General features: G+C 42.4%; 1 protein-coding gene across 1 annotated transcript; it reads right to left on the bottom strand.

The window, feature by feature from the left end:
* Positions 1-34874: 34874 nt before the first annotated feature.
* On the bottom strand, positions 34875-62478 carry MOSPD1 (motile sperm domain containing 1). The gene is made up of 6 exons (XM_004621255.2): positions 62372-62478; positions 49313-49566; positions 49116-49191; positions 46957-47174; positions 38488-38649; positions 34875-36708 (listed from the first exon to the last, which is right to left on the bottom strand). Exons 2-6 carry the CDS (start codon positions 49464-49466, stop codon positions 36677-36679), a joined length of 642 nt encoding a protein of 213 aa, XP_004621312.1. The 5' UTR covers positions 49467-49566; positions 62372-62478; the 3' UTR covers positions 34875-36676.
* Between the last annotated feature and the right edge of the window lie 9611 nt (positions 62479-72089).

Raw genomic sequence — 72089 nt, 5'->3', positions numbered from 1 at the left:
GGCTAGAGGCTAATGGTTTGCAAACAGGAGGCTCAGGGTCAATCCCTGGTACCACATGGTTCCCTGAGATCCCACACACACTTAGCACTAAGCCGAGAGTAGTCCCTGAGCATTCGTGGGTATGGTTCTAAGAATAAACCAAGACAGAAACAAAATTGATTATATTTGTACAATGGTATTGTGTTCAACTATGAAAAGAAATAAAGTTCTTTATTTTATTTTGATTTGGGGGCCCTTTCCAGCGTTGCTCAGGGCATTTTCCTGGCTCTGTGCTCAGAAATTACTCTTGGCAGGGCTCAGGGGGCTACGTGGAATGCCTGGGATGGAACCTGGGTAGGCTGCTTGCAAGATAAGCACCCTACCCTACCCACTGTCCTATCGCTCCAGTCCCAGAACTTTGTTCTGATACATGCATGAATGAAACTTGAAAGCATTATGCAAGGTGAAATAAACCAGACACAAAAGGATGTGTATAACTTCACTTCTGTGAAGCATTTGAAAGAGAAAATCACAGATACTGAAAGTAGATGATAGGGTTCTGGGTCTGGTGCAAGGGGAACTAGGCGATTATTATTTTATTTTAATAAGGGCCACACTCAGTAGTGCTGGGGTGGCTCCTTGAGATGCTCTGCCCTGCAGTATGGGCCAGCTGTAGCCCAGTGATATACTCCTTAAACCCAGTGTTTCTTAGGAATAGGGGGGGCATGTGGTGCTGGGGATCCAACTTAGAGCCTCACATGTGCTAGACCTATGCTCTGCCACTCAAGTGTGCTCCTCTATCCCTAGGGAATTATTCGTTCTCGAAGTCTCTGGCCCTTCTTTCTACTGGTGGTGTTGCTATGTCCAGGGATCACCCACGTGCAGGGTGGTCTGGCCACAGGTCAGGTTTCAGTGCTCACACCCAGTCATGGGTGTGCACCCAGGGGTCACACTTCTATAGTTGATGTGCATGTTCTTTAAATTATGGTCCTTAGGCACATCCTTGTTGGACTGTTCCCTGAGGTGTTGCCACACTCTTGGCCATGATGATGCACATTGTTTTTTTTTGTTTTTTTTTTTATTTTTTATTTTTTTTTTTATTAATAGTTTATTTTTAATTAGTGAGTCAATGATGCACATTGTTTGCCGAAGGGTGGGCCTTGTTCATGAGCCTGTGCTCAGGCATCACTTCTGGAAGTGCTCCAAGGTCCCTCTGTGGTGCTGGGAATTGAACTTGTGTTGATTGTAAGCAAGGCAGACAAGGTGCCTTACCTGCTGCACTATCTCTGGAGGTACATCATTTTTAAGTTGTGTTCCTACCTGGGAATCCCACCCTTTAATTGCGGTGCTTGCACACCCCTGGCTACTGTACATACTGCTGGGTATCAGTTATAGCATTGGAGATCAGACAACAAAGCTCCCAGGATTGCATTTACTCAGCCTTCTGCAGGCAGCTCTGAGGATCAAACTCATGCCTCACACATGCATGATGGAGGCTCTACCACTGAGCCACATGCCTGGCTTAGAAGTTATTTATTTACTCATTTATTTTGGATAGAGGGTCACACCTGGCTCAGAGACTACTCCTAGCTTTGTGCATGGAGGTCTGTGTCTGGCAGTGCTTGGAAGACCTTGCAGTGCTGGGTATCAACCCCAGGCCTTCTGCATGCAAAACATGCCCTCCAACTCTCCAAAACTCTCTCTTTCTCTGCCCCAGTGGGAATGTTTCATTTTTTTTTTTGCTTTTTGGGTCACACCCAGCGATGCTCAGGGGTTACTCCTGGCTTTGCACTCAGGAATTACTCCTGGCGGTGCTTGGGGGACCATATGGGATGCCGGGGATCGAACCCGGGTCGGCCGCGTGCAAGGCAAACGCCCTACCCGCTGTGCTATCGCTCCGGCCCCCGGGAATGTTTCATTTTTTAATGTAGGAATACTGCTATTTATTCAGCCATTGATTAAGCTTATTGAATTGGGCATGAACTCCACTTTTAAAAAATTTTTTTAATTGGATATTCGTGAGATAGACCATTACAAAGCTGTTCATAATTGGGTTTCAGTCACACAATGATCCAGAACTCATCCCTCCACCAGTGTACATTTCCCACCACCAATATCTCCCGTTTCCCCTCCACCATCCCTCAATCCCTCACCTCACCCCAACCTCCCTCTATGGGAGGCACTTTCCTTCTTGCTCTCTCTTTCCCCTTTTCCTTTTGTGCATTATGGTTTGCAATAAAGGTGCTAAGAGGTCATGGTGTTTGTTCAGGGCATTCAGTATTTTTATCCCAACGGTAAGGCTGGAGCAGCTTTTCACTTGGGTGGCAGCTTTGGGGTGTGGATGTGACTACCTAGGCTTCCAGAAGTACAGGGAGGTGGGGAAAGGTAACCCATCCTGACCCTGAGAAAGCCTGGATATTTGAGTCACAAAACCTGCATACCAGAACTTTCAGCAGATTATATCTTGGCGAGGTCTGTCCTGAGATGGTGGTGTCAGGCCGGGGGTATGGCGGCAATTTTGGATTGTGGGGGTAATGTGGGGGCTCTGCCTGGGCAGGCACAGGCCAAGATGCCCCACTCTGATCTACCTGATCTGTTCAGCTCTGCATGGGTCCGAGATTAACTGTGGCTTTTGAACTCTTTCAAGATTTATGGGTCTCTGAAGCAAGTCTGGTTGTAGAGTTTACATGGTGGTACTGGAGTTGGTTCATGGGGGTGTCTTCCAGTGCTTGCATGAGTATTGGGAAGTCGGGGGAGGTGGCTCATCCCAACTCCAAGAAAGCCTGGAGATTTCAGTCACAAAACTCGCATACCAGAATTTTCAACAGATTGGGAATGATTCTTAATAGATAAAGAGTTCCTATTTGGTATGAGGAAATGTTTTTTCAATAGTTGTACAACATTATGAATGAATTAATGCTACTGAGTTGAATAATATAATCAGGCCAGAGAGATAGTACAGGGGATAAGAACCTTGCCTTGCATGCAGCCAGCCCTGATGTGATCCTTGAATATGTGATTGGGGACCTCCCCTTACGGTACACCTAGCCTTTCCAGGAGTGATCCCTGAGCACAGAGCTAGGAGTAAGTCTTGAGTATTTTCAGCTGTGGCCCCAAAACAAATTAGAAAGGGCAAGTTTTAAATTGTTTAAAAAACCTCACACCTAAGGCTGCAAGATCACTAAGCAAGTGATTCTCATGGTGTTTTAGAAAATGTGAGAAGTTTTCTGGAATAACATTTGAGAAGGGAAAAAGCCGCTTATTCTGGTCAAATAAGTTTGGGAAAGTATTGAACTTGTTTAACATTGAGAAAGCCAATGGAAAGGAGTTCTGTGGTATGAAGCATTCCTTTTGTTTGTTTTTGGGCCACACCCGGCTGTGTTCAGGGATTACATTATGGGGTGCTGGGGATCAAACCTGGTTGGCCACATACAAGGCAAGTGCCCAACCCACTGTACTATTGCTCTGTCCCCGGTATGAAGCCTTCTTAAACGTTCAAACTGTAAAAAATATTATGATTTTGAGGCACATCTCGTGTGAATGATGTCATGTAAAATACCCTTTGGAAAGCCTGGGGTTAAACAAATTATGGTACATTCCTTCCATGAAAATTTCTGCACCCAATAAGAATGATGACACGGTCATATATCACTTGACATGGAATGATGTTTACACTGTATTGTAAAGTGAAAAACCAGAGTGATTAATGGGATCACATTTTTTGTTTTAAAGAAGTATATGTGTATATTTTGTATGGATATATAACCAAAAAGAAGTCTGTAAGTCTGTAAGACTAAATGGCTAAATGTTTAAATCTCTGGGAGGTAAGAAGATGGATGACTTTGTTTTTATTTGCTTCCTTCTCTGCTTGTCTGTTTTCAGATTTTTCCTCATGCAGTGTATGTTACTTATATAAACAATAAATTATAGACTTTTTTGTTTCAGGGACCACATCTGGCAGTGCTTTGGGGGTACTCTGGCATGGTGCACAGGGTACCATGTGGTGCCTGGAATCAAACCTGAGGCCTCTGGCATGCAAAGCATTCACTTTTGCCCTTTGATATGTCTCTCAGACCCTAAAATAAATCTGGGGGGATTTGAGGCTACTCCTTTAGTGCTCAGGGGTTATTCTTGGCTCTATGCTCAGATATCCACTCTTGGCAATGCTTGGTGGACCCTCTTCTGGTCCAGGGATTGAACCTGGGTTGCCATTGCAAGGAAAGTACCACAAGCCCTGTAATATTTTATCTCTCTAGTCCTAAAGTAGATGCATATTTAAAGTTTGTATGCATTTTTTAATTTTGCAGAGAAGAACACAAAAGAATCAAACTCTCTTAAATCTATCTTAATTTTCACTGAATGAAAGGCAAAGGATATCGTTGTTCTTTGATTGGTTTGGGCTTTCAGAGAGGAGGTCCCAAGTCAGGCTCAGGGACTCCTACTGGTAGTGCACAGGGGGCAGCAGGGCAAAATCCAGTAGTACTCGGGGGAATATGTGGTGCCAGGGATCAAACCTGGGGCCTCCACATTCCAGCCAAGTGCTCCATCCCTCCATGTTCTCTCTCTGGCATTCAAAGGGTGCTTGAGATGGGAAAGATTGGAAAGTTCTGCTCATTCTAAAATCCTTCCTTATATTGAACTCAAATCTACTTTCCATCTTTTGGTTCTTATTTGTCCTAGGGCATGGCAAAAATTAAAACCTGTCTTGAGCCAGACAAGCACTCATTTGGGCTGAGCACATGCTATGCATATGGTACAATCCCTGGCATCTCATTGTCCCCGGAGCACTGTCAGGAGTAGCTCCTGAACACTGCTGGGTATGATTCCCAAGCAAAATAAGCAAGCAAACAAAATCATTTTCATTCATAGATTGATTTTTAGACATTTGGCAATAACAGTACTAGCCCTGATAATCCTTTCTCTTTTTGGTCTCTATCTCAGTCTTTTTTCTTTTCTTTTGGTTTTGGTGCCACACCTGGCAGTGGTCAGGGCTTACTCCTGGCCCCTGTGCCCAGGGATCAATCCTGGCAGAGCTCAGGGGACCCTAGGCTCAGGGATGGAACTAGGCTTGGTTGTGTGCAAAGCAAGAACCTAAACCTCAGTACTAACTCTCCAGCCCCTATGACATGGTTTCTAGGCTTAACTGCCACCTGATCATTGAACTCTGAACGTTTTTCAGTTTGTCCGTATCCTTCAAGTGTGGCATGCCAAACTGATCACAACACTCTGTTCTGCTTCAGACCTCATTATTCAGTCCCTGTAGGGGTATGGTATTATTACATTCCCCTGATTCAGAAAGTAATTTCAGGGCTGGAGCATGCCAGAACACAGCCCTTACGTGCAGGTTTCTGGGTTCAATCCCACCAGTGTCTGGTCTTCTGAAGACGACCAGGTATAGTCCTGGTGCCCCCTGAGCACTATCCAGAATGGCACCCACAAGAATTTTTTAAGTAATTTTTTTAGGTACCAGACAGATAGTTCAGGGGTTAAGGTACCTGCCTTGCATGTGACCAACCCCAGTTTGATCCCTGGCACCAAATAGGGTTCCTAAGTACTTCTAGGAGTGACCTCTGAACAGAGCCAGGAGTAATCCCTGAGCACTGCCAGTTGTGGCTCCAAACAAGATAAAAACAATCTAAAACCAAAAGTAATTTCTAAGTCTAACCCCACTCTCTTTGCCTTCCCTGTTGTCACTCTCTGCCCTCTGTCACTGGTCCTAGCAGTCTCCTGTGTGCACTATTATCGCTTCCCTATCTCCTCTCTTTCACTCACATTCTTTCTGCTTTTGCTGTGCACTGAGAAGCATGGATCTAGGCAAAGCATTGGTTAAAAGAATCATATTTGCTGCCCGGCTTTTATTTCAATGAAAAATCAAAAATAAACTCCAAATATGCATCAATCAGGGGTAGGTAAGTTAGATATATCAGGGTCACTCTTCCTCGGGGAAGGGGGTGGAGCCTGGAAGTAACACTCAAAATGACAAATGCACATAGCCTTTCAACCTGCAATTCCGCTTTTAGGAGTCTCTTCTACAGATATACTTGCTCTTGTGCCAAATGAGTATGTGTTGGTGAGTCACGGCAGAGCTTTTAGTCACTATTAGACACAGCCATGACAGATCTCAGTAAATTATTATGCAGAGTTCTATTTATTGATGTGGAAAGATCATAATAGCTAACATTAATTCAACTTGCTATGTGTCAGGCACTGTGATAAGAGTTTTTATATATTTTTATCTCATGTAATCCTCAGAGCAGCCCTGTGAGGTAGTAACGAGAATAGTCCCCATTTTAACACAGGCGGAAATGGACTCAGGGAAGTGAATTTACTTAAGCAGAGACAGACAACTAATTAGTAGCCAAGCGGAGATGACGGAAATATATTATGAAGGAAGAGATGTATATATACCGTGATCCACTTTCAAAAGAATCCACATCCATCTATAAATGGATCTGTGTGCCTATATAATCTTGGGGGGAGGAATTCATCAAAGTATTAACCCTGAGGTGTTGGGTGTTTTTTATTTGCTTTCCTGCCCATCCCCCACCCCACTTCTCATTATTTTATGCTGCAGCTAGAAACTGGCTCAGAAAAAAGAAATGAAGGCAGGATACAGGAATTACTTGCATTATTTTACCTTATTCCCCTTCCCTGTAAAATTGTTGCAATGACTAGAGTTGGAGAAGGTACTGTAGACACACCTGGTTGCAGTGTTCACTGTGCGTTACACACTTCATGATGGCATTCATTTAGATGTGGTGTTGGCATATAAGTGGCTGTGTGCCGGGCACAACATCCTCTGTTCCCATCACCAGAGTGTCTGTGACCATGCACAGTGCATGGCGGTGGCACCAGAGACTAAACTCATGGCTTCATGCTTGCAAGGCAGGCACGTTTAGTCCAGGAGCCACCCCAGGTTCTGCCTGTGTAACTTTATTTTCTTAGCCCCCCAAATGATTTTTGTTTTGTTTTGGGGCCACCCTGGCAGTTCCCAAGACTTTTTCCTGGCTCAGGAATTATTCCTAGCAGTGCTCAGGGGATCCCAGGGGTGGTACTATCTCTCCAGCTCCCCAATATTGTTATTATAATATAGGCACTAGGCTTACCATTGTGTTCAATTTATGGTATCCATGTACAAAATCACTATATCCTAGTGCCACCAAAGGGTCTGTGAGCCTCCTCCAACCATGTTCCTATGTCACTTCTCATTTGACCGTCTCCTTGCAACTCCCAATTTTTATTTGTTGAGTGACTGTTATGGGTTTTTTGTGCAGCCTGTTGCTGCCCTTGGCACCATCCTTGTGTTCCAGTTCCCCACCTCTGTTTCCACATTACTTCCAGTCTACCTAATCCTTCCTCAAGCCCCTCTGCCCCAATATGGCACTCTCGGGTTTATAATGCAGTTGACACATTTTTAAAAGTGGTTGGGCCTTAGCTGAGATAGAGAAGGGAACACCTAGTAGAGGATGTTGGGAGGACCCACTCGGGTTGAAAGGTGTGTGCCAAAAGTAGTCTATAGACCGAACATGATGGCCACTCAGTACCTCTATTGCAAACTACAACATCCAACAGGAGAGAGAACAAAAGGGAATGCCTGGTTACAGAGGCAGGGTAGGGTGGTGGGTATTGGGGTGAGGGTGGTGGGAGGGATACTGGGATCATTGGTGGAGGAGAATGGGCACTGGTGGAGGGATGTAAACCAAATGCAAACATGAAAGTTCATAAGTTTGTAACTGTACCTCACAGTGATTCACTAATAAAATTTAAAAAAGAAAAAGTGGTTGGGCCTTCTAGATCAATGCCACAGATGGGGAGGAAGTGTTTGTAGGCTGGGAGGGAAAAAATTGCTAGGACGAGAGAGCCAGAGGGAAAGAAGACAGCGTCTGAGGCCAAGTGCGGGAGGAGGCCAGAACCCAGTGTCAAGGGCACAGGTGGGAGAAGCAGCCGTTGCTTTCATGAGGCTGGGATCAGGGAAGAATGGGCAGGCCTGGGCACAAGCAGAGAAGTAGGGGAAGGGGCGAGTTCAGGAGGGGGAGCAGTTGAGGGAGTTCTTGGCTGCTGACCTGCCTACTATGTATCAGATGCTAAATGAGGGCCTCACTGAAGGGGCAGGGCAGGATTTGGGGAACCATCCTGGAGAGAAATCTGAGACCGTTCTATCAAAGGACTGCTCTCCAGCCCCTGGGGCCCCACTAAGGCTGGCTGGCCTGGCTTTGTAGTGGAGCCAATTTCATGACCTTCTCCAGCTCCAGTTAGCAGGCGGGTGGAGAGGATGGATGAAGGGGTTTTCACCACGCCAAGGATTGGCAGGGCAGGTGCTGCAGAAGGTCACAGGGAGAGGAGGCCCGGGGGCAACACTAGCGGGAATGCAGATCACAGGGGCAGCTGGACTGGCAGCAAGAAGGAAGCCGACTGACTCCGGGGAAGAGGAAAGCCAGGCTGGTGGCTGTGGAATAGTATGGGGAGACGGGTCACAGGTTGTGGTCAGAAAGGGATTTCTGAATTGGGGATGTGGAAGCCATTCCTTCAAGAACCTGGGGTGTAATGGAAAGGAACAGCAAGGAAACTGGCTAAAATGGCCAAATCTTTAAAAGATATAGAGCAAGGTAGCAACAATTGTCCAAAGGCAAAATAATGGGAGAAGTTACCAACACAGTTGAGTTTGGGGAGCGGTGGGAAAGGAGGTGCGTGTACAGTGGTGATGGGTGTGGTATTGGAATTATGTGCACAAGAAATCATTTTTAATAGTAATTTTTTGGTGGATTCCATGGGACGTCAAAAGAATATGTGGCCGCCCACCTACGAGATGGTCAGACTTCTTTGTCAAAACCCTGAATGAACGGTTTAAGGCTCTTAGTATTCCTGGAGCGAGCAGACGCCATTAGGCTACACTGGCACGCGATAGGGATGAATGGAGACGTTACTGGCGCCCGCTCAAGCAAATCAATGAACAAGGGCATGACAAGTGATACAAGTGATTTTTTTGTGTGTGAGAGAAGCCACACCTGCAATCACTCCTGGTGGGGCCCAGGGGACCAGATGGGGTGCCAGCGATTGAACATATAGATCGGCCACATGTAAGACAAGTGCCCGTCTGCTGTCCTCTTAACCCAACCCAGCCATTATTAATACTATCGTAAACCACAGAATCTCAATTAAATATTTTTAATGGCTAAAACTGTGATATTAGTTGATTCGTGCTGGGCCTGGTGTGGGAATCCTGAAGACATAAACATTTACACTCTTGGGGCCGGAGTGATAGTACGGTGCAGAGGGCGTTTGCCTTGCACGGAGTCAACCTGGGTTAGATCATCAGCATCCAATATGGTCCCTGAGCACTGCCAGGAGTGATTCCTGATTGCAGATCCAGGAGTAACCCTTGAACATCGCCAAGTGTGACCCAAAAAGAAAAAAAAAACATTTACATTCTTGTAAAGCTCTGGTCCCTCACTGTCATTGTCACTGTCATCCCGTTGCTCATCAATTTGATTGAGCAGGTATCAGTAACGTCTCCATTGTGAGACTTTTTGTTACTGGTTTTGGCATATTGAGTACACCACGGGTAGCTTGCCAGGCTCTGCCGTGCGGGGTAGATATTGTCGGTAGCTTGCTGGGCTCTCTGAGAGGGGCGGATGAATCGAACCCAGGTCGTCTGCATACCAGGCAAGTGCCCTACCCGCTGTGCTATCGCTCTCTTGTTCATAAATAAACAAAATTCATTATGGGCCTGGGAGAGAGCTCACCGAAGACTCCAGTACATGCTTTGCGTGGGCGAAGCTACAAGTTTAATCCCCAGTGCTTCCTGCCCCGCAACTATCAGCGGTCCCCCCTGGTGGTACTTGAACAGCTCCTGGGTCACCCTGTGGTTCTCAACAGCACTGGGCCTGTGCAGCATCATATCCCCACCCTGAACATTGACCCCTCTGGCCCAGTTAACTTAGAGTATTACTTGGAGTAGCTCCCAGATCCGCTGAGCATTGTTTTGGAGCCTCCCCTCCCAATAATAAATACTAGAATAAAATGAAATGCATTTAAAAACAAGACAGTAACATTTAAAAGAGAAAAAGAAACGGAACTCCCAATGCAGGTGATTTGGCGATCTCTGTCAAAATTACAAGTACCCAATTCCTTTCACTGAGCGAGTGGGTTTTGAGGAATCCTCCCACAGATAATATTATTGGCTTTTGTGCAGAAGAATGTATCAGGTGAATCATTGCTGCATTTAATGGACGCAGATTGGAAAGAGCTGAAAGGTACATCAATCGGGATTTGATTAGTTAAGTAAATTATGCCTCCCTTGAATGGAATGCCAGGTAGCTGGGGTTGGGAGGAGGGAGAGAAGGACACTCTTTATATGCTGCTTTGGAATTATCTCTAAACTATTTTATTTTTATAAAGTGGTTCACAGTATTTGATTACCTTTAATATTTGAACACAAATCCCACCACCAATACACCTTCTCACTACCGTATTTCGGATGTTTCCATCCTGAACCTCAACCCCTGCCCCCAAAGCAGAACCGAAATAATTTATTTTGTATTGTTTGTTATGAATAATCCTCTAAAAATGATCCAAAAACGGTTTCTTAGAGGAAAGTGCGTGAAGATTGTTGTATTTCACCCAGGAGTCATGAAGGCCTTCTATAAGAGACTACTAACATGTTTCTAAACTATTTTAGACGAGAGAAGCAAGGTGCAGATCAGCACAGAGTAGTTTGCAATCTATTTGCTAGACACATGTGAAAAACATCCCTGGAAGGGAACACCAAATATTATTAATACTGGCTTGCTTCTAAGAGAGGGCTGTTGGCTAGGATTGGAAAGGTGACTTTTTGCTTGTCCTTTTTTTTTAAGAAGAGGGAGGGGGCCTTTATTATTTATTTATTTATTTATTTATTTATTTATTTATTTATTTATTTATTTATTTATTTTTGCTTTTTGGGGGGTCACACCCAGCATTGCACAGGGGTTACTCCTGGCTTTGCACTCAGGAATTACTCCTGGCAGTGCTCAGATATGGGATGCTGGGAGTCGAACCCGGGTCGGCCGCGTGCAAGGCAAACGCCCTACGCTTTGTGCTATCTCTCCAGCCCCTTGCTTGTCATTTTAAGGGTACCCATTTTTAAAACTTCATTGAAGTATATATACTTGGCAAATAAAATGTTTATATCTGAAAAGTGTCACTGTCACTGTCATTCTGTTGCTCATTGATTTGCTTGAGAGGGCACCGGTAACATCTCATTGTGAGACTGGTTGTTACTGTTTTTGGCATATCGAATACACCACGGGTAGCTTGCCGGGCTTTGCCGTGCAGGCGAGATACTCTCAGTAGCTTGCCAGGCTCTCCGAGAGGGGTGGAGGAACCAAACACGGGTCAGCTGCGTGCAAGGTGAACACACTACCCACTGTGCTATTGCTCCAGACCATCTGAAAAGTGCACAGCATGAAATTTGAGCCATGTAAACATCATGTGTAGGAAATAAGATAATCAACAAACAACATATGTTTACACATATATATAATCTGACAACATATGTTTACAAATATAATCTGAATCTCATTTAGAGATATTAACTCATTACCTTAAAAGCACACCAAAGTATCCCACCAGAGATTTGCTTTGATCCATTTTGCTCTGGGGTAAGTGTGTAGCTATTTGGTGAGAGTGAGCTTGACTGTGTGCTGAAGAATTGCTGAAGCCGGGTGATGGGTAGATGGGTTTCACATTCAAAAATGAAGTTGCCATTTTCTGTTGGACAAAAAGGTTCACGTTTCAGTAATTTCATGTGGCTCCGGCTAATGCTGCTCTCATTATTTTTGTAAATTTCCCATAATGTAGAAGTCTTCAAAGCAAGAAAATAAATTAGTTCCCTTTGCTCAGAACATTCATGTACTCTCTCATCATTGCTCTTGTATCTTGTAATTGAATGGAAATTCCCATTTCCACCACCCTTCCCCCACCGCTGACTTCAGGAACATCAGTACTGCCTTGCTGATTTCCATTTATTAGGAGACTCGGTATGTTCTCAGAATTTTTCCTATTAACAACAATCTTTCTCCATCCTGTGTGTGTTAATTGGGCACTACCTTATCCTTTCACTAGAAAAGCTCATCCTGTTCTCAAAAGCTCCCTTCTCTACTTTCCTAGGATCATTTGACAGTCTCTTCCTGACTGCAGTCTATTATCAGAAGTCCTGACTAACGTGGGGTCAGACCCCTATTCAGATTACTTAGATTTATCAGCCTCAGGGGCCAGTGTCTCCTAGACATGCAACATCCAGCAGCACAGAGCTCATCCGAAGCCAACAGTATGCACACTTGTGTTCGCTTTTCAGCTTCCACTTGTTTTGCTTCTTATGTTACTTTGGGAGCCATGGTGACTCTGCCCTGGCCCCAAACTCCTGCTTGATCCTTGCGTTGTTGCCAGTCCTCGGGAGGCAGGTGACTGACTGCCTTTTTCTGCCTGGAGGCTCAGACATTTTCCCTATGGCCCACACTCTGTTGTTCAACTCTTCTTCCATGTCCCACCAGCAACCCAAACTTTATGAGTTCCCACAACCTTAACCCTCCACTTGACTTCCTCTGTAAAAGGCATCTCCTAGCCTCTGGCCCCTGGGAAGTCTGGTTTGAGCACCTCTCCCCTGTGCTCTCAAGAAGTTCTGCCTCACACTGAGTTCTGTTTGACCGTGTTTGTCCTACCAGTCCCAGGTGGAGTGCACTTGTGTTAAGAATAGAGCCTGTGTCTTGTTCTTTGAATACCTCACATAGCATGGCAATGAGCACCTTGTTACATGCACAAAATCATCGTTTGCATGTTTTCTTTGGAAATGTTTCCAAGGTACAGGCCCTCCTAAGCAGAAACAGTTAAAGAAGAACTGGGAATGTAGCTTTGTGGCAGAGTGCTGTCCTTGCATGTGTGAGGGCCTTGGTTCAATCTTAATGCCATGAATCATAATCATTATAATCTCAATAACAAAATAGCAAAAGGAATCTTCATGGCCTTTATCAAGGTTCATTTTTGTTAGATTGCTTTTTCTGTGCCAAGAATCAACCCCAGGGCCTCACACATGCAAGGCACGTGCTCTACTGCCAAGCCACATCCCTGACCTCTGTTCTAGCATCTTGATGCATTACCGTTCTCTTTCTCCCTCACACACATACTTTTTTTAGCCCACACATTCTTTTTCCTGAAACATTTGAGAATAAGTTGAGACATCATGTCTCTTTGACCCCTTAATATTTCAACATGTAATTCCTTAAAGATACAGTAAAGTCAGCAGATCCAAGAAATACAGCGTCTTTAGAGTACACTGTTATTTTATCTTGGTGTCATATTCAAAAATTTTTAATTGGCCAAAGTGTGTCCTTGATAGCTAGCATTTTTTGTCTATGAAGTCAATCCAGGGTCACACGTAGTACTTGGTTGTCATGTCTCTTCATTCCCACCAGTCTTCTTCAATCTGGACTGCCCTCAGCCTTTATATGTCTTGCTAATAAGTCAGTTATTTTCTAGCATGTCCCCTCAATTTGATTTTGTCTGATGTGACCTCATGATGAAAGGTTACGCATTTTTTTATCAGGAGTGAAACAGAAAGGCACACGAAGAAAGTCGGTGATAATAACTTTGATTGCATGGTTAAATTGATGTCACTTAGGTTTTTCTACTGTAAAGATACTATTTTTCTTTTTGTGCTTAATAGGTAATATATGGAGAGTTTTTTAGTCTACAGAAGTAGCACACTTCATGAACACACAATGTTCACTAATTGGTTTTGTGATCCACTGTTGCCTCTTGCCTAAATCAGCTATTTCCATGGTATTTACCACATAGAGAATTTTTGTTTTAAAAATTATCTAATTATGCAGCTGACTGAAGTTCAGTATCTGGGACTGCATATGCACCTCCCAGCATCACCAGGAGTCATTCCTGAGTACTGCGTGGTGTACCCCAACTCCCCTTCTGTCCCCACCAAACTATGAAAGTAACACTTATTTATAATATTATAAAATGATGTTTTAGGTATACAGCACGATACTTCAATATCTCTATATACCATCTGATAATCACCACTGACAATCTAGTTTCCATTTATCATACACCAAACAATTAATACCCTTTTCCCATTTCCACTATCCCAACTCACCCTTTCCCTCTGGTAACCTCCAACCTGTTTTTTCTGCTCTATGTATCTTTCACATCTGATAGCCTAGTTCTCCCTCTTGGAGAACCTGGCAAGCTACCAAGAGTTTACTGCCTGCATGGGGGAGAGCCTCGCAAGCTCCCCGTGCTGTATTCGTATGCCAAATACAGTAATAATGATGGGTTTCATTCCCCTGGCCCTGAAGAGCCTCCAAGGCGGCACCATTGGGAAGGACGAGTAAAGAGACACTGCTAAAATCTCAGGGCTAGGATGAATAGAGACATTACCGGGCCTGCTCGAGCAAATCAATGATCAACAGGATGACAGTGATATGGTGATATCTTCTACATATGAGTGAAATCATACAATATTGTCTTTTTTCATTTGACTTGTTTCGTTTAACATAGTACCCTCTAGGCTCTCTGGTATTGTTGGAAATGGCCTTGTATGTATAAGTAGGTTCCACTATACCTCATCTTTTTTATCCATTCTAGTTGGCCAGTCAACCATATATTGACTATTGTAAATAATACTACATTGAATATAGAGATGTAGATATATTTTTGGATTAGTATTTTTCTAGTTATTCTTTGCTACTTTGTTTTGGGGGGCATGCCTAGTAATGTTCAGCGGGCTGTTCTGAACTCTGTGCGTAGGGGTCAGGAAGATTAAACCCAGCTCATGGGGGGGAGGTTAAACCCACATGCAAAATATGCATCCAGCCCATCTCTCCAACCCTAATATTTTTGTATTCTTGATGTAAATGACCAGAATGGACTAGTGGATCATATGGTATTCCCATTCTTATTTGGATCAATTTCCACAGTTTTCCATAATGACTGCACAAGTTTATATCCTCACCAAAAGGACAAGAGTTCTCTTTTCTCCACATTCTCCTCCATACTTGTTGCTTTATGATTTGGGGTCATGCCCAGCTGTGCTTGAGGCTTACTCCTGCCAGGGCTTACAGGACCATATGTGATGACGGGAATCAAACCCAGGGCAGCTGCATGCAATGCAATCGCCCTACCTGCAGTACTCTCTCCAGCCCCACGTTTGGTTTTTAATAGCTATCCTAACAGGTGTGAAATAATATCTCTTTGCCATTTTGATTGAAGTGATGATGAGCATCCTTTCATCTTTTCATGTATCTACTGGCCATCTGCATATCTTCTTTGGAGAAATGTCTATTCAGATTCCTCTGCCCCTTTTTTAATTGGGTTAGAGTTTAATTATTTAGTTGTATGAATTTCAAAACAATACCTATCCACTGATTAAATTAATTGCTTGTTTTTCTTACAGAAAATTCCACTTTCATGTCTGTGGAGCACAACGACACGACGGTGCTTGGATACTTTAATGAGGTCAGTTCTCCAAGCCACACTGTCCTTTCTCAGGGCCCAAAACAGACTCTGGCTTTCCCACGATAGTCTCCATGGTGAGGGAGAGAAGTAGCAGCTGTTTGAAGCTCTGTGTGTGTGTCCCATGCCTGCCTGCTCTTTCTATTCTCTTTCAAACTTGAGAGCAGAGAGGCATAAAGGGAAAATTGACACTTTCACTGCCCACACGGACTCGATGGAAAAACCTACCATGGGACTGAGGCGTCCACATCAGTCCCTTCTGCCGTTCTGGTGTCCCGCTGTTTTTGGCACTTTGCACCAAGGCATCATTTTCATGAGGAGTCATACACAGACAGGGGCACCACCGCTATGTGGCAGGCAGAGGGAAGTATGTGGTAGAGCTATTTCTGTTTGAAGGACTGTGTTACTTTCCTAGGGCTGCTTCAATAAATAACCACAAACACAGTTGCTGAACAAAACAGACATTTGTTCACTCCCAGATTGAGAAAACCTAGGACTTTGAAATCAAGGTGTGGCACCAACTTTATTTTTTTACTTAAAACCAGCTTTATTTTATCTCACTGAAACAGGAATTTAATAAGAAAATAAGGCTATAGTTAACTTACAATTTGAATCTTTGTTATATGACTGAAGCTATGAAATGGGACAAGAATATCTCATTTGATCTTTAGCAAAACATAGAGAAATATCAAATACTACTTCTGCTACCATCTTGTTCTGTGAGGAAATGATCTATTTTCAAATAACAAACTATATCAAGAGCAGATTAAAAATAAAGTTCATAAAACTGAAAATTATTTTCATGACCATACTCTTGAAATTATGTCTGTTACAATACCTCAATAGCTCAGCAATAAAGTTTATTACAGGGGTAAAAATTCTAGCACAGAAAGGTTCACATGAATAGCAGCTGGAATTGGAAACTCTGTAGTACATATGTGACTACTCTTGGTATGGGGGTGGTGGTAGGTCTTGTGGACAACAGAATAAGAGAAAAAACTTTTATACTATAAAGATATGCACAGTTGATCACATTTTACTAGCAACAACTTTTAGGCTATCTTCAAAAATCAGTCTTGTGTTCTAAATTATCCATAAACTTATGGGGATTCAGGCTCACCCCTGTTATTAAAATACATATTCAGAAAACTTACAGTTGTGCTGTTTCAGTAACAAACAGTGTCTACTTTTCGAGGACATAATTTCACTTTGTTTAAACAAGAATTCAACTTTAATTTTATTTGAGTACATATTTGTCTAAAGGTGGGATTTACAGACAGACAGCTCTATTTTAATAATATAGCAAAGAAGTGAATTTAGCATGTCATCTTCATATCTTGGTGACGAAATGTTGATGGTCCTTTATGCTTATTCCTGGGTCTCCATCGGTCACTGAGGCAGCCAGGTACTAACTTCATTTAGCTTAGCCAAGAGGGACTCATTAAAACATATTGTATGGGCTGGAAAGAAAGCCTAGAGGCTAAGGCACTTGCCTTGCATGTGGCTGACCCTTGTTCCATAACTGGTGCCCCCTGTGGTCCCTTGAACATCACCATGAATGATCAAGAGTATGGTCATTAAAATAATTTTCAGTTGTATGAACTTTATTTTAGATCTGCTCTTGATGTAGTTTATGTTATTTGAAAATAGATCATTTCCTCATAGAACAAGATGGTAGTAGAAGTAGTATTTGATGTTTCTCTATGTTCTGCTAAAGATCAAATGAGATATTGTTGTCCCATTTCATAGCTTCAGAACCAGGAGTAGTCCATGAACACTTCCAGGCACATTTTCACCCCCCAGCCCCTAATGTTATGTACCCTGCCCTGTGCTAGGTGCCAGGAAGAGAAAGACTAGAAAGTAACTCTCAGTGAGCTTCCGGTTTACTGAATGTGCATCCACATGGGAAATAGCAAGCAGCACGAAAGGAAGGTGGGTTGTTGCTACACAACTGTTCAGTGCCAGATCACTAGAAGATAGATAATAGCCCCATTTAGCAGATGGCAATTGGAGAGGTGGAGACGCTAAGAAAATAACACGACACAACTTATAGTCAAGTGCTCAGTGTCCAGGGGCCAGAGGGGAAAGTACTGAAGAAGTTTTGGTGAGCCGTGTGGAATCACAAGGTGGCCTTTGGGAGAACGAGCATGTCAGGAAGCTGACAGTGTGAAGCTGGCATTTCCATCCCCAACCCCTTCACAAACTATTCAGGACAACCACCTGTTCCCACAAGAGGACTCAGCTTGTCTCTCTTCTGGTATACATGGTGAGGTTGGAAAAGGAAGCTAAGGCCCATGTCCACATTCAACAGAAACTGTTCCCTTCCCATGCCATGATTGTTCTAAGCACCGGACCTCCTGGTCCATTTCCTCTGTGTTGCTCAGCCCCAGAAGCGACACTTCCTCTGAGTGCAGAAGAGTTTCTGCTCTGTGTGGCCTAAGGCCTCTTGTTTCAGATGCACAAGTGCCCACCCCCTCCTGGATGGCTCTCTTCCTCCAGCCTGCCCACTGGCTTTGAGTCACAGCTGAGGTGTGAGAGGAATTTCACGGGTTTCTGCCATTTTTCCCCCCCGGACAGGGAGAAGAGCTGGTTTGGAGATAAAATCTTCCTAGTCTGCTGAAAGAATGAAATGCACTCTCCAATGTCAGATCTGTAGAATGGAATAAAGGAAAGACAACAAAGTCCCAGTGAAAAAATCAACTGGAAAATGAAAAGTTCTAACTCTCAAGAGTCACAGGGTCAAGTGGGGTGGTGAGGGTAGGGCTCTTGCAATGAAAAATGTAGTAAACGGGTCGGTAGGAACATCAAAGATATGCAGGCTGGTGCTTGTAATATTCTTTTTAACTTATTTTTGAATTAAAATTCACAGGACGTTGCCCTTCACCCAATCACCCCAGTGACTGTACTGCATGCAATTACAGTCACATATGAAAATCAGGAAATTGACATGGGGACAGAGTGTGTGTGTAGTTCCCTGGCACCTCAAGATACAAAACTATTCTGCCACTGTTTTTCTGTTTCTTTGGGGGTGGGGGACACATCAGGCAGTGCTCAGGGCTTACTCCTGGCTCTGTGTTCAGGAATCACTCCTGGTGAGGCTCAGGGGACTATATGGGGTGCCAAGGATCAAACCTGGGTCAGCCACGTGTAAGGCAAGTGGCCTGTCTGCTGTATTATCTCTCTGGCCCTATTTTGTAACCACTAAGATTTCTTTTATATAGCCCCTTTACAGTAACACCTTCCTTAACTCCTATACTCTCCCTAACCTCTGATAATCATTAATTCGCAGAATCTTGGGTTCAATCTGAGGTTCCCCAGCACAATATGACCCGTCTATATAACTCCTACTAGACATAAACAGAACCTTCTAGAGTTTGGGAGTCTTGAGATATTTGATATAACTGCTTGAAGGAAGGCTATCATGCCAGAGAATAGTATGGTGGGCAAGAAACTTGCCTTCCTCACCACCAACCCTGGTTCAATATCCTGCACCTCATATGGTCTCCCAAGCACCACCAGGACTCATTCCTGAGTATCACTGAGTGTGTTCCCCTCAAAAAAAGCCCAGAAATATTAATGAAACAATGATATTGTTTTATTCCATAAATGTACTCAATACTTAGCAAAACTCTTCTTTAAGACATTACCAAATGTCACATTCTATTCTGTCTCAAAGAGGCATCTCCTTTTTTGTATTACTCTTACCTTTTAAGAGGGTTGCGATTCAGGAAGCCTGGAACAACCATAAAAATTCTAATAAATCTCTTCTTTTATGATAAAGAGTCCAGCGAATAGGAGCCTTTCCATAATACGTGGTTCCTGTGTGGAAGTTATTTACTGAGCTGACTGTGTATTATCTACATGATATCTGCAAGGGTCATTCTATGAGAAAATCTAAACTGGAGCTCAACTGCCAGGTCTCCTTTGCAGGCAAGAGCTTTACAGAGCTCTCTATGGATTATAACATCAGAAAATAGTGATTCATACTAAGATCAGAAAGCTCTAGCAGAAGTGAAGTCATTGGGGTTCTATGGCTAGGATTAGTTTACATCCCCATGCATTCCTTGGTCTGTTCTGCACATCTTTCCCCCATAAACACAGATTATCTGAGTAGCTTTTTCTACATGAACACAATGTTGTAATGACATCTAACAAAATGATTTCTTAATGCCATCGAATAACGAGTCATGTCAAAATTTCTTTATTCTTAAAAAAATGCTATTTTTGCTGGTTCAAACCTATTCCAAACATATTTGATTGGCATATCTCTCTAGTCTCTTAGTTATTTTTCTATAATTTTTATTCAATTAAAGAATTTTATTTACAAAGTTATTGATAGTTGAGTTTCTTTCCTTTAAAACAGTCTTTTTCTCCCATTTTTGTTCCTTTGGCTTTTGAGGGGAGAGGGTTTGGGTCCATTCCAGATGACTTAGTAGGCTCTTGGCTCTGTGCTCAGTGATCACTCCTCACAGTTCTTGGGGGACCATACATGGTGCAGGAGATAGAACCTGGGTTGATTACATGCAAGGTAAGTGCCCTACCCACAGTTCTGTTTCTCCAGCCCAACAAGTAATTTTCTAATTGGTAAGTTAGGTGGGGGGGCTCTGTCTCAATTGTCCCTACCTCACAATCAATATAAATGACAATAAATCTGCATCAGTCAGCATCATTACAATGCCAGTCCCCAAACAATAGTATGTGTTTTGGAAGAAATAACTTCAAACTAAATATTTCTTCCACAGCCAACCCCAGAGTTTGATGTAGAGTAAACCATTGATTGGGTCAGGAGACCCTGCAGTTCTGTTGATGCCCTGTTCCTTCTTGAAGCTGAGAAAACAGTGCCCCACTACCCTATCTTATTAGAAGGCCCCTTCTAGTTGAAGAGGGTATGTGAGCAATGAGGGAAGGAAGGAAAATGGAGCTAGCTCTGTGCCCCAATCAAGTACCATTACTCTGGTTCCACATCACAACTTAAAACAAAGGCCTTCAACATATATGATCAATGGAGCTCTTTATGTCTCAAAATTTCCTCTTCAAGAAATGTTCTATGAGTGTAATTAGTAATTTCCATAGCAAAATGATGTTTCCAATTTGACATGGTCTCAACTACCCTGGAGTTTTAGGATGTAATTTTTTTGCCACTCTGATGCTAACTTCCCCCTTTTATATAGTTTTAATTGCCACAACAGCTTTATAGCATATTTCAGGTCTCTTTGACTTCAATATCTGTATATATGCAACATTATTATCACTGCCAAAAGTCTAGATGCCTTCTGCCACTATAGAATTGAGCCTTTTCCCATTTTCACCAAACCTGCAACTCTTCCTCCTATAGTAACCAGCAATCTGTTCTCAGCATCTGATCTGAAATATTTTAATTAGAAACATGTTATTTGCTTGTTTTCTTTTTTCTTAAATTTTATTGAGGTAACATTGTTTTATAATACTGTATGTTTATAACACTGTATTTATAGTTTCATATCTCTTCAAATGTATGTTACCACACCACACCTACCATCAAAGCATTAATATCCTTTTACCATAGTTCATTGGACTCCCTTCCCCTTCAAAACCACTCTCCTCTCTCCTGATTACCTCAGCAATGTGGTCAGAGTTCAGGGTTTGTTTGTATTTGGTCTTGTCTGTTCCTTGCTTTGTTTCTCTGTATCCCACATAAAGATCATCTGGTAATTGTCTTTCTCCTTTAAAAGGCAGTAAAAGAATCCCATTAAAATCTTAAATGAAATAGCATGCCAAATATAAGAATAGAGTCTTAAATTATGTTTCTATGGAGAATGCTCTAAAATGTCTATATTGAAAAGCAGATAACATTGAACTACCTATTTTGTTTTCCCCATAAAAATAAGATAGAATCCATAGACTCAAAATGGAATATAGAAAATATTTACAATATGATCCAAAATCATTTAACAAAAGAATCCGGAAAGGGAGAGAGAGATAGTTCAATAGGTATATGTAGATGTAGAGTAGGCAACTCCTATAGGACTTGCGTGCAAGAGGCCCAGGCTCAATTGCTGGCACCTTATTGTCCCCCAGTGTCCCATCCCGCGGAACCGGATAACGGGGTTCACGAGGAGAGGGTGAGAGAGTGATAGAGAGAGGGGAGACAAACACACACATACATACAGAGAGGTGAGCAAAAGCAAAAGCTACTTTATTGTAACTCCACAGAGCTTATGTAGGCTTAGGCTTCAGTCTACTTGCGTCATGGCCTTAAGGTAAAACTAGACGTAACTAATAGCACCCGGGGCAACTAGGAGAGATAACAGTAGATATCCAGAAGGCTGATCTATCTGTTCCTGTCGGTTAACCATCCTGCTCTTGTAAAAATGTCCCAGTCCTCTGGTTCTTGTAAAGCGGCTTTCTCAACCTGTTTATGCGAGTGTTTGACCGCAATCTACATGCTGAAGGCCCGGTCACCACATCATCTCCCTTTCTTTTTCTTAGAGCCAGTGTAGCTCCAATAGGGCATTAACCAGCAAAGGAGAGTAGAGGCCTGTCCCCCTCCAGGGTCTTGGTCAGACCCACCCAAGCGAAATTGGACCCACTTTTGTAGGGGGGGAGGTGTTCTAGGGGCCTAACCTCCATGCAGATGGGCGTGCTCTTCGGCAAGGGTTTGGGATCAGTCTCACCACACCCCAGGCACCACTACGCATAACCCCTGAGCACAAACCCAGAAGTCATCCCTGAGTATAGCTGGTGTTACCCCAGAGCAATAGCAACAGCAAGAACAATAAAAGAATTAGGACAATATGGCCTATTCTCAAAGGAAAAGAAAATAAAGACCTCCGCTGATTTGAGCCAATGTGGAATCAAAAAAAGATGATAATTAAATTTAATGATGGAATTGAAAATATGCCAATCATAATAAATGAATGCCAAATATTAGAGAAATAATAACTAATAAAAATATCAATTGTATAACAAAAATACATGTAAAATTTCACATTATTTAAACTTAACTCAATGTAGATAACAAGGAAAGAATCGACAAACTAGAAAATAAAGAGCCTTCATTATTCACTGCATCACTATCATTGTCATCCCGTTGCTCATTGATTTGCTCGAGCGGGCACCAGTAATATCTCCATGTGAGACTTGTTGTTACTGTTTTTGGCATATCGAATATGCCATGGGTAGTTTGCCAGGCTCTGCTGCGATCATTATTCTCACATAAAATGTTTTATGTTTTTAAGGTATCATACTACTTCTAAGCAAGATTTCTGTTATAGAATATTTTAAGTATCTCTTGAAGTACCCCTAAGTAGTTCTTGGAGGTTTGGTTATGACTCCCTTTAACTGTTGACTAAGGGACCAGAGAAAATAACAAGGGTTAAGGTGCATAAATTGCATGTAATCAATCTTGATTCAATTTCCAGTACAACCTGGTCCCCTGAGAACTTCCAGGTATAGTACTAGAGTCCCCCGAAAACACACATACCCTAACACTGCTGTTATAGCCCAGGTAATCCTGTCACTCTAGGACCAACTGCATCCTTGGTGCATCCTTGGGCTACAGCATTAAACTACTGCCCTAGAATCACAGGACTGGCCCCTAGGCCTCCTAAGCACCTCTTAGGAGCACCTCCCCAACAACGCTTTTTATTCCTCCGTCAATTATGAGTAATAATCTAGCTAGGCAGAGTATGCTTGACTAGAGAATTGTTCCATTCATCACTTGGCACTCACTTCTAGCCTGTAGAATTTGTCTAGAAATCTAATAGTTTACTGGGGGGGGGGGCTTCCTGATGTGGTTTTGTATTTGCTTTTCTTTTGATACTTTTAGGATTCTCTTTATCCTTGATTTTTTACCATTTTAATTTTAGTGTACTACTACTTGGGTTTATCTTTTGTTGGAGCTTTTGGAGCTTGTGGATCTGTCTCCATAAGTTTAGGGCATTTGCCAGTTATTTCTTCAAGTAAGAATTCTGCCCCTTGGTCTTCTCCTTCTGGACCCCTTATGATGTGAATGCTGTTCCTCTTGCTGCCATGGCTGCTTTTTGGCCACACCTGGTTGTGCTCAAGAGTTACTCCTGCCTCTGTGCTCAGGAATAACTCCTAGCATGCTTGGGATACCACGTGGGATGCTGGGGATCAAAGTTGAGTTGGCTGCATGCAAAGCAAGTGCCTTGCCTGCTGTACTATCTCCCCAGCCTCGAAAATATAGCAGTTTTTACAATGCTCTTTAAAAATGTTCTTTGGGGCCTGGAATACACCTCCATGGCTTTTTTTATGTAAATGTGGCATTTAGATAAATAGACAGCTTAGAAATGTCCTTGTGTAATATTTAGAGGGGGGAAATATAGTAATTTTTACAATGCTTTTTAAAAATGTTCTTTGGGGCCTGGAAAACACCTCCCTGGCTTAAATCATTTGCCTGTCATCACAAGGCCTTTTCTTGAATTCAAACCCCAGTTGCTGCCCACACATGCTGCATTGGTTCTGACAACTGTGCTATTAGGGATACCCAGGAAAAAAGGGCCTGGAAAATGGATCATTGGCTTAAAAGGTGTCGGAGGAGGTTGAAGGGGTAGGGGGTCTAAGACAGGGAAGGGAACACTATAACAATGACAAGAGGGAAATGGTCAATTTGGATGAGAACTGGGTGCTGAAAGGAGGGAAAGTGATATGCATGATACACTATCAGAAACAGTATGGCAAACCTTAAAGTGCCTTAAAGGAAAAAAAGAAAAGGGAGAAAGTGCCTTCCAGAGGGGCCACTGGGGGTGGGAGGGAAACTGGGGACATTGGTGGAGGGAAGGGAACACCCTGTGAAGGGATTAGTGTTGGAATATTGCACACCTGAAACTCAATTATGAATAACTTTGTAATTTGGTAATGACAGTGATTCAATAAATTTTTTAATTTTTTTATTAGTGGATCACTGTGAGGTACAATTACAGAGTTATAAACTTTTGTGATTGAGTTCCAGTCACACAATGATCCCTCCACCAGTGCCCATTCTCCACCACCAATAACCCCAGTATCCCTCCCACCATCTCCCCCTTCCCCCCACCCGCCCCACCCCACCTCAGTGGCAGGGCATTCCCTTTTGTTCTCTCTCTCCTTTTGGGTATTGTGGTCTGCAATAGAGGTATTGAGTGGCCACCATGTTTGGTCTATCATCTACTTTCAGCACATATCTCCCATCTCTAGCAGGTCCTCAGAACACCATTTACCTGGTGTTCCCTTCTCTATATGAGCTGCCCTCTCCCCCATCATGTGAGGCCAGCTTCCAAACCGTGGAGCTAACCTCCTGGTACTTATCTCTACTGTTCTTGGGTGCTAGTGTCCCATTCTGTTACTTTGTATTCCACAGATGAGTGCAATCTTTCTATGTCTGTCCCTCTCTTTCTGACTCATTTTGCTTAACATGATACTTTCCATGTTGATCCACTTATATGAAAATTTCATGATTTCATCTTTTCTAACAGCTGCATAGTATTCCATCGTGTAGATGTACCAAAGTTCCTTTCACCAGTCATCTGTTCTTGGGCACTCGGGTTTTTTTTCCAGATTCTGGCTATTGTAAACAGTGCTGCAATGAACATATGAGTGCATGATTCAATACATTTTTAGAAAATAAATTAATGAAAGAAAATGTCCAGGGCAAACATGAGGTCTTAAGCTTAAACCCCAGTAGTGCACATTTGTGCCAAGACAATCCTGATGACTCCCTGGCCTGGGGTTACCTGCCAATGAAGAAAATCAGTAGTAAATTAATAAAACATTCCTCAATGTTTAAAAATCACTCTCAAATATTTCTTAAGGGGGGTATAGAGATGTCAGGGGGTGAGGCACTTGATGTAGCCAACCCTCATTCAAGCCCCAGCACGGCATTGTATCCCCCAAGACCACACCCCCGTTCTCATGAGTAAGCCATTGTTCTCTGTAAACCCTGAATAGCTGCATATGGTGCAAACCCCACAAAAATTACCTTCTTAGAGTCTTACTATTTTCCTGTAGGCCTATTTAGTCTCCATTTTTAATATTGTTCCATATATTTTTTAGCATGGAGTTGGCATTGGCCATAAGATATTATTAAATCAGTTAGACCATGGATTTAACCCCAAAATGATGTTCAAGTGAGCCAAAAAGTATTTCCAAGGCAGAGAACATACACTTATTATTTCTTGCATAAAGACAATTAGCTTTGTGTAGCCAGTAGGTTTAAGTGCTTTTCACAGTGCCTTACAATATCAATCATAACCCCCCTCGCTGTACTAAGTCACTTCGTGTCCTTCTTGGTCTTCTGTTTGTTTGTTTTGATGAGGGCAGATTGCACAGTCCTGAACTGGATCCCTGGAGCTTTGATCTGAGAACTTCATCAGGTTCCTGCTAAAGGCTAATTAATGATCACATCAGCTCATCACAAAACCAAGTAGCCATGCTGATGCATTAAAGCATGTCCCCAGAGTTATCAAGGCAAGAGAAAAAGAAGGAAATGACCTAATATCCCAGGATTAGCGACGAAAAGTTCCTGAAATTTAATGAGTTCCTGCTAAACTGGAATTGTTCAGGATATGCACTTTTCCTACCTTTTCCTGTAATACTCCTTTCAAAAAGTTACCTATAAAATAAAAGGGTCAATTGCATTGCACAGTGGTGCTGGCTATTTAAGGCTTCCCTTCTCAGTATAAGCAGTTCCTGCTGGCACAAAGCAATTGATTAAGATTGCGTGGCTGGTTGCACAGTAAAATAACTACCCATCTTTCCTGTCTATCTGACGTCAAACTGATCTTATTTTAAAAAATACATCTACCAGTTATTTGAATCTATAGCAAACCTCTTTGTTCTGGGAGAGTTTGTGGTTTTGCTCATATTTGGTCAACAGTTACTGTCAAGAGTGATTTTAATAATTGCTTTATCTAAGAGACAGCATGCTTCTTGACTTTTAATACACATAGAAATCTCCTGGTAACAGGTAAAGTATGGTTTGAGGACCTGCACGGGATGGGAGATGCACTCTGAAAATAGGATATAGACCAAACACGATGGCCACGTAGTGCCTCTGTTGCAAACCACAACACCCAAAAGGAGAGAGAGAGAACAAGGGAGAATGCCCTGCCACAGAGGTGGGGTGGGGTGGGGGGATGGGGTGGGAGGGTGAGAGGGATACTGGGAACATTGGTGGAGGGGATTTGGCACTGGTGGAGGGATATAAACAAAATGCAAACATGAAAGTTCACAAGTTTGTAACTGTAACTCATGGTGATTCACTAATAAAAAAAATAAATAAATCATTTTTTTAAAAAAATCTCCTGGTAACTTTCTTAAGCTACCAATCCCAAGTCAGTAGGTCTGGGGTACAGTGGGAGATTCTTCATTCCCAGCAAGCTCCTGCATGATGCGATTCATCCATGGACTACACTTGGAGTAGCAAGGGTCTAGTTATCATTTGCGAATTCCTACCAAAAGACTGAAGAAATAGCACAGGGGTTAATATAGCTGACATGCATCTTGCCAATCCTGATTCAAATCCCAGGCACCACATACAGTCTTCTGAGTATCTCTAGGGGCCGCTCCTTAGCATGAATCCAGGAATAGCTCCTTCACACTGCCAAGTATGACCCAAGCACTGTCACCCCGCCCCCACCATCAGAACACTTAGCGCAGTTAGTGTCATGTACATGGTCAACTGAAAATAAGTCAGCCACTCACTTAAAAGTTGCTGACCTCATCAACATCTGGTCATCTGTGCATCTCTAGGGGGGCTCTCCAAGCACAGAACCATGAGTTACCCCTGAAAACTGCCAGGTGTGATACCAAAACAAAAATCAAAACAGAAAAAAAAAGACTTTTAAGGGTCCTGGTTCGTGGAACTGGAGAGATAGTACAATGGGTAAGGTAAGCACTGCCATGCGCACTTCTGACCCTTTTATCTCCAGCATCATAAATGGCGCACTCCCCCCGCCCTAAGAACCATAAGAATGACCTCTGAGCATAGAGCCAGGAGTAACCTCTAAACACTGCTCAGGATGTCTCAACTCTCTTCCTTCCCATCTTACCAAAAAAAATGTTGCTGACAAGGAACTGAAAATGTAGTTCAGTGGTACAGTAAATGCTTGGCAAGCATAAGGCCTGGGTTTGATTCCCAGTATAGAAAAAAAGAGAATATTTCCCAAAACAATAAAATTTAAAGTTCTGAGAAGAAAACCTTTCTTCAGGAAAGTAATACCAAAACTAAAAGAAAAAATATTTTTTAAGTTTTTAGTTATTTGTTTGGGGCCACACCTGGCAAGGCTCGGGGGTTACTCCTGGCTCTGCACTCAGGAATTGCTCCTGGCAGTGCTTGGGGGACCTTATGGGATACTGGGGTTAGAAACCCAGTTGGCTGCATGCAAGGCAAGTGTCCTACCCACTGTCTTAATTTTATGGTCCCAAGAAGAAATTTTTTTTAAATATAAAGCAACACCATCTTTTAATGGCTATGTTCTCTTATACCATGCAAAATGTGATTGGCAGAATGGTTTGGTCATCTCTGCAGGCATGTTACAGGTGGGCGGGAGTTGTGGTACTATTCTTTTTGCTTTTGTACATGTTTCACATTTTCCGTGACAGATTTTTTTTAACTTGAAAAAGAAAACCCAGACCGGATTTTTGAGGACAGTGAAACTATTCTGTCTGATTCTGTGATCATGTATACAAATCATGTATTTGCCCAAACCCATAGCACGAACCCTAATGTAAACTGTGGGCTTTGGGTGTTAGTGATGTGTTAATGTAGGTTCATTATTTGTAACAAATGTGTCACTGCAGGATGTGGATACTGGGGAAGGTTGTGTATATGTGTCTGTGTGCTGGGAGAAAATGTAATTTCTGCTCATTTTTACTGTGAACCCCAATCTGCCCTACATGATAAAGTCTATTAAAAAATACAACTGCAAACAAATGGAGAGCACCTGTTTCCTAACAACCTGAGAGCAGCAGAAGATAGAGGTTACCCAGTACAATGATTATTTACTAAAACATGCTCATTAGGAGAGAGATGGCTTTCGTTTCAATTCCATGAATCTATCCCTGACCTTGCCTCACATGACCCGACTATTGTGCAAAAGTAATTCACTGTGGGATTGCATCGGCGCCTATTTAGAAGCAGAGCGGGCCCTCTGTGCCACGTGGTTGCTCTGCCAGCCATCCTAGGGTTTAAGGACATTTTCCCTTTAACATGAGCACAGGCTGTGCTTTGTTTGGTCACAGCCAATACGGACATTGTTTTTCTCTGCCCTGGTGGACTAAAATCTGACTACATCCTTATGAAACCATCTCATTTATTCTTTAGAAATGTTTTGATTGAAGTCGCATGGGCTGATTCATCTGATAAAGGGTTCAGGTAGGCTTTGGATACATTGCTACATCTGGATTTGAAGACATTAAGCTCACCACTGAAACTAATTTTCATAAGTGCATTGACCTAATTTACCTGGCCACCCCTCACCCACTCACCCACCCCTGCCTCTCCTCTTCCCTTCCTGTAAACACCATTTTGTTCATATAGTCTGTTTGGCTTTGGTTTTTTTCACTTGTTTTGTTTCTTTCTCGTCCACAGATGAGTGAAATCCTACATATTTATCGTTTCACTGTATTGAAGCAGGCTTTTCCCTACCTCCCTAGACTGCATCCAGAAGTATCCAGCTTGTGTGTCCATTGAGCCAGTGAGTCACAAAGCAGTCAGTCAACAAACTGGGGACTGCTTTTAGTGAGCTTTTAGTCATCATCTTCCTGGACAGGCCCAGTTTTCATTTGGTTCTGAGCTACCAGAGCTTAGAATAGGGAGCCCTTTAAGTTTTCAGTTTGTTTTTTGGCCACAGCTGGTGATGCTCGGATTTACTCCAGGGTCTGCCCTCAGGGGTCACTCCTGGCCGGGCTCAGGGTTCCAGGGATCAAACCCAGGCTTGACTATGTGCAAGGCAAGTGCCTTTACTCACAGTAATCTCTGGCCCTTGGCATCTTTTGCTTAACCAAGTGACTGGGGTACATCAGTGAGAAGATATGTCTGAACAAAATAAAAGAACCATCCAGCTTGAGTTGAGTTTTATTTACTTTCCTTTGCCCGCTTGGTCATATAAAGCTTTTCCAAATGATGTCCTAGATTCCGGGTGTTTTTTTCTGCCCATAGTTTACTTAAAGGGTCTTTGACATGAGAATTAGATAAGGTCTCATCCCAGTAGCACATATTTGGAACAACTGTTTATTCATTTTATTTAGTGGTTAATCCTGGAGAGTGATGTTCTGCTCTGATATGTTGATCATGTTCAGATTACAGGTATAGCAAATATTTTCCTAATGAGATAACCACCAACTGCACATGCTAACCTGGCCAGACTCTCGCCCCACTACTGAAATCATTTAATGTAGCTTCATAAACCCAGTTTGTTCTCTTCACCCACCCCCCTTTTCTTTTTTTTTTCTTATTTTTTTGGGTCACACCTGGCCATGCACAGGGGTTACTCCTGGCTCATGCACTCAGAAATTTCTCCTGGCAGTGCTTGGGGGGCCATATGGGATGCTGGAAATCAAACCCAGAACAGCCGCGTGCAAGGCAAATGCCCTACCTGCTGTGCTATCGCACCAGCCTCCCCACCCCCCTTTTCTCTAGGTATAACTAAAACTTTCCTTTAGGTATATTCTCCCTGGGCTGGAGCGATTGCACAGCAGGTAGGGCATTTTACTTGTATGCAGCCGTCTCGGGTTCAGTTCTTCCGCCCCTTTCAGAGAGCCCTGCATGCTACCGAGAGTATCTCGTCCGCATGGCAGAGCCTGGCAAGCTACCCGTGGTGTATTCGATACACCAAAAACAGTAACAAGTCTCACAATGGAGACGTTACTGGTACCCGCTCAAGCAAATCACTGAGCAACTGGATGACAGTGACAGTGATACAGTTGTATTCTCCCAATGTCAGGGCTTTAGGTGCTACTTGAAATCTTTGATCTCATAACAACAGAGTTTGGAAACCCCAGCGGTCTGTTGCCATGTCCATGCTGAAACTACTGCGGCCTCCTCAGCAGCTTCGAGCTTTCCGCTAAAACTGTTCAGTGAATGAAAAGATCGAGGCGAATCCTTTCCAGAATCCTTTCTAGAAAACTGAAACTCTGCATGCTGACTTTGAGGAGAACTCGGGTGACATGCAGGCCTCATGTTTTTGAGGTGGCAGAAACACCTGCAGTGACAGATAATTACAACAAAAGCCATTGCTCTGGCTTTGGGATTCCTATTTGCTGGCAGCTTCCACGGTGATTCAGATTTTTTTTCCTCATGACAACTTCTTTACCTCAACCCTGATAAAACTTTGTCATACCTATGGCCCTTTGCTAAGCTTAGGTCATTACTCATTAGTCTGTGTTCAGTCCCTTTATTCATGGCAATAAATACTGTTGTTCATGGTACACGTTTCACATCCTCAGCTACCTTCCTGGAAATTGTTTTGGTTGAACTACTTCACTGATAGCACACTCATCCTTGCCTTTTTCTTGTGAACCAAGTCCTCTATATCTCTGAACTGAGAATCAGCCAGAACTCTGGCTTCTCTAAAAGCTTGGCCGCTTACACAGACTCCCATGGCATTTTGGTGGGTTGTGCCACATACACTTCAGCACAAAATGGATCAATTTGTCAGAAGAGTAGTTTCATTTCTGCCCTTCCTCTACGCCACCACATGCTCAACTGTCAAGTAAAAGTCTAGACAGTGCACACACATAGTATATGATCACTGGCTATGCGCACAGTTCTTGGAGTGTCCAGTCTGTCAAACTACAGCAGGGTTTAAGTTAACATCAAAGACCTGGTGACTTGAGTCATCACTAGTAAGGCAAGGCTAACTCTTTAATGATTCTGGGAACTCATGATTTTGCTGTTTTGGGGGGCAATCCTTTTGCAAAACTTAGAAATTTACATGAAAGAGAGAAAGCAAACTGCCACGGGACAGACATTGGTTACAATTTTAGCCTTTTATATGAAATAGTGCAACTGAAAAATTTAACCCCTTTCCTGAAGAAAAATTCTTATGTATTGCAATCTAACACCTCTATGATTTTTCTTTACATTTTAATTTTTTATCCACTTCAGAGTTTATCCTGATGGAATACATCCATTCAGCTTCAACATAGTTATTTTCTAGGTGGCTCTGTACTTAATTTCATGGCATTTACTGACCAGGGCACTTCTTTATCCATTTTGAGATTGACAACTTGTATATAATGAATTTCCAGATATGTATGGGTCTTTCTGAACTTCCCATTCAGTCTAGTACCACACAGTTGGAATGAATAGGTATATGTTTTAATTTCTGGAAAAAAATTTCTCTTTAAACGTCTCTTAAAGAATTTCATTGCTATTTCTCTACAACCAACATTCTCTAGGATTGACTTGCTAACCTGATATCAAAATCTTGGTATTCGTATCAGAATCATGTCAAATGTATATGATTATGGAAGAAGTAAAATCTATCAAGAGCATATATCCCCAAACATCCTAGATATCTTATATTCATCTAGTTTTGTGTTTATGAGTGTTTTATAATTTTCCTTAATTTTTCTTTGTGAGTTTTAAAAGTTTAGTTTTTTAATATTTTTGTTATTCTTACATAATCATATATCTTTCAACTGGTGCTTTTGTAACTATAATAGTTATATAATTATGACAATTTTAGTGATATAATTATGTTGTTATAATTATGAATCCCTGCCTTAGAGTATGACAGGATTTTCTGATTCAAAATCTTTTAGTCATAGCTGGGGATATAGCAGTAGAGCACTTGCCTTGTATGGGTTAAACCCTAGGCTGAATCACTGGAGCCATTGAAAAAAATAACTCAGAATCCATAAAAGATTTATAAATATGACTGTCCTCAGAATAAGTTTTTTATGGTGAAAACACAATGTTAGAATAAACCAGAAGGAATATTGCAACTTGATTTACAAAGAACTTCCTACAAAGAAGGAAACAAAAAAACCTAGCCATCCACCAGAAAGTGGGGGATGTGGGACAAAGGAGATGAACAAATAACTCTGAAAAGAGCTCAAATAAAGACTAGATCTAGATCCAGAGATATAGAACAGCAGGTATTTGTGTGCCTTGCACACAGCTGACGTGAGCACCAAATAGGGTCCCTGAAAACCCTGTCAGGAGTGATCCCTCAGAGCAGACCTGGAAGTAAGCCCCGGACACTGCCAGGTATGGCCCCAAAGGAAAAACACAAAATAAAACCCAACTATGTCACTCAGACTGAGAAATCAAAGGGCTGATTAGAGATGGCTAGGTTTTGCAGAGTGTTGCCATCCCTACAGAAAGGCATAAAAGGCATACATTTGGACAAAAAATAACAAAAGCAGTTGCTTGTGAGGGGCTGAGTAGAGAGAGAATGGGGTGAATAGGGATGGTGAGGACTGATTTTTTTCAACAGCTATCTTTTCAGAGTTTTTTAAGTTTGAAATATTTCACTGTTACCTGTTCAAAAATTAAAACAGAGAAGCTGGAGAAATAGTACAGCAGGTAGAGCATTTGCCTTACATGTGGCCAATTTGGGTTTGATCTCCAGCACCCCACAGGGTTCCCGAGCCCCTCCAGGAGTGATTACTGAGCACAGAGCCAGGAGTAAACCCCAAGCACTGCAATGTGTGACCCCAAACAGAAAAATAAAAATAAAAACAAACGGTTACCATACCATGAGGGGGAAGAGATTCAACAGATGTCATGGGAGAATATTACTGTATCACTGTCATCCCGTTGTTTGTCAATTTACTTGAGCGGGAACCAGTAACATCTCTATTCCTCCCAGTCCTGCGATTTTAGCAGACTCTCCTTACTCGTCTTTCCCAATGATTAGAGGCTCTTTCAGGGTCAGGGGAATGAGTCCTATCATTACTGTTTTTGGCATATCGAATACACCATGGGTAGCTTGCCAGGTTCTGCCCGAGTGGGTGGGATACTTTTGGTAGCTTGCCGGGCTCTCCGAGAGGTATGCACACACACACACACACACACACACACATATATATATATATATATATATATATATATATGATTTGTTGCCTACTATCTGAACTCCATCACATATGGTGTGGTAATTATGGAAAATGGGTAGGAAGTGTTTGCAGCCGCACAGTCCGTAAAGTGGCCTGGAACATGGCAGTGGTTAGGTAGTGGAGATCAGCTGCTGGGGTTGAGTCCCTTGGGGCAGAGAGTGTTTTCACCCGCCCCCCTCTGGGGTGCCCCGAGTGAAAACAGCCTGGCCTGGAGTCCAGTGGCATGGCTATGGGGGCCAATAATATTTAAAATATAGTATCTGTGAGTGGAGAAAGAAATTATGACACCTCTATGCAATGGAATACTATGTCAACCGTTAGGAAAGTTGAAGTCATGAAATTTGCTTATACATGGATAGACAGAGTATCATGCTGAGTGAAATGCGTCAGAAGGAGAGGGAGAGACATGGAATGACTGTACTCATTTGTGGGATTGAAAAATGTATATGAGAATACCCTGAAGACAATAGAAATGTGTACTAAAAGGTCCATGGTAGGAATCTTGCCACAGGGTGGGGGTTGGGGGGAGTTAGGGAGTGAAGTTAGGACAAAGAAAGAAATGGAGGAGAGAAAGGGAGAAGAAAAGTGTCTGCCAAAGAGGCAGGCAGGGCAGGGGGTTAGGAGGGGCAGGAACTTGTGACTGGTGTGTGTGGGTGGGGGTGTATACAAATGAAGGAGTAGATGCTGGAACATTATATGACTGAAACCCAATCATGCACAACTTTTAAACTGTGTATCTCATGATGATTCCATTGAAAAATGAATAATTAAAAATAAATAATCTTTAAACACAAGTATCTTTCAATGTATAATTGCTGCAGATTTTATCTTTTCAAAATAGTGTGATGTGACTATTAGGTGGAATGTTTATAAAAACTGTGCAGGTATTATAAAAACATCCAGGGTGCATTGATTTTGCATAGCAATGATTATCTGGTGAAATATGGTAGTGGTACTATAAGTGATTGGGATGTAGTGACCTATACTTTGAAGAGACAGGAAATTATACCCCTATGCTGTATATAATTGTGTAAGTTAAGATTTCAGTTATTAAAAATTACAATAATACAGTATAAATGAAATCAACTTCCTTGGTAAATTAAGAAATTAAGACATTTTAGCTTTCTCATTTCAATCATGTTCCCCAAGAAATAGGGGTAGAAAACAGCTTAAGGAAATGGATTAACAGCTGAGTCCCTCACAGGTAACTCAGATAAAATGTCTCAATTATAGTGAAACTTGGCGCTCCATTTTCTTTTATTTTTTAATTAGTTCTGATCTTTACAATGTGTTATCACACATGTGTGTGTACATTTCCACATACACACACAGAGGACTTGAGATGGATAGACAGGGATCACTTCCAAGCATGTTTTTTTACAAAGTTCAAAATAAATTACATTTATATGCTTTTCGGTTATTACACAATGTACAGACATGATCCATTTAATGGTCTGTGCTCCCCCAAAAGGTTAAACAATGAGGACTTTCTAAGAAAGGGTATACATAAAAGCCTTGAGTTTAGAAGCAAAATACCATTCCCCGCCCAAAATATCTCAGGCATACATTTTGCTTTTGTATATTCCTTGAGACTACTACAGTAGCAGTGCAGAAGGTCCTTCTGTAAAAAGGTCTGGAAGATGATTTGCAAGAGTTTCTGAATGCATTGTGCTCTCAGATAAAAATCTTAAGTCAAAGATCGGTTACTATGACAATAACAGTTAAAACTGCATATATATATACATATATATACACACACATATGTTAGATATCAGAAGAGGCTATAAAGAAATGTAAATAGTTGTGCTTTGGGTTTTTTGGTAAAATTGTTTTAATAATACAAACTTAAAAAATGTTTCAGTGGCTGATATAAAATACACAGATATTAAGAATTTTCTATACTTGGCTGAGAGTTATCAGCTCCACCTATGCCACCTGACACCTGGCAATCCTTTTGTGCCTAGTCACTCAGTCAGGCCAGGGGCTTAGGAAAATGAGTGATTTTACCCCTTCTATTAGCATAAGATGCTATCTAGAGGTAAAACCAGAATGAAGCAAATAAGCAAATAACAAATCCTTTATTTCCTTTTGAATTTTTTTTTCTTTTTGGGTTTTGGGCCCACGCCCAGCTGTGCTCAGGACTCACTCCTGGTTCTGCACACAGGGATCACTCCTTGAGGGTCTCACCACTCATCACTAATCACTCCTGGAGGTACCCTTTGGGGTACAAGGGATTGAACCTGTGTAGGCTGTATGCAATGCAAACACCCTACTTGTTATACTATCGCTCTGGCCCCTCCTTTTTAATTCTTTTTTTTTTTGCTTTTTGGGTCACACCTGGCGATGCACAGGGGTTACTCCTGGCTCTACACTCAGGAATTACCCCTGGCAGTGCTCAGGGGACCATATGGGATGCTGGGAATCAAACCCGGGTCGGCCGCGTGCAAGGCAAACGCCCTACATGCTGTGCTATTGCTCCAGCCCCTCCTTTTGAATTCTTATACCAAATAAGTCACCCGGATTCTATTAGTTTGTTAGACAAAACCAAACCTAAGATACATGCCTTGGGTGTCCAGATCCATTTTGTTATTCATGGGATGAATTGAGAAAGGCCTCTCTTCTGTCAGATTCTAGGATAAACTTGACTCTTCACCATTTTATGTGAAACTCATGGACTGGGCAATCTATTTTAGAAATACCATGGCAACCGTCCATTGAGGAGCTGATATAATCTACATAATAACAATGATTGTAGTAGGAAAAGTAAGTTGATTTTTAGGCTGGTCAGTTTGTTCTTTTAGACCTTTAACTGTAAAGAACATATGACCTTAATGATTCAAGTGAGTTAGAAAAAAAGATGAGAAAATAAATCTTTTTAAGTATTTTGCACAACAGGTTTAGCTAGAAAAAGAATATCTTCAAAGAGTTCCCTAGGCATCACTCAGAAGCATCCTTGCCCTCTGCAAAGCCATGTGCAGGAGTCCTCTGAACAAAAATTACAGAGCAATTTAAAATATATATTATGCATTTACAATTATTGTAAATCACTCGATAGTTTGTAGCATGTTAATGGAGTGGAATAGAGATAAAAGGCAGTCCACATTCATATTTTCAGGATAAATTTACTTCAGAAGTCAATTGAACTCCTAGCTCATGTTCTAAGTATGGCCATTGTGATAAGACCTTGAAAGGAAAAAAAATAGAGAAGTTAGAAACATAGAAGTTTTGTACAATCTGCCATTCAATAACAATTGTTTAGCCCTCCGCGAGCAAAGAAAACAAACACAGCACATAGGCAGACACTCCTCCAAGAATTCAAAGTCAATTTGAATTTAGTTGATATTATACAGAAGAAATCCAATTTACAGCAATGGGCAGTCACTGGGTAGATTTAATTAAATCACTAATGTCTGGCAACAGCTAATTTTTTAACTATCAAATATACCTCCCACTTTAACCAGTCACATCAGCTATAATAATAACAGACATGCCATTTTCAAGTGTCAGTAAAGACAGCCAACTCCATCAACAAAAACATTGCAAGCCTATTTGTATCCCAGGCCCTTAGATCACAAGGAGACAGAAGATGGTATTCCTGCTTGACGTGTCTCTTGAAGACTCATACATAGAACCATTAAGCCATCATAATAATTAGAATATGCACTACCCTAAATGAGTGGCTAGGGAAAAATGATCAAGTACAGAGAAGGAGAATAGTCATGTAGGACTGAGGCAGAAACAGTGCCCGCCACAAAAGGTAAAGCTGAGATAAACACAAAAGACAAGGAAAATGAACAATGATATGGACCAGCATTTTAGGTGAAGGAATGGCAAAGAATGCAGAGTTAGGGGTAGGACCAGGACTCAAGATTTTCAGGGATCTAGAAAGAATCTAACTGGATCTAGGCAAAACTACCTGTAGGAAAGCAACTAGACCACATAGCTTAGAGGTCTCAGAATTTGATGACTTAATGGCAAATTAAGTCAAGGACAATACTTCACTCAACAAAGTATGGAGAGCCATCAAACGGGTTTTGATAGGAAATGGTGATAAAATGGTGGTAAACCCTAGAGAGAATGAAAGTCCCTCTGACAGCAGTGTGATGGATGATTTGGGGAGGAAATGGTATAGGAAATAGCAAAAACAGGACAAACATTTAGAAGACAATTTGACACTGAAGAGTATATCAGGGAATGCTACCGAGAATTGATATCTAAGAAGAGGTGAGAGAGACAATAAGGAAAGACATTCATCATCAGAACAGGAGCCAAGTGACCTTTGACAGAGTAGGTCCTGAATAGATGTTGTGCACAGAGGCAGGGTGGGGTGGTGGGGGATGGGGTGGGGGTGGTGAGAGGGATGCTGGGATCATTGGTGGAGGTGAATGGGCACTGGTAGAGGGATGGGTAAACGATCACTGTATGAGTGAAATTGAAACACAAAAGTTCCTAAGTTTGTAACTGTACATCACAGTGATTCTCTAATAAATTTTTTTTTAAAAAAGAATAGATGTTCTGTTGAAATGACTATAGGATTTCAAACCCAGAGAATCGAAGAAACTGCTTTAAAAAGAGGAGCTTACAACATTAGACAAGGCTACATGGCTCATCCGTATCACTTCAGGGACTTGGCTTCTCTAGGAGCAACTCTTAGAAGTAGAAACATTGTATCACAAAACATCAATATTTGATATATTTTATGCCATTGCAAACTGGAAGGAAAATGACTACATATCAGGTATTAGATAAATCAACTAAAAAAAACCTAAGTATAAACTCCCAAACTAAGACTGAAGATACACCTTACCTCAAGGAACTTTTGACGCCACCTCTGATCTTTTTCCTAAAACAAATCCAAACACTCCTCCAGATACACAGACACAGGAATGCCACCAACCATCTCAAAGCCAGGAAAAAATATTACCAATACATATGTCCCCGGTGAGTCCCAAAAACACTTACCTAGAATATAAGCAGCCACTAATTTTTGATTCACACTTAAGTGGAGGTAGAGAGGCACCAACGATTCCACATCCCCCAGCGTAGGAAGCATTAGAGCTGCAATGCATACCACTCCCAAGAAGACAGTTAGTAAGCTAGGTCCTGAGGAGACAGTTTTGTTTTCTGTAAAAAGACAAAAGCCCTGAGTGTGCATCTAGAAACAAATGAAGACAGTTGACTAAGTGCAGGCACAGATATGTTTAACATAAAACAAATGGATTTTTTTTTGCTTTTTGGGTCTCACCCGGCCATGCACAGGGGTGACTACTCCTGGCTCATGCACTCAGTAATTACTCCTGGCAATGCTGGGAATCCAACCCGGGTCAGCCGCATGCAAGGCAAACGCCCTACCTGCTGTGCTATTGTTCCATCCCCCAAATAGAATTTTTTAAATGATGGGCTAAAATATAGAAAAGCCAAGGTTTTGCTCTTTTCTTCCCATACCCTGGTGGATAGCTTGTATGTCCCTCCGTTTCAGTAACGGATCCACTGGAGAACCTGAGCTTGACCCCCCCACCCCCAGAAAGTTTTTGTACTTATCAATACAACACCCTGCTACCATTTCTGGAAATGTTAGGATATCACAAAGACACTGAAACTGTCAAAAGCTGCCTATGAAGGGGGCTGGATAGATAGTAGAGCGGGAAAGGTGTGTACCTTGCAGGTGGTTCAAATCTCCAGCACCAGATATGGTGCCCTGAGCACCACCACGAATGATCCCAGGTAGGTAAGATAGAGAAGGGACCAGTATACAATAACAGCTGGAAATTATCGTGCTTTAAAAGAACTGGGTGCTGAAAGGAAATGAAGGGATACACCTGATAGCATTTCGGTATCTGTACTGCAAACTACAATGCCCAAAAGGGGGGAGAGGGAGAGGGAGAGAGGGAGAGGGAGGGAGAGAGGGAGACAGGAGAGGGAGAGAGGAGAGGGAGAGAGGAGAGAGAGAGAGAGAGAGAGAGAGAGAGAGAGAGAGAGAGAAGAAAACCGCCTGGTATAGAGACAGGCTGGGGGTGGGTGGGTGGGAATGGAGGATGATGGGAAGGAACCTGGAGACACTGGTGCTGGGATGGTGTTGCAACACTGTATGACTGAAACCTAATCAGGAACAGCTTTGTAAGGGTCTCACAGTGATTTAATAAAAAACTTTTAAAGGAATAATCACCTATGAAAGTTCTTGCTGTTCTACCTCTCTTAATTATTTTAAAAGTTGTTTCTTTACTTTGGTATTGGGGGTACACCTCGTGGTGCTCAGGGGATCACACTGCAGTGCTAGAAACTGAACCCAGGTTGGCCTCTTACAAAATTCATTAACCCCTGTACTAGTCCTTTGGTCCCATGTTTGACTACTTTATTTAGAAGAATGAAGTGAAACAGCAGAAAAAACAGTATGTGGTGGATATGATCATAAATGTATCACTGTTACTGTCATCCTGTTGGTCGTAGATTTACTCGGAGCGGGAACCAGTAGCATCTTTATTCCTCCCAGCCCTGAGATTTTAGCAGCCTCTCCTTACTCGTCTTTCCCGATGAATGGAGGCTCTTTCAGGGTCAGGGGAATGAGACCTATCGTTACTGTTTTTGGCATATCGAATACACCACGGGTAGCTTGCCAGGCTCTGCCCATGCAGCAGAATACTCTCAGTAGCTTGCCGGGCTCTCCAAGAGGTATATCCCTTCTGGAAATTTAGGAATATTCACTTTATTTTAAGTGCTTGCTTATTTCTTTTTTTTTAACTAATCATAGAAGGACACATACCACCTGATTCTACTTATAAGATTTAACTAAACCAGATAAACACATGGAATTAGGAGCACAATGATGGCTACAGGGCAGGTAGTGGAAGTTCCTAATTGCTGGGCATAGATTCTCAATTCAGCAAGATGAGTATGTTCCAGAGATCTGCTAAGGCATTTGCACATAGTTAAAAACACTATTTTGGGAGCTGGAGCAGGTAGGGTACTTGCCTTGAGCACAGCCCACCTGGGTTCGATTCCCAGAATCCCACATAGTCCCCTGAGCACCACCAGGAGTAATTCCTGAGCACAGAGCCAAGAGTAACCCCTGAGCATTGCCAGGTGTGGTCCAAAAAATCAAAAATAAGTAAATAAAACACAACTGTGAAGTTAAAATTTTGTAGAGGGTAACATCATGTCAAGTGTTCTTACTCCAATGAAATAAAACTTAAAAAACACTGGCTTAAAAAAAGTCAAGAGCTAGAAGGTCAGCTCTCTCGAAGTTCTGGCTGCATTTGTACAAAAGTCATACTCTTATTTTTAAGAAACAAAATAACATCATTTTCTGTCATAGGGCTTTTCCCACTACCCTTCCTTTCATTACAAGGAATAGCCAACAGCAACACAATCTTTGTATTTTATTAATGAAATAACAGAGTTCATTTTATTACTAAATGCAGCTTTTCTAAATTATTAATACCTTCGCTGTTGTGTGAAGTTAATTGAGCCTTGCCAAAGCCAGATAGGTAACAACAAATTCAAATTTTATAATTATTTTTGGAGATGAAATAGCGTAAATAGCTCCAAACAAGTCTTCTCTTAGTTACCAAATGAAGGAACTTTAAATAAAAATAAGCTTTCTGGAAAAATCATTTATGATAACCATATCTTTCACTACACACCCACAATATAATTCCATAATTTAGAGAATCACTCCCCCAATTTTTCATGCATAATTGAAGTGTATTGTTGTGGGGTATCAGGGACTGAATCTATATGGCCTCATACATGCAAGGCAAGTATTCTGCCACTGAGCTACATGCCTGGCTCTTGACATTTTTTTTTTAAACTGGAACTTGCTATTTTTGTGATACTGGATGGTTCCTGTAAATATTTCAGAGATCAAGAAAGAAGAAACTTTCTTATTAAAAATACTTCATTTTGGGGGGGGGGAGAAAAAAATACTTCATTTTGTTTTTTAGGGAGGCCACACCCAGTGATGCTAGGGGTTATTCCTGGCTCTACACACAGGAATTACTCCTGGAAGTATATGGGGGGACTGTATGAGATACTGGGGATTCAATTCCAGTTGGTCACGTGCAAGACAAATGCCCTACCCCCTGTACTATCACTCCAGCCCTGATCAAATTTTATTATATATAATTCCATCCCTACAGAAATAACACTGTTAACAGCTTGTATAGATTCTTTCAGATTTTATAAATGCCCATATAAATATTTTATAACAAAATTTTTACATAAATAAGGCCATATTATACAGTTCTACAACTTTTATCCCAGGAATATATTTGAACAAAATTTTTAAGTCAATATGTAATCATCTGTCATTATATCATATCCTTGTAAATTAAATGTCAGGCTGACATCCTTTTGATGAATATTCATAATTTAAGCAATCCTCAATTGATGGACTTTTAGGTCATTTTCAATTTTTTACTATTATGTACAATAATAAAGAACATAATTTTCTTAAGCCAGAGGGCACTGACTCCAACACTGCATACACATAGTGGTTCATTAGTAATGTAATTAAGACAACTCCACTCAGATTCAGCTGCACCTTTTCAAAACATCTTTCTAATAACGAATAGGGCTTTGGTATTTCACAAAAGCATGCTTTGTTGCTTTCCCTTAAATTCTGTTAAAAACAGAATTGCATGTATGTACCTAAACAAGGTCTAGAATGCAAAATGGAACACACTTAAACAGATCTGTTCAATGTGCTAGATGATAGGTGCTATTTTCTTTTGGGAATTTATTACTGCTCGATGCTTTTTTCATAGTAAAGCCAAGAATAAAATTCTCATTTTTACTGCCATTCAATGCATTTTAAAATCCAAGTATTTCAGGATCGTCGTCGACTATTTTCCAGCTAACTCAGAGCCTCACAACACGGCTGTGTTTGTACTATGTCCAGTACACACTTTCTAAACAAAAAATATGCAAAATAATGCCACTTTCAAACATCCCAGGAAAGTCTTGGGACTGGAGCAATAGTAATAGCGGGTAAGGCATTTACTTGCCTTGTACACAGCCAATCCGTGTTCATTCCCTGGCATCCTACATGGTTCCATGAGCCCTGCCAGGAGTGATTCCTGAGTACAGAGGCAGGAGTAATCCCTGAACACTGCCAGGTTTGGTCCGCTACCCCCACCCACATAAAAGAAAAGAGTCCCAAATGGTTTCAACATTTTAGTTCAGAGAAACTTAACAACAACAAAAGCCTCAGAATTCTTTATACTAGAAGTCACATGCAATTTACTATTAATTGAATAAACAAAAATATCACTTTGCTAGGGGCTGGAAAGATAGTACAGTGGGTATGGTGCTTGCCTTGAATGCAGCCAACCTGTGTTGACCCCTCAGCAACCCATACCCCATTCAGCCCCATGAGCCCTGCCAGGAGTGATCCCTGAGCAGAGAGTCAGGAGTAAGCATGAGCACCGCTGGGTGTGGCCCCTAAACCAATATACATCACTTTGTCAATATGGACTAAATCAGTCATCATTATATTCCATTAAAGAAGAAATCAGTACTCAGTTTCCTGCCATATTTATAAAACTGTCTTGGGGTAGATACCCATTTCCGGTCAGGACTCTGGATGCTCTGCTGTGACAGAGCCCTTACTCTAGGACAGTCACAGCCCTGGAAACCTTTGACGTCAAAGGAAATCAATACAGCAGACCCTAGAAGATGAGCAGCCAATCACATGGCAGCACAAGCACACTCTTCTGTGTGTTTACTCACCAGGTGCCCAGAACATAATGGTAAACACCCCATGGAATGTGCCTTCCCTTGCTGAGTTTACTAAATGAATGGCTCATCTAGCTGGGATGAAAATCATTTTGTCAAGGCAAGAGACCTCATCATGGATTACGCTAATATGACTTAGCCTCATTCATCTACCTGCTCCAACTTTACAATTAGATGGATTCTCTAATATACTCTGGATACCAAAGCTAATGTTAATTATGGGAATAAGAAAAAATGGGGGCTGCAGTTAGAGTACAGTGGGTAGGGCGCTTGCCTTGCATGTGGCCAAACTAGGTTCAATTCCTGGAATCACATGTGGTCCCCAGAGCCCGATAGGAGTAATCTCTGAGAGCAGAGCCAGGAGTAAGCTTAAGTGCTTATGAAGCACTGCTGAGTGTGGATCAAAATAAAAGAAAAACAGGAAAAACCGCTCAACTAATACAGTGCCATTATTTAGTCTTTCAGGAAAATTTTCACCAAGTTCTAATAAGTTTATTTTTTTTTGTTTTGGCTTGCGGGCCATACCCAGTACTGCTCAAGGCTTACTCCCAGCTCAGTGCTCAGGGGCTGCTCCTGGTGATGCTGGAGGATCACGTGGTGCTGGGCACCAAACCTGGGCCTGTTGGGCTATCTCTTCAGCCAACCTGTTTTGTTTTAAAATTTATTAGAGCCTGGAGAGATAGCTTAACAGGTTGAGCGTATGTTTTGCATGCAGGAGGCATTCAATCCTTGACACTTCGTGGTGCCCTGAGCAACACAGAGGGCAATCCTAGACCATGTGTTGGGAGTAGCACCGAGTACTGTCAGGTGTGGCCCCAAAAAACAAAACTGAAAAATAAAAGAGGCTATGGAGATGGCACGAAGGGCAGAGTACAGGCCTTGATGTAGAGGCTCCAGGTTCAATCTCTGGTACCACATGGCACACCCCACCCCCAGAGGTCTTCATGGGCCTCAGCTCCAAAAGCTGGAGAACAACATCTAGGAGTGGCCTGAGACTCCTTGAGCACTGCTTGGGAACCCCTGCTCTTCTAACCAAAGAAAGGGCTTAAAAGATAAAGGATATAACTAAACTTTAACTCATTATTATTGGCTATTTAATTATTACAGAAATGACAACATTTTAAATTTTAGATTTAGAATCAAATATTTTTATTTGGGAGCCACATCTGGCTATGTTCAGGTCTTACTCTTGGATCTGTGGTCACTGTCACTGTCATCCCGTTGTTCATCGATTTGCTCAATCGGGCACGAGAAATGTCTCCATTGTGAGACTTGTTACTGTTTTTGGCATATTTAATACACCATGGGTAGCTTGCCAGGCTCTGCCATGAGGGCGGGATACTCTCGATAGCTTGCTGGGCTCTCCGAGAGGGACGGAGGAATCGAACCCAGGTCGGCCACGTGCAAGGCAAATGCCCTACCCGCTGTGTTATCGCTCCAGTCCAGCTGTGGTCAGGAATCACACATGATGGTGCTTGGAGAACAAAAATGCAGTAACAGGGATCAAATGTGGGTTGACTTGTGGGTTGGCTTCCAGTCCCTGGAAATGTTTTTCTATGGCTTTGATTACTCTAGAGGAGGCATATTTTTTCATTTTGGGTTTTTTGGGGGGTGACCACTCCTGGCAGACTTGATGGGTCATATGGGGTGCTAGGGATTGAACCTGGATCAGCTGTGTGCAAGGCAAACACCTTTGCCATGTGGTATCTCTTGACCCCCTAGAGGAGGTACTATTTTTTATTTTGCATTTACTTTTTAATTGGATCACAGTGAGATATAGTTACAAAGTTGTTTATGATTGGGCTTCAGTCATATAACGTTACCAACACCCATCCCTTCACCAGTGTACATTTCCTACCACCAATGTCCCCAGTTTCCCTCTGTGCCTCCCCCCACCCACCAAAAGGAGGCATTATTTTTATTTATTTATTTATTTATTTTTTGCTTTTTGGGTCAAACCCAGTGATGCTCAGGGGTTATTCCTGGCTTTGTACTCAGAAATTACTCCTGGCAGTGCTGGGTGGACCATGCAGGATGCCGGGGATTGGACTCAGGTCATACGCATGCAAGGCAAACCCCCTACCTGCTGTACTATCGCTCTGGCCCCCAGAGGAGGCATTTTTAAATGGAATGTAGGGACCAGGGAAAGAGTAGAAGTGGTAGAGCACATGCCATGCCTAGCGTGTGCTTTGCCCCTGAGCTCTATCTTCAGCATTCAAGCCCCCCTCCCTCTCTCAGTATCACTGGATACAACCTCTATTTAACAAATCCAGGCTGCAAACACAGCTCAATGGGCTGAGCGAGTGCTTTGTATGTAGGAGGCCCAGGTTCAAGGCCCAAGTTCAATCTTCTGCACTGCATAGTCCATCAAGCACGACTGGGTGTGGCCCCCCACATCAAAAAAATCAAAAACAGAAAAACAAAATAATTTTTCGTCTGGGGGAGAGATCTCAAAGAACTAGCATGCAGCCTGGTTATAGCAGCATGGTATCTCATGTTGGATCCCTGGTGGTCCCCAACACTGTCTGGCTAGGCAACTCCCAAGCGAATATCCTCCCCCAGCCTCCAAGCACTTCTGGGGAGCCCCTGACCAAATAGCAGAAAAGGAAAATGTTTACAAGTGAACTTCACACTATTCATCAGACATCAAAGTGATATTTGATGAGGTTCTCTTTTAGCTTCAAAGGATGGAAAGCACTATCAGTTAATAATAGTTGCTAAGGAGAAAATCGTGGCTCTCCCAGCCACTGACTACTCTCTAGTCTTGGTATCCAGCAGAAAATCTGGACACTTTCCTACATGAACTGGGAAAACTCTTGGTTCTAGTAAATCAAAGAGACGTTACTTCCTGTCTTATCGAAGTCAACATTCTAACGTGAACACATGGACAGGGATGTATGAATTAATGCAATGATAAGGAGATTTATTTTAATCCCTCACATATAATGTTGCACTTTCAAGGACAGCTATCACATTAATATATCATGATCCAAAAGTTTCCATGCTTTTCTAGGGAAATGTTTTATCTACTTTCTCTTATCGCAGGGTTGGAGGGAGATAATGAGAAGCTAAGAGGGAGGGGGACTGGTATCCAAAGAAAGAGCTGAATATGAGGAGAGTGTCAATGTTGAAAGAGTATATCATAACACTTCTGAATATCTAAGCTGGAAGGAAATGAGGAATGGAGAGGGATTCAATTAATAGCCCACAGGGGATATTATAATCTACTTAGTTTAATTAACTTCAACTTTAATGAGATTTTTTTTTCAAAATAATATGAACAGTGCACCAAGCTTGGCCAATTGCCAAACACAATCTCTCTCCTTCTTCGAACTAATTAAATGAGAAAGGATATAGGAAAGTCACAGAACAAAAGTATATAATTGCCAAATTGTACTAGCATTAGAAAGTGCAGTGCCTACATTCTCGGGGTTTAGATATTTCAAAGGTTATGGCAACATCTGTTTCCTCCTTCCATGCAGCCTCTTCCGGGGAGTCCAGCTCCAGACTTCTTGCTGCATGTTAGGGGCCAGATCTCAGGGTTCGCTTGTGAAGTAGTTGTTTAGGTTTAAAGTGGCAGATTATTTCACTAGTCATTACTCTTAGTTCCTTGATTATCTGGCTATGTTAGACACATGTAACCCCCTCAAAAGGTCTAAAAACCAAACCAAAACAACAAAAAAATCAACCCCAAGCTACCTGGTTGAAATGACTGCTCAAAAAATAAACTTTCGGTTAAATGTTCCTTGATTCGTTTTTCCTCTTCTTCTTTTTGTTGTTCTTTTGCAGATGGTAGAAGAGTAGCTACAACTTCTTTTCTTCCTAATGACTTCCTCTGGCTTTGCTCAGAAACTTGGAGACGGAACTTGTCTATTACACCATAGTGACAGGATCGAACATCTTTATGACGAATCACACTGAAAGGGTGTTTAAAAAAAAGACAAATGCTGTTTAGATTTCCACAGCCTGTCAAACAGAATTCAGCCAGAGAATCATATCATAAGGATTTTAAAGTGACCAAATTAAATATTCAAATATAGACATTTGCCAATGACATATAAAAAACTTAGTGTAGTCCAAAAAAATGGGGATTCTGAAATATTTGATAAAATCACATACTCTCAAACTTAAGACTGAAAATCTTCAATAAAAGAAAAATAGGCAGAGAAAATTCCTTTTAGGGGCTGGAGCAATAGTAAAGCAGGTAGGGTGCTTGGCTTACATGCAGCTGACCTGGGTTTGATGCAGGGCACCCCAATATGGTCCCCCAAGCCTGCCAGGAGTGATCCCTTAGTGCAGAGTCAGGAGTAAGCCCTTAGCACTGCCAGATGTGAGCCAAAAACCAAAAAAAGAAAATTCCTTTTAGCAATGACATTTTCCCCTAGGTGGCTGAGTGTAACAATATTTACTAAGATGTATAAAATTGTTTCTTTCCCCAACAAAAGCTTCATAAAATCCCATTGCCACTTCCTTTTCTCATTGCCACATATTATTCTTTAAATAACAGACTTCAACCTAGACTTAAAATTGAAGTATGCAGAAAAGTTAAAGTAAGCAACTGAATAAATAATCCAGTATGAGCAATGCAAGAAATACACTTCTGTATTTCTCTAGAGGATAAAGCACTGCAATTTATATAGGACAGCTGCAATTCAATTTCACCCCCGTTTGTCACAGAGAACAAAAACAATTAGTTCAAAGTCACCCATTTACCTGCTAAGAAACTACTTCTTCTACTAGTCCCTGCTTATTGTATGCTGAATGAAAATCAAAAGAAATGTGTAAAACCACATCCTCAAAGATCTATCACATACGGCTTTGAGATGAAAATATATTCCTGGGGTGGAGGAGTGATGGGAGGGAAACTGGGGACACTAGTACTGGGAAACATACACTGGTGGAGGGATGAGTGTTGAAACACTGTATGACTGAAACCTAATCATGAACAGCTTTGTAATGCTCCATCTCACAGTGATTCAATAATAAAATCTTTTAAAAAGAAATAAATACTTCAGACTCACAAAACAAAAGAAAATATATTACTAAAAATAGACGTGTCATTATCACAGGAGATTTAAACAAACACAGTTTACTTCAGAGCTTAAATTAAGGACTGGTCAATGAATCCATCTGGTCACCTCTAGTTCTAAAGTGAAAATTAAATAGGAACAGCTTGAACAAACAATCATTTATCTGATACTCTTTAAGATGAAATTATCTGGAAGAGCTCTGATAACCTTTTACAGATGAGCAGTTACACACTTGCTTCCTGTTTGTATAGATTAACTTCCAGGTTTATTAGCTGAATCATTTCAGATGAATTTGTGTAAGCATTGTTCTTGGAGTGCAGTATTATTAGCTTTACAGATGTCACTAATGGCAGAATGTTCAAAAAAAAAGCTAAATTCTCTCCCATAGCTAGAAAACTTTAAAGAAAAAAGTTAGAACTTTATATTCTCAACTACTCCTGCTATGACTAAAAGCACAACAATGCTGAAGTGTTCATGAAAATATGAACACATGTTGGCACCAATGTAATGAAATATCATTAGGTATCTGGTTGACCTGCTTAGAATCTCTCACAAATATCCTCATAGTCTTAAACTCATAGCAAAAATGAAAATGCACAGCAAGGCAGGAGAGATAGCTTAAAGGGAGGTCTGGGTTCCACACACCCCAGCACTGCATGGTTTTCGGAGTGCCTCCAGGTGTGACCCTACACCCCACCAAAAAAATAAAATCACCACCATAAATGCCAATGGAGGAAGGACACTGAGAAAATATCATTTCCAAGCTAAACACACACATATTAACACATTTCAAACCATGTTACCGAGAAGTGATTTTTTTTGACTTACATATCCATACAACATTGAGGCTTTACTGCACCTGCAGCATCTACGACAACATACTTATTTGGAGTAGTACACAAAACTGAAAGAAAAAGTCACAAAGGCCGTTAGTGGTTTTTTTTTTAAAAAAAAACATTAATTTCTAAAAGTTAAAAATTAGTAGGGACTAGTTAAAAAGCCACAACATGGCCTAGGTAACTCACCTTTGAACTTTAAGGCAAACTCATAGGGATTATACAGAGTCAACACTTGCTTATGTGTTGACTGGTCATCTGCATAAAATATTAGCTCCGTGGGAAACACAAAAACAGGAAGATTTCCTTCCACTAACTCTGACTGTCTTTTTTGTTGATGCATTGGCACTGAATCCCCCTTGCTGCAGCTTGTTTATACCGTCTCAACTCTATTTTGGACTTTCCTTAAAAGTCAGTTAAAAACTCCAAAGCATTTTGGCATTCTAGAAAGAAAAGAGAGAAAGAAAATTGAATGACACCTGTTTTCATTAGCTATGTTTTGCTTGCATTAAAATACATTTCCAAATCATTTCAACAAACCTGCCTTTTCCCTTCCCTTATTAATTAGCTTTTACCAAACTATGGCACCGAGATATATGCATGCTCCTTTCAATCAAGACCTCAACCTCTGAAACATTACATAAAATACTTACATAAGGGAATAAAGAAGCCACTTTGGGGGCCGGAGCGATAGCACAGCGGGTAGGGCGTTTGCCTTGCACGCGGCCGACCCGGGTTCGATCCCCGGCATCCCATATGGTCCCCCAAGCACCGCCAGGAGTAATTCCTGAGTGCAAAGCCAGGAGTAACCCCTGAGCATCGCTGGGTGTGACCCAAAAAAAAAAAAAAAAAAAAAAAAAAAAAAAAAAAGAAAGGAGAGCACAGGTCAAAAAAAAAAAAAAAGTAAAAAAAAAAAAAAAAAAAAAAAAAAGAAGCCACTTTGTTGCAAATTAATCACCACCCCCCTGCAAAGAAATGAGGCAAAGGGACATCAATCTTTTAAGTCTCATATTTTCCTAAAGTACTGTCACAACTGATTTTATATGAGCCAATGAGAATTCTTTAAGACAAAAAAGGAGTAAGTCTCCATGACTTATAGGAGACCATGGGAATGCATTTCAACAATGAGTATAGTTAGTGCCTTTGGGCCGCATGCGTGGGTCAACTAATCTTTTTCCACTGAAACTCAAGGCAAGTAAAACTGTCTTGAAAAGAAGTTGAATATCCAAAGTCACTAAATAGTCGAGTTTTCTGAGTTTTCTACGAAAATTCAAAGTCAGAAGTAGGCTTTGGCATTCTAATGGCAACATGCCTCCCCTCCTACTTCAAGTACACAGAGTTATTTTCTTCCAACTTGAGAGACCTTTTTTGTATTCCTTCTGGGGTTTGTGAATATGTTCCAGATAGTTGTAGCTGGCAGAAGTCTGACTGTCTGATAAGTGTGATGTTTCTGTATTTATTTCGTAATCTAATTTTAATCCACAACACTCTTATTTAGCTAGCACCCAAAGTGTGGCTTTTAAAAATAAAACGCAAAAGTGAAAACATACAATCACAGAAAATGGATGATTTTCACCTTGTAGATCACACTTTGAAAATAGGCCATAGATGACTTAATACTTCGTACTTGGTTTTCATACATTCAAAAAGAAATATATATAAAAATGATTAAATCTTTTTGGTTTTACCTGCTAAAGGGCTCAAGGGTCTTAAGTCTGATTGAGGCCTTTCCATTTTTAATCAAATAGGGTATTGTATTATTTTGTCAGGATTTTGTTTATTCGTTTCTGCCGGCAGAATGCCTATTGTAAGCCAAGAATTATCAGAAGCTGATCAGAGGTATACGGATGAATAATACACAGGCCCTGCCCTCAAGAAACTTAATTCTATTTTTTGAGATAAAATAGTTAAGCTACCTCTAAAATAATGCATACTTTATATAAAGTAGTAAGGAATTAGAGCATTACTTGAATAATTCTGCCTGAAAGAGAGGCCTGGGATAATATGTGTGGTCTTAGACAAAGAAAGGTCACCCCTCTGTGCCGAGACCGGGTCAGGGGTGAGAGCAAGGAAGGGCATTCAGAACCAGGAAAAGAGGAATTTGGGGGAGTAGTCCAAAGACTGTCCCAGACCATCTTCCTATGCTGTACCTGAAGGGGGGATTTGAGGGGCGGTGGGAACGTTCTTGTGCTCTTGTGTCTTGATCTTAGTTGGCCTAATAATAAACCAACATTACAAAGATTAGGAAAAGAAAAGTCTAACCTTAATTATATTTACACAAGGGCCCACAGGATATGACCACTTCACCTGGCTATTCCAGGGAAGTTATACCATTTATGAAAGGGCAAGGCTAACTGGGAAGCAAAGACAGATCTAAAGAAAGGGGAATTTAAAGAAAGGAATTTGGCAGGGTTATTTACATATGCTTTGAAAACAGATCTTGTAAACTCTAGTCTGGGGTGACAAAGCTGTCTGTCTCTCACCTCCAGGACCTCCCACAGAGAAGATTTATTTCCTGTTTTTAGAGAAATAGATAATTAGGCAAAACATCATTCTTGGATGTCTCCCAATTTCTTTTCATTTAAAAGTTTCAGCAAGCCACTCTGGCACATCCTGGGGCAGCTGGTCCTGGTCTGGACACAGTTATGAATTCTTTAACCATGCATGTACCTCATAATGGTGTTGGATTTGTGTTGGAAATCCATCAGTAAGAATACCTAACAGTTGTATAATTCCTAACAGGTTACAATTTTTTTTATTAATTATATATCACTGTATCACTGTCATTCCACTGCTCATCAATTTGCTCGAGCAGGCACCAGTTATGTCTCCATTGTGAGACTTCTTGTTACTGTTTTTGGCATGTAGAATATGCCACGGGTAGCTTGTCAGGCTCTGCCATGTGGGCGGGATACTCTCGGTAGCTTGCTGGGCTCTCTGAGAGTGGCGGAGGAATTGAACCTGGGTCTGCCACGTGCAAGGCAAATGACCTATCCGCTGTGCTATCGCTCATATATTAATCATCTATATGCATACTAATGTCTAAGTAATATATATTTAACATACTGAGTGTGTTGACATATATAAAGCTCATAGCACTTACCGTCAGGTGATGTCCTAAGTGTTGGTTGCCATTATTAACAAGTTAGGAAAAGAACCAGACTGAGGCCCAAAATATGTCAACAGGCCACCAGCTGCCTAGTCTAGGATTCTTTCCACTATCTTAAAGTAACTATATGCTTCAATAAGACAAAACTAAGATTTTTCAGAAAAATACCTGATTAAGGAGAGATAGTACAGGGGTAAGGCTTTTGCCTTGTAATTGACAGAACCAGGCTCAATCTCCAGCACCACATATCAATTTGCAGGCACCAGTAACATCTCCATTGTGAGACTTGTTGTTACTGCTTTTGGCATACCGAATATGCCACGGGGAGCTTGCCAGGCTCTGCCATGCGGGCGGGATACTCTCTGTAGCTTGCCGGGCTCTCCGAGACGGACAGAGGAATCGAACCTAGGTCGACCGACTGACCTCAAGCAAGGCAAATGCCCTACCCGCTGTGCTGTCGCTCCAGTCCAGCACCACACAAAATCCCCTGATTAGCACCAGCAGTGACCCCCTAGCATAGAACCAGGACTAAGTCCCAGGCACTGCCTGGTGTTGCCCCAAAACAAACAAACAAAACCCAACACCTTACCTGATTAACCTGAGTGAGTCATACATATTTGTTTGGATAATTTGCTCTCAGAAGTTTGTCATGTTGCTTTTTTTTAATAAAAAATAAGCTCAACAATCACTTTCCTAGGAAACTTCAGCATGAGGAATATAACATCCAAATTTGGTTTCATTAAATAATATTCACCAATCGCTCTAAAACTCTGAATGAGAATTTAGTTCATGATTTAAAAAAAGTGGTCACTCTGATTTCTGGAATACTAGTCAGGAAAAAATTATAAAACCAGGTATTCATCTAGAAAAAAGGATGACTTTATCCTTCGCTCCTAATAAAACTTTTATAAGGGTAGAGGGTAAATTCCAGATGGATCAAAGAATTAATGTAAAAAAATCAAAACACAAAACCACTAAAAACACCATGGGATATTTTTTGTAATCTTAAGTTTTCTAACCTCCAGTAATAAAAAAAATATTGATAAATTTAATTATATAAAAATTTACTAAATTCTCCATGGCCAAAATCCCTTATAATAAGCCCTACCCAAAATAAAAATTTACAATACATATCATAAGCAACATCTAATTTTCTTGTATTATAAAAGACTTACAAACTATCCTAAGACAGTTCAATATAAAAATGAACAAATACTATATTTCTCGAAATGAACATACAATTTGCTCTTAAATGTACAAAAGAGGATGTAATACATTCTCTCACAAGCTAGTCTGAAATACTTGTCACAGTGTCAATTTTTTTTTAAAAATTGATTACACATGATGGGTACAACCAAGCATATTCTAAAATTGCAGGCCAGGATATGAACTGGCTTATCTATTATACCTACCAAAATTAAATACAAATGCTCCCAGATCTAGAAATGCTAGTTCTATGCATGTATCTTCCCTTGGCGTTATAGTTATAGGGGTTTCCTTGACTTGCTAAGAGTTCGATAAAATAATTTATGTGATGCATAGACCAGAGGTTGGCACTCAATAGAGAGCTACTTGTTGTTGTCAAAACGAAGGACTGAGGCCAGAGAGATGGCTCACCCGGCTTAGCACATTCTTTGCATGCTGGAGCCCTAGGTTCACTCCCTGGCACTGCATGGTGCCCTGAGCACAGCAAGAAGTGACTCCTGAGCACAAACAAAAGCAGCTCCTGAACACTGCCAGGTGGGGACCAAGAACAGATAAAAAGCAAAAACTGCCCCAGCACCATCAGGTCTCTGAGCAACCCTGAGAGCAATACCTGAACAGCGAGTAAGGAACAGACACCAGTACTGCTACTTCCCCAAAGCAAAAGATCAGAAACAGCCCAACTGCCTGTTAATAAGGGATTTATTAAGTACAGTACGCTTTGATCATTCACTGGGCTAGCAGGTCAAGGAGGAGGAAGCTCTGGGTGCGGTGTGCCTCTGGGCTAATCCTCAAGTGTATGTGGGGTTAAGTAGCAAAAGCAAGGTGTAGTGCAGTGTCCAGTATGCTTTGCTTTACATGGAAAGGGAAACGAAAGAGTATAAAACCCATTCTCTTGAATATGGATAAAATACTGTTGGGAGGATGGCCTTTTTGTATCTTTTGAATTCTAAACTCTGTCACTGTCACTGTCATCCCATTGCTCATCAATTTGCTCGAGCGGACACCAGTAACATCTCCATTGTGAGACTTGTTGCTACTGTTTTTAGCATATCGGATACATCACGGGTAGCTTACCAGGCTCTCTGAGAGGGACGGGGGAATCAAATCTGAGTCTGCAGTGTGCAAGGCAAACGCCCTACCTACTATGCTTAAAATCTATTCAAAAGACTATTTAGAGTTATATTAAGGTCATCAGAGAGAGAGAGAGAGAGAGAAAGCGGGGATAAAGGCATTTGTCTTACATGTGGCTGGTACTGGTTCAATCTCTGCACTGCATATGGTCCCTCAAGTATTCACAGGAATGACCCCTGGGTACACAGGTAGAAATAAGCCCTGAGTACTACTGGGTGTGCTTCTCCCCAAGAAAAACATCAAATTAAGGGCCAGATAGATAGCTCAAAGGGCACATGTTTTGCACGTGGGAGGCCCAGGTTCAATCACTGGCACCACCAGGTGTAGCACTCAAATCACTGTGTACACCGACCACAACTTCTTTATTCATTCATCTGTCTTTAGACATTTAAGTTTTTTTCCCACATCCTGGCCATTTTACCAAGTGCTGCAATGAACACAGGTGAGCATATATCTTTCCAAATAAATATTTTTGTGTTTGCGGGGACAGAATGTTTTTGTGTTTGCTGGGAGTTCACTGCAGTGCAGATGAAGCTGGAGGGCATCATATAAAGTGAAATAAGAGGGAGAATGAGAAATTCCAAATGATCTCACTAATCAGTGGTATGATGAGAAACAAAACAAGGGAATAGACAGTATCAAATGATCACAAGCATTGGCCCTGGATTACAAAACTGAAATTTCCCAGCAGTGGGGACAGAGCAGAGAGGTAGAATGGGACTAAAGGGGACAGATGGACAGGGATGGAGGAGAGTTTGGGACTCTTTGGTGGAAGTGTGGTAACTATGTGCACCAAAACCATAAACATTCATTCTATTGTAAACATATTGCCTAAACTGTAATTTAAAAAGTAAATAAGAAAAGATACAAGTTCAAATATCAAGTGCAAAAAAAAATAATGGAAAGCAAAAAGAGAGATCTAGTTATGAAATCAAAATTAACCACACAGAAAAAGTGCTAAACTCTTGGTTCCAACTTTGAAAAGTTCCTCCACATAGGTCAGAGTACACATTTGACTCACTTGAAATAATGAATTAGAAGAACTTTGCTTTGCTTTAGCAAATGTCTCTTTCTGAGTTGAAAGTTTCCCATGAATGATCACATTTCCCCATGAACCCCCCCATTGGCTGCCTATCCATATCTTCAAGAAATTTGGAATAGTTTATTCTTTCTTTTTTATAGGCCTGTTCCCATTTAGCACTTAGCTTGGCGAAGAGATATAAGTTGAGACATCTCCTAAACTCCAACCAGGGGAAATTAGGTAGGAATTAGCACTGGGTCATAGAGTCATATTAGACACTCTGCCAACAAACATAATGAAGCATAACACCTCCCATTAATTGACACTTTTCTGGAGACCAGCAGTTTTCACTTTGCTCCAGTCGATATTGCAAAATGATGAAGTGCAAAAATTCTGGGGAGAGATTATAGACTAAGCCGGTAAAACCTGACTGCAAATCAGTTTCTGAGGTTGTGTTCCAAAAGTCAAGCACAAAGTCAAAGAATGTGAGCTCTCAACCCTTCTCACCTTACAGATGATGAAAGCAGCAGGCCCTGGATAGTGACTAAGTCACACAGGGTATGGGTGGCAGAACTCTGCTCTCCAGGCTCACGTATATAGGTGTATATCCAAACACCTCCTCTGGGGCCTAATTCCAAAGTCCTGACTCATGGGTTCTAACTACTCCCCTCTCTAGAAAAGTCCCCTGCTTTCCAGAAGACTTCCCAAGGACATGCCAAATTTCACGACTCAAAGCACACTTCCTTTTCAGTTTGATCAAGAAATATCAAGAGATAAATTCCCTTGCGAAGTTGAGAACGCCTTCTTGCCACGAATGTGGAAACACAACTGGCTATCGGAAAAGGCTTCATTAAGGCATCAGTAATGAAGGCGTACTGATTCCTCCTCACTGGACACGTAAACTTTATTCCTCCTTCAGAGCCTCGTTCAAATTCTCCCTGCTTGTGGCCTTCCCCTCCTCCTCTACTGTCCTGGATACCACCAACTCCACTACTTATTTCGAAGTGGCTGGCAGGATAGAACAGGTGGTTTTGGTTTGGTTTTGATCTCTGTTTGCTGTGGATTCATTTTGACTCTTGAGATCAGGCAACAGATAGTTTCTGTACAGAATTGTTACCCCCTTTGCATCCAGAAATGACCCAAATTCAGTGAGAGGCACTTAGACAGATACTGAGCTTATTGGTGAACCCTAATAACTGTTTGCTCTGCTAAGGATCAGTCCCTTGTGCACAGATGGACGCTTTGTCCATAGAAGACAAGCGAAAGATTGCAATCAGAGGAACAGTAAATCTTAGGTGGCTGCTTGCCATGGGCTGGGGTAAGAGGAGGGCAGAGGGAAGAAGTTTTCCCAGATGCCTCTGTTCCCCCTCTCCACCCATTCCTCCCTCTCTGATTCCACTTCCCTCTCATCTCCCAGGAGTTGTTCAGTGCCCAAGTGGGCCAGCAGTGTTTAGAAATCCTGTGCTTCAACATCCGGGCTCCAGTAGCCCCGTGCAGGGAGACAGTACAGCCAGGAGCTGGAGATACAGGAAACTGCCTTAACTTCCTTGTCCTTTTTCCTATACCCAAGGGACATAAAAATTAAGGAAATTTGGAAGAAAACCTTATGTATGTACACCACCTTGTGACCAGTTGGCAAACTACTCTTTCACAAAGCCAAAAGAGCATAAACACCCCAAATTCTTCACACACTCTTGCCACCATCAGTCCAGAGAGACTGAGTATCCCCCAAAGTGTAATTATCTTCTCTTCTCCTCAATTTGAATTGGCCAGAGAGAAGACAGAAATTAAATAGTTAAGTTTCAGTATCTTTTACCACTAGAGGTTCAAAATGTGGAGACAGAGCAGAAGTCACTTGCAAAGTGTATTTTATTGCTCTTTTGCCCCATCCCCGCTTTTCTTCAGGGGATGGTATTAAGCTACAAGAGAAAGCAAGGGGTGCTGGGAGATTCCTGAATGAAAGTGGTGCAAACTTTGAAGATAGTTAAGGATGCTAAGAAGCACGGGCTTCCCCCAGAAATTGGTAATCCATTTGCATGGCTGCTTACTACTTGTCCCTAACTTTTTTGTTTACTTGGATTCCCACCCACGGGGCCCTTTTATCTGGCACAAGGCCTTTTTTATCTCTTTCCTACACACTCTTTGTAATACTTGCCCATGGCCAACTCAGTATTAACTCGTTCAAAATAATGATGCCCTTCTGCTCAACGCTCATTAGTATGAGAAAGCTTTCGCCTTCTCAGCTCAGACACACTGTTCTCTTCCTCTTTACATCTCGAAGATTGTCTGGTAGGGGTTTTGAGGACAGCTATGTTCCTAAAGTTGACTCTTTCACAAGTGCTGTTACAATGTTCACTTTGTATTTTTAAGCAGTTCATTGCTCAACATTGGGCAATTTTGTTTTTACACATTTCCTAAGGTTTGGGGGTATAATTTGCTATCTTGCCAATGGAAGTGACTGCTATAAGTGATATGGAGTGCTGAGGTTATAAAATAGTCATAAGGCAAAGTATTTTATGTTTTAACATTTTCTTCTTTTTTTAAAAAATGAGGATACCTTTCAGTAATGTCTTTTTATGCAAAACTTTTATTTATTTGCAGGGGAGGGCCACACGACAATGTTAGAGGCTATTCCAAGCAATACTCAAAGATAATTATGTGCCAGGGTTCAAACCTAGGACTCCTACATGCAAAGCATGAGCTCCAGCCCTCTGATCCATTGTCCCAGTATTCTCCCCCTCAAAAAAAACCAAAAAAGCCCACCTCGTTTTAAACTAGATATTTTAGCCCTTGTTTTATCATAAATATCCTATGTCTTCAGTTATTTCAAGATAAGGCAATTTTCAAAGCCAAATCCATATTAGTTTATCACATGCATGTACTCTACATTACTACATGCAGCACTCTCAGTTGTTTTAGAATAAAAATTTCACTCAACATTTATTGGGTGTATATTTAATGGACACTATACTAGGGAGTAGGGGGAAACAAGGAAACATTGTCTCAGCCCTCCAAAAAATTCAGTTGAGCAGGAAAAGCAGACGTTAGTAGTAACTAGGATATTATGTGACAAGTGCACAAATGTGGCTAGATACAAAATGCTCTGAGAGCACAAAGACAAAGTTGGCCTTAAAATAAGAGTTTGCGGTAGGAGGAGATGAATTCCAGGAAGAGGTGTAGAGGCATGAAGGGGACTCTTTGAGCTTTGAGCTTTGGCACTGCAGATGGCTAAAAGTGAACATGCGGGTGAGGGGGGAGTGTCAAGAGATAAGGCTGGAAAGATAAGCAGGAGGCAGATGGGGAAATATCTTCTACACCAAATTTGGGTGTTTAGACTTGATTCTGGATGTCAATGTTTCTCCAAATGTGGTGCCCAGCAGTAGGAACAGTTTCACCTGCAAACTCATTAGAACTGCAAAGTCTTGGGTCTCGCCCTTGATCTAGTGAATCAAGATCTGTGGTTAGAGCTCGTCCATGTGTGTCTTCCTATACCCTCTGGGAGATTCAGATTGGATTCTGCTACACTCTGAAAACCACTGCTGCAGGCAAAGAGAAACCTGTGAAGGGTTCTGAGCAGGAAACTGAAGTAGGAAACAGGTGGCCACTGACCAGTCTCCATGGTACTTACAGGAAAAGGAGAAAAAAAGACACCTTGATGAATGGATGTGGTATGAAGAGATGATGAAGACATAGACTAAGACAACAGGAATGAAAGGAAACAGATTTTAGAGATGCTTTACGGGTGGCCAATCAAGTGAGTAGAATCTAGTCATGCATATAGAAGGCAGGACTGTAATGGTTTTGATGGAAAAAGAAAGCTATAGTCTAGTTGAATAGAGCAACTGACATGTGCCCAAAGAAAAATGTGGTGCACACAGATGCTAGAAAACAGAAATGTCACAAGCAACGTCTGTGTATTCCCAGAGTGTCAAGAACAAAGGGTGTCCTGGGTGGTCTATGAGCCTGCTGGGTTGCCTGACTGCTCTATTTCTCACAGCAAATCAACTGGCACTCACAGGAATAGAGAAACCATTTGTGAGTTTGGTTCCCATGAATTAGTCTCAGAGAGGAATCTTTTTCTGGAGGGTCTAGCAAAATTCACATTTCAAATCTCTAAAGCCAAACAAAACCAAAGTCTCTGGTGATCTAACCAAGATACTACCAAGGTAAGACCCTGTCTAAAGCCTTCTTTTTATTCTATCTCATCTACATTACAGATCAAACGACACCTTAATTCAAGAAGAAGCTGGTATGAGTGAAAGAATCAGACTTTGTACTATCTCCAAGGTCAAGAAAGTCAGGTGGAACTGTTCTTTCTAATTTGGGAGGCCGGATTCAGCTGAGGCCATCTTTAATTTCCTAATGGGGGGTACAGGTTAACATATCAACTGGTATGGATTTTGCAGAGTGCAATTCCTTTTTGTTTAAGGTGCGGGGGAGTAGGGGAGTAACTACACCCATGTGTTTGAGGGAAAATACAGGGCTGGGAACAAACCTGGGCCTTGTGCACACAAAGCATGCATTCTATCCCCTTGCACCATCTCCTCAGCCCTCAGTTACTATTTATTTGTATTAGAACCCTGGATACTTCTCACTTACTGAATGCTCTCTGCAGTGGTGCCAGTATCTCACCTTGTTTGACCAACTGATTTTGTTCAAGAACGATTCCCAATCAAACACTTCACTTATCTTGGGGTCTGAGAGATAGTTCAGGTGTTGACTTGCACGTGGTCAACCGTGATTCAATCCTGAGCACCGAACATGAGCACTGGGCATTCCCAGGACTGATCCCTGAGCCCGAAGCCCTGAGCACTGCCAGGTGTGGCTCAAAACCAAAAACAAAGTACAATAATTGTGCTAGTCTTTGAAACTTGAGATCTATAAGGGACTCTAAGAGATCTATAAGGGACTCTAGAGGTTAAAACAAGACTTACTTATTACAGATGAAGAGATAGAGGGTCTCAAATAGAAAATCACCAAATTTCTTATACAGCAGAATTCTTCAAAATGCAAAATAGGTGCAAAACAGAGCCAACAATGAGAATACCGTCTTTGTTAACTTTCAAACAAGCCCTAAAAGTCCTCTTTTTTTTCAAAAAAAAGGAACAAATTACTTAACAGGTTATTAGAGGAGGAGGACGCTTTTCTTAGTTTCTTGGTTTTGTTTTTTGAAGCTGGAGTTAAATGTAAACACTCCATAAAGAAATTTCTTTTTTATTTTGAATAGAACTGTGCACGAACAATGTAAGGATAAGCAGTCATTACTATATAATCTATTGATTATATTTACTACTTTGTCTATAAAGGGACAATTATATCGAATAATGTCCATTATGTTGAATTCTTTATTAGATGTAAAAGGAATCTACTACAAATTATCCCTCAGATTTGGAAAGCTCTAAATTTTCAAAGTAAATCTCTTACTCTGAAAGTTCTGGAAATGCTTTTAAAAATGAGTTTCATCTCGCATCCTGTTTGGCTATGTAGACATTAACAACTCAAAAGGCACCTTTGGCCCCATTTAGTGTTTCCCAAACTTTGGCACTGTATTATACCCAATATATGTCTAATCTGAAAGTTGGTGTCTGCTCCCTACTTAATTTGTCTGAGTACACGGTTTTTACAAGCGTTGGAAAGATCTCCCAGCGAAACTCTCATCGTGAAGAATCTATTCAATCCCATGTGTGCCCTGTCTAAAAATGAGGGCTGTTCCACTTCTGTCTGGAACTCACATTAGGAAGGCAATGCATTCTGAAAGCACAGAACTGCTTTTCACGCGAGAGCCAAAGGGCCCAATGTTCAGTTCGTGTCGTCCTATTTCCCGCAAAGGTCAAAAAACTCGGGTCTGTTTCGTTTCAGAGTTTGCCCTCTCGCTCCCCGACGTGAAGTGTCCGAGTGGACTGGGGCGGAAACGCGCCTTGGGTCGGGAAAGGACAGATGTCAGGTAACTTGACCGTGAAGGGAAACCACATCACATCGATTAAGGGCTGCAGAGGGAGGGAGTCCAAATCGGACGGTCCAGAGTTCACTCCACCTGATTGGGGCCCAGCCTTCCCAGCCCTCGTCCCCAGTCCCGGCCGGCTCCATGTGAAACCGGTCATGTGAGCCTGTTTACAGCCGAGCAGCAGGTGCAACCATTAGGATCCGCACGGAGGTCCAGGAAGGGGGAAGGATACAGGCCACTTAACCCCTGCCCCACCCCTAGTATTCCAAGAAGGCCGTCCCCCTCCCACCTTGCCTTCCCACCCCACTTTCATCCCCCACCCCACCCCACCCCAGCCTGCCCGGGGCGCCGCGCTGCGGGTTTCCTTCCTGGGACTCGCTGGGGGAAACTGGCGGGGCTGGAGGAAGGGCGAGGACTGTGTCCATCTCCCTCCCCCCAGCCCTCAGCAACATCCGCCAGAGTTTGTCCCAGGAGTCGCATCCCCGGGGCAACCTAACTCTGCCGGGCAGGTGCCGGGAGGATCCCAAATCTGCCGCCTCCGCCCGGGAGCGAGCACCAGGACGCCGAAGGGGGCCAGCCGGAGCCTGGGACCGGGACCCGCGGGCTGCGGGGCAACTGACAGTCAGATATTCGGGGCAGAAAGGACTCGGGCTCTGCCTGCTCCCCGCCTCCCACCCGCATCCTGGCGCCCCGGCGCCCCGGCGCCCAGCTGTCAATCATGCAGGCAGGCTCTGGGGCAGGGTGCGGCTCATGCTTCCCGCGGGGTCTCGGCCACGCAACTTCCACGTTTCCCCGAAGTCGGAGGAAGTGGGTGACAGGACGGTGGGGGACTCTCACCTCGGCAACACCGACTCCGCGGAACGCAGCTGCGACTGCTCCTCCGGTCCTTTGTCAGCGTCTCTAAGCTGCACTGCCTGCTGGGATACCGGAGGACTCAAATGCCACCTCTCTCCGCCCTCGAGGATGAGCTGCGGCTGGGGGGTGGGTGGGAAGACGGGGAGAAGGTGGAGCCGGGGGCGGAGCCAGCGCCGGGGGCGGGCCAGCCCTGCTACCACCTGGCCCTGGGAGTTTCTGCCTTCCACGACGAGCTGCAAACTTCCTTATCCAGCTGCGATCTCCTCCTCCACTGCAGTTCGGCTGGCCCTGGAAGAGAGACTTGCAGGGAAACCTCTCTCTGCACGTGTTCAGCTGCCACCCTTGACTCCTGTCTCATTTCCGGATGCAGCACTCACACACTTCCCCTGGGTCCCCATGGCCAGTTCAGCCCCATTGACCTCCTCTTTCTCCACCCCATCCCCCACGCTACAGACTCTGTTTAGGTTCCCGGACTTTTGAACTCTCCGGTGAACCCCCTGGCTGGACTCTCTCCAGATAATCTTCCCTTTGTCTAGCCCTAAGCCATCACCCAGACAGTAATCGGAGGCATTGAACTAAGATGTGAGTTGCTCTTCTGAAAACATTTCAATGTCTTGGCAATCCCTACACCTCCTCAGCATGGTATATATAGGCTCCTTTACATTCTTTCTTTGTTGTGCACCCAATACTCGATCCCAGTAAACTGTTCTTCCAGGGATACCTGGCACAACTCAACTAGCACCAACTGCCCCAAATATTTCTCCTTGAAAGGATGCCATACTGCCCGTAACTTTCACAGGCCTCTTGGAAGATCATTAAAGACAGAATGTTCAAGATTAACGTTTAAGCACAGTGTTTAGAGACAGTTCAGTAGCCAGATACATTGTGAGTCAGACATTATAAGATTAAACCCAACCTTGATGTTGCACTTACTGTTTTTTTCCCTTCAATAGAGTAACTCACTAGTATTTACTTCTTTGTTTCTGTAACCTGGGCCCTCAACAACAACGATAAAAATTGAAACAAAAAAGAGATGAAATGTTAACAATGTTCAGGGCAAGAGTGATAGTACAAGACAAGGTAGGGTGCTTGACTTGCACTCAGCCCACCTGAATTCATCCCTGGCATCCCATATGGTCCCCTGAGCCCACCAGGAGTAATTCCTGAGCATTGACAGATGAGACCCAAAGAGCAAAAAACAAAACAAAACAAAACAATGGATGTTCAGAAATGCACAGCAGCCTCAAGTTACCTTCCGATAAACATAAGACTGAATATTTCTCTTCAGTTGTCCTGTCCAGGCAATGGGTTGACAGTACATCTTCTCTGGGCTCAGACTTCTGATGTGTTTATTCAGATTCCCTCAGTTTACATGGCCTTCTCTCTTTGGAATACCTACTTGCCTTCCGAGGTCCAGTGCAAATGCCAGTTCCTCTGATAAACTTTCCAGCATCTTCCTTGAGAACTATGAACTCCTGTTCCTTTCACTGTGTCAGGATGGCTATTCTTTTTTTTTCAATTCTTCCTGGTTGGTCATTCATAGATTGCCTGTCTTGCCTGTCTAAACTAAAATTCCCTAAAATTGACCCATCATACAATGCCTGGTGTAGAGATGACATCAGTACAGCTGGATGAAGTGAAATTTTTGATTTCCACTCAGGTTCATGAAAAGCTCTAAATAGGCCCAGAAGTGATCCTAGGCACACTCTGTTCAACAACCATCCTCCCTTCACGAGGACATCTTCATCTTGATCCAGCCTGTGTCATTTTGCAAACGCAAACTGGTTAGGCAGCAGAGCATTGCAAAAGGACCAAAGCATGTACTTCCCTTGCAGGTCAGACTGGTTTGTGGTATTATATGTGGTTGTGGAAAATGTAACTGGTGTAGTTCACATAAGAATCCAGCATAAACAGACTTCATGGCACCATGAAGTTTGCAAATGCGGACGTATCTCCCACCTTTGGGAAGATGTACCCTCCCCCCAAATGCTGCAGCCTAACTTTGGACTCCACATTCCTTCAGACATTGTATATTGTGTTGTTCTAAGGAATTCTCTTGCAAGAATGTACGTCTTGCTATATGTTGTTTTTGTTTCCTAAATGCATATTTTTACTTTCTCTTCCATTATATTACAAGCCAAATTCTTATTGGGATTCCCCCTCTCTAAAACAGAAACAAGAATCCTTGGTCAAACTAGTTTACCAGGCTGTTTATTTTAGGTCTATAGAAAGACACACACATATGAATGTGTGTATATTATATATATATATATATATATCACTGTAACTGTATAACTGTCATCCTATTGCTCATCGATTTGCTCGAGTGGGCACCAGTAACGTCTCCATTGTGAGACTTGTTGTTACTGTTTTTTGCATATCAAATACGACAGGTAGCTTGCCAGGCTCTGCCGTGAGGGCGGGATGCTCTTGGTAGTTTGCTGGGCTATCTGAGAGGGGCAGAGGAATCAAACCCAGGTCGGCTGTGTGCAAGGCAAATGCCCTAGTTGCTGTGCTATCGCTCCAGCCCACATATATATGTATATATATACATACATACATACATATATGCACACTTATATGTATGTATGTACATATATAGTATATCATATGTGATACATAGGATATGTATGCATACCACTTTGTAAATGTAAGGTCATTTTAAATTTTAGTTTTGTTCTAATTTTTAATTTTGGAGCCACATGGGTGGTGCTTAGTGTCTCTTCTAGGTGCTATGCTCAGGGGTCACTCCTAGTTGTTCTCAGCAGGGGCGGGTGGGGGAACCATTTAAAGTGCCACGGATCCAACTGAATTTGGCTGATTATAAGTCAAGCACTTTATTCCCTGTGCTATCTCTCTGGCTCCATGTTTCGGCTGTCTGTTTTGTGGTGCCTGGGATTGCAACCAGGATCTCATACACACAACTCAAGTATTCTACTGCTGAATCACATCCCTGATCCTTATTATATCTTTAAAACATCTTTATACACTCACTTCCCTTGTAAGGCCCCATTTTTAATTTTTTAATTTTTGGCATTACCCCCCCCCGCCAAAAAAACAAAACAAAACATGTTTATACTACTTTTGTATGTATGAAAGTCCACATTAAAAAAATAATCAAAGTCTATTTATTTTGCTTTTGGGGCCACACCCAGGAAACTACTCCCAGCTTCTTGCTCTGGGTCACTCCCAGCTGTACTTCTAAACCATGTGGTTCTGAGAACAAAACCGGGCCTGCCACAAGCAAAGTGTGTGCTCAAGTCCTTTAAGCTACCTCTGTCAAAGCCTATTTTGCGAATTATCGGTGATAATGCTTTAAATCACATATTCCCAAAGTTGCCTAGTGACTCTCCTAGAGAAACCAGAGAGCTCAAAGGTTCAATCCCCAGCACTGTACAGTTCCCCGACTCCAGCACCTCTTGGAATGATCCAAAGCACCTAGTTGGGAGTAACCCCTAAGTACTGCTGGCTATGGAAAAAAATATCTCCTAGGCACCTTGTTAAAAAAAGATCCTAATTTGTTTTTTTTTTTTTTTTTGCTTTTTGTGTCACACCTGGCGATGCACAGGGGTCACTCCTGGCTCATGCACTCAGGAATCACCCCTGACGGTGCTCAGGGGACCATATGGGATGCTGGGATTCGAACCCGGGTTGGCCGCGTGCAAGGCAAATGCCCTACCCGCTGTGCTATAGCTCCAGCCCCCCCTAATTTGTTTTTATGTAGGCTTTATCACTTACTTATAATTGATTAAATCATAGGCCACTGGTAGCTAATTCAATCTCCAGTCGCACTTCTTTACCAGTCAGGTGGAGTGGGACTCAAAGTTCCAACCCTCCAATCATATGGTTGCTGCCCTTGGCAACCCGCCCATCTCCAGGGACTTTCTAAAACTCTCCTCCTTAACATAAACTCAGGTGTGGATGAAATGGATTAGGGTGATTATCAGAACACCTTTCTTTGCTCTTATCACTTAGGAAATTCCAAAGGCCTTAGGAGCTTGGTGCCAAGAATTGGGAGGGGCTCAGTGCCATTAACTGTGACACTAGGTGACTTTTTTCTTTAGTGAAGCAAGATGGTTTTTATTGAGCCTTATTTAGAAAGATGAAAGGGAGAGAAAGAGACAAGTACCTTCTTGAGAGAGAACACGAGAGAGAACATGGGCTTCTCCAGGGGAGAAATAGGCAAGCAAAAGAAACAGACAAGCAAGTGAAATATGTGTTCAGCAGAGAACATGGGCTTGAAGCCAACACCAGGAGACTCTTATCCTTAGGCCAGTCTGGGAGACGCTGCTATTAGTTATCCACGAACCAGAGTGAATGAATTTGGACATCTTCCTGGGGAAGAACTTTCATGGGTAGTTAGTGGTCCCACCAGTTGTGCTCAAAAGTGACTCTTGATGTTAGTGCTCAGTAGACCACATGGGGTATCTGGGCTCGAAACAGGGTCAGCTGTAGGTAACACAAGCTCCTTAACCCTGGTACTATCTCTCTGCCCCTGAGAAGGACTGTTAGAAGCGGAGAAATGAAAAACCAGAGCAGAATTTGCAAGGAGGCTCCAGTAAGGCACATGAACTTCAAGGGGCATTAGCTTGATGCCTGCTAATGGATGACTTTTGGTCGACCATGATGAGCCGCATATACTAAGGTGGTGTTGTTACTGGTGGCTTGGTAAAGTAGGAAGCAAGGGAGGTAGACTTGAGAAAAGAGTGCTTCCACCTCTCTGCTCAACCCCCCGCAGCCACCCACGCTCAGGGAAATGCTTGGCTTAGGTCAGAACTGGTAATGTCTGCTAGAAACACCTACACAGCACGCATGCTCATGTCTCACCAGCCACATGAGGCAGCTATGAGGCTGTACCTAAAGTCTCCTTGTTCTGTACCGCATGGGAGATGGTGGCTGCTGTTACCCTGAAAATGGATTTTCCTGACATGAAGAGTTCTTGAGAAATGTAGGAAATATTTACATATAAAACTCAGAAGGTTGGGGCTGGAGTGAGAGCACAGCGGGTAGGGCATTTGCCTTGCATGCGGCCGACCTGGGTTCGATTCCCAGCATCCTGTATGGTCCCCCGAGTACCACCAGGAGTAATTCCTGAGTGCAGAGCCAGGAGTAACCCCTGTGCATCACCGGTGTGACCCAAAAAGGAAAAAAAAACTCAGAAGGTTAAGCAGTTTATTGCACAGTTAAATACATGGGTCCAGGTTTCTCCCCATGTCCAGGCCTCTCCTTTTACCCATGCACGATGTCACTCATCCTGTCTCACGGTGCCTGGTATGACTTCCTACATCCTGTCCCTTGAGTTCTGCTTGCCTCCAATGCATAATGGCCTGGTCTTGTCCTGACACCTTTCTCTAGCCAGTGTATGCTTTCCTAGTCTGAAATCTTGTTGCTGGGACTCTTTCAGACTGTACCTCTGCAGTTCCCTGTCATTCTCATTTTTATTTTTGCTTTTTGGGTCACACTCGGTGATGCACAGGGGTTACTCCTGGCTCTGCACTCAGGAATTACTCCTGGTGGTACTCGGGGGACCATACAGGATGCTGGGAATCGAACCCAGGTTGGCCGCGTGTAAGGCAAACGCCCTACCCGCTGTGCTATCGCTCTAGCCCCTGTCATCCTCATTTTTAAGTCTTTCCACCATCGTGTGCACATTAGTGAGACGCCTGTGCTCTGTGCCTGTGACTGGCCTTCTCCGAAACTACATCTCAGCAGTTTCCCGATGCCTCAGCTCTCCTTGGTTTCCAGCTGCAGCCACACACACGAGATCCCTGTGCCCTGTACCTGTACCTGGGCCTCTCAGACTGGACCCCGGCACTTCCTTAATGCCTTAGCTTTTCTTCATCTCCAGCAATAGCCACATGAATGTGGGTGACATCCCTATACTCTGTCTCTACCTATTGCTGGGCCTCTCTTGGACTGTACTGCAGTGGTTCTCTATTGTCCTGATTCAGCTTTCCAAGTCTCCAGCCACCACTCTCCAGCCACCACTCTCCATGTGGGTGAGACTCCTGTGCTCAGTACATTGTCAGTGCTTGGGTGTTTGAGCCCTGCCTATTTGGGCCTATGAGCCTTGCCTGTATTCTGCCGTCTCTCTGGGTGCTCCAGCTCTACCTGATCCTACAGTAGGCGAGTCTGCAAAGAGAGAGTCTGATTAGGGCTTCCTTTTACTTGCTGTTCTCTCCAGCCATCCCATTGTCTATTTTTTTTTTTTTTTTTTTGCTTTTTGGGTCACACCCGGTGATGCACAGGGGTTACTCCTGGCTCTGCACTCAGGAATTACTCTTGGCGGTGTTCAGGGAACCATATGGGATGCTGGGAATCGAACCCAGGTCGGCCGCATGCAAGGCAAATGCCCTACCCGCTGTGCTATTGCTCCAGCCCCCCATTGTCTATTTTGATTGGATGCCTTTTCAATGGGCGAAATTTAAACTGACCAACTAGATCCACCTGGAATTTGATTTTTCCTTCCCTGCTCTATGACTTGCCACTCGATTTCTCAGAGAACCGTGGAATGAGGGTGGAGTGAGGAGTTACTCTCTGCAGGAAATAAAAGTCAGTCCTAACCTACTCAACACAGGCATTCCAGATCTGTTGCCTTTCCCTCAAAGAAAATAATTTCAGGAGGAGGCAAAAGAGCGAAACAAGATAGAGTGTACTGAATGACTTGCTTAGAAAGATATGAGGTGGGAGAAGGAAAGGAATTGATATTTAATAAAGAACACAAGCATCTCCAGAGTGGGGAAAAAAGGCCAGCAAAGAGATATATAAACAAGTGAGACATGTTCAAAAGAAAACATGGGCTTTAAAAGCAAGGCCGAATGGCTTTCAGGAGGAGCTTAAATACAGTTCCTCCAAATGGTATTTTCCTGGAGTTCTGCATTTTCCTGGAGTTCTGTATTTTCCTGGAGTTCTGGATACCTCAGTTTCTCTGCTCCCAAGAGCTCAGGATTTACATGTGAAAGAGATGTGGTCTTCATGCTTCAAGGCTAATTCAGGGCTAGCTAGGCAATTTCTTGTTTTATTTTTTTTCAAAAGTATATTACCAGAGTCCCCTACCTATCTGCCCGAAACAGCATCAAAAGACCCTGTAGCCAAGGTGTGTGGTAAGCTACGTTATCTAGGTCTGTATAATTGTGCTCTAGGACATTCATTCCATACACAATGAAGTTGCCTAGTGATACATTTCTCAGACCACATGCGCGTTGTTAAGCAACAGCACAAGTCTATAGGCGATATCTTCCCCTTGAATTTCCATGTTCTTGTCTCAAGCTCTCACAACCTAGCTTTCAAACAAATGATCTGCATTTGCCCTAAATTCACCATCTGAAATCCAAGTGTTTGAGGGTGGCCTTTACAACCTCAATTCCATCAGAGACTCCCCAGCATTTTGTCCGGGCCATGGGGGCTTGATCAACCAGCATTTCTCTTCAATCCCTCTCTTCACACTTCCTCCCAGCATCCTGGGCTGGCCCCTCTTCACAGCACTTCAAGCCTGTATCATCATTGTTTTCTTCCTGGTGTCAGAGGTGCTGAGGCTACCCTTGGTTTCTTCTACTTTTCCACGTCTCCCAGGCAGGACATCATGCCAGATGGACTTTTTCTTTTTAAGTCAAATCATTTTCATGAGACAAACTTACTTAGAAGAATGTGAGGAGAGATAAAGAAAGAGATCTGTGTTTAAGAAAGAACACGGGCTTCTCCACAGGGAAAAACAGTCAGGAAGACACATCTCAAGCCAAGATTTGAGCCAGTCCAGGGTGGAAAATGCACTCCGGATGGATTTTGAGCTGACTGGTGAAATAAATAGTTGACAGACTGCCTCACCTACTCGTCCAGAATCTCAGTGAGGCCAAAGGCAGCCACATTTTAACTCTATAGACTCATGTCCTGGCCTCAGGCCATCCACTCAGAGGTCAACAACCATTTGTGAAAGAACTGCTGGTCTCCCTTCACTGTTGCTAGAGCCTAACTTAGCTGTCTTAAGAGATATGAGTTCTCGTAGGCATTGGCTCTGGCAGTTTTGAGCTAGGATTCTAGGAGAGTCTATTGCTTTTATACCTTTATATGTAATATACTCGGGAACATAAAATGAGGCCCCCATAACCATACCACTGGACTCTGCACCAGGCTGTTTTCACTCAGGGCGCCCCAGTGGGGTGGGTGAGAGCCCTCTCCGCCCCAAGGGACCGAGCCCCGGCAGCTAATCTCCAATACCCAACTGCTGCCATGTTCCAGGCCGCTTTCTACATGCTCGGGCCAAGCCTGACACATAAGTAAACATATTCCTGGACCATGCAGCCGCTTTCGAGGCCGTGTGACATATCATACTCATTTTCATACTCATTTTCCATAAATACCACACCATATTTGATGGGGTTCAGACAGTAGGCAACAAATCATAAAGGGAAATACACACACATATGCCTGACTGGGAACACCTGTAAAGGTGATAAGAGGCCGCCCCAAAAGTCTCCTTCCCTCTCGGAGAGCCCAGCAAGCTTCCCAAGAGTATCCCCCTGCACAGCAGAGCCTGGCAAGCTACCCCTGGCGTACTTGATATGCCATAAACAGTAACAATGATGATCCTCATTCCCCCGACCCTGAAAGAGCCCCCAATACGCCATTGGGCTACACTAGCACGCTACAAGGACAAATGAAGATGTTACTGGCACCCGCTCAAGCAAATTGATGAACAACGGGATAACAGTAATACAGTGAAACAGTGATACTTTATATACTTTTTTTGCAGTGGTTCTGGGTGGGGGTGGGGGGAATCACTCAGTTCCATACCAGGGATCAAGTCCAGGGTCTGAGACACATAAAGCCTATACTATGTTACTTAAGCCACCTCCCTGGCTAGGTTCACTGGTTCTGACCCACAGTTAGATTGAGAAGGACCTTCTGAGAAGAGTGTGTAATATTGTTGCATTCTCTGATAACTTGAGGCAAGGGCTGGGATTAGAACATGTGGCTCAAATAGACCTGAGAACCAGCAAGGCTTTAGCCATATTCCCCTCCACAGACAAGCCAGGATCCTGGAAAATCCAGGCATACAAAGGAATTAGAGAGCAAACTTTTTGTTCTAGACTAATCAGACATGTTGGAAATTTTTTCCCAGAGCTCCTCTCCTATTAATTCTGGCCATATCTCATTCTAGAAAACGTTCAGTAATAGGAGTCATAATTAAAAGCATTTGGTGGCAGAGTTTTAATTGCCTAGTGGGCTTTTTGGAAAAGTAGGAACTGATTGCCATTTTCCCAGTCACTTGCTATATGACCCCAGAAAAATCCTTGTTTCATTCTAGATCTCCAAAAGTCATTCATTTGTATGATCAATTCTTTGGCAGGCCTAACCAGGGATTTGTATTCAAAGTCCTGGAAATGGACTTTATCCTGCCCCGATCCAACTTACAGAATCAACATAGAAAAAATTTATGCATTCTTTTTACCCCATAACCCATATTTAATTTTATTTTTCAGTTCTGAATCTGAGTCCTTTGTTTGGTTGGAGGCACACCTGGTGGAGCTTAGGGATTACTCCTGGCTCAATGCTCAGTGATCACTTCTGGCAGGGCTCCTGGGACTATATAGGGTGTTAGGGATTGAACCCAGGTCAGATCCAGGCAACATAAGTTCTCCACCTTCTGTAACATCTCTTCCCTGCCCCATTTTTATTGATTTATATTTTGTAGTTTACAATA

This window comes from Sorex araneus, chromosome X (genome assembly GCF_027595985.1).
Source record: "Sorex araneus isolate mSorAra2 chromosome X, mSorAra2.pri, whole genome shotgun sequence".
In the NCBI taxonomy this organism is placed as follows: domain Eukaryota; kingdom Metazoa; phylum Chordata; class Mammalia; order Eulipotyphla; family Soricidae; genus Sorex; species Sorex araneus.
This window is presented reverse-complemented; position numbering and strand designations above follow the sequence as displayed.

Excerpts from the sequence above, each read along its gene's own strand:
- MOSPD1 (XM_004621255.2), bottom strand. The coding sequence starts at position 49,466 with ATGCATCAACAAAAAAGACAGTCAGAGTTAGTGGAAGGAAATCTTCCT. Across the intron at positions 49,192-49,312 it reads GTTTGCCTTAAAGTTCAAAG|TTTTGTGTACTACTCCAAAT; the intron begins GTGAGTTACCTA and ends TTTTTCTTTCAG. Across the intron at positions 47,175-49,115 it reads CCTCAATGTTGTATGGATAT|TGTGATTCGTCATAAAGATG; the intron begins GTAAGTCAAAAA and ends ACACCCTTTCAG.